Source organism: Pleuronectes platessa, chromosome 15 (genome assembly GCF_947347685.1).
Source record: "Pleuronectes platessa chromosome 15, fPlePla1.1, whole genome shotgun sequence".
NCBI lineage: Eukaryota > Metazoa > Chordata > Actinopteri > Pleuronectiformes > Pleuronectidae > Pleuronectes > Pleuronectes platessa.
The window spans coordinates 7,375,256-7,447,344 of record NC_070640.1 but is presented as its reverse complement, the minus strand read 5'-3'; the positions used below and the strand labels follow the sequence as shown (position 1 = coordinate 7,447,344).

At 42.6% G+C, this 72,089-nt stretch overlaps 1 protein-coding gene across 4 annotated transcripts; it reads right to left on the bottom strand.

Moving 5' to 3' along the window:
• Positions 1-12,467: 12,467 nt before the first annotated feature.
• On the bottom strand, positions 12,468-54,640 carry gabrg2 (gamma-aminobutyric acid type A receptor subunit gamma2). Of its 4 annotated transcripts, none has more exons than XM_053441468.1 (10): positions 54,525-54,640; positions 47,309-47,448; positions 42,257-42,324; positions 38,948-39,168; positions 37,432-37,514; positions 35,112-35,249; positions 19,383-19,535; positions 17,101-17,306; positions 15,303-15,326; positions 12,468-12,746 (listed from the first exon to the last, which is right to left on the bottom strand). In XM_053441468.1, exons 1-10 carry the CDS (start codon positions 54,638-54,640, stop codon positions 12,468-12,470), a joined length of 1,428 nt encoding a protein of 475 aa, XP_053297443.1. The 4 variants fall into 4 exon arrangements, with proteins under 4 accessions (XP_053297443.1, XP_053297444.1, XP_053297445.1 ...); XM_053441469.1 differs by lacking the exon at positions 54,525-54,640 and adding an exon at positions 20,798-20,811 and having other exon boundaries at positions 19,383-19,578; positions 47,309-47,423; XM_053441470.1 differs by lacking the exon at positions 54,525-54,640 and having other exon boundaries at positions 19,383-19,532; positions 47,309-47,423.
• Positions 54,641-72,089: the final 17,449 nt, after the last annotated feature.

The window sequence follows — 72,089 nt, the reverse complement described above, 5'->3', positions numbered from 1 at the left end:
TATGTCTAGCAGCTGCTTGACAGCCTTTAATCGTTCCTTCATACCTGACGTGATGGTATATCAAGGACAGGGCTGCTGGACTGGATAATAGGTAATTTATGAGGTTTTTTTAATGGGAGTGGGTAGTGTGGCCCCCCCCTTTAAAAAAAAAAAAAACTTTTACTTTTGTAAGGGCAAATCTATATCCTTGTGTCATGGAAACAGTAACATCATAATGTTAGAAAGCCAGTCATGTGGAGTAGAAGTGCACTCCAACCCGACCACTACTGGACCGAAAGGCGTCAGCTGAGTTTCGAGCATCTGATCAGGATAACTCCTTAAAGCCTTTTGTGGAGGTAGTCTGGCAACATCCATTTGTAAGAGAACCCCAGGAGCAGACCCACAACATGCTGGAGGGATTATTTATTTTATCAGGCCTCAATGCCTCAAGAATTTCCAGAAGGATTGAAGGAAGTGTCTGTGGATTCCATGTTTGCTTGCCCTGCTGCTGCTGTGATCCGTGCCCTGAATAGGAATAGATGGATGACTGTGAACAAAGCAGTAACACACATTAGACCTTTCAACCATTTAAAAAATGTAACAATTTTGAGTGAATGCCCTTAAAATCTACACATTTTTACACAGATCCTTTCATACAGTCAAAACACATTTATAAATCCGAAAATATAGAATATCATTTGGTTTTCGCAGAATGTTTGTGCCTGTGTCTTCTTTGTGTTTCCCCCTTTGGGAGTGACTCAGCTGTGTGCTTGGGTGAGTCCGTGGGACCTCGGGGAGTTGACCGCCAGCAGAGGAGATATCTAAGGCATCCAACCACGGGCCTTCGCTCTGCTGGGAGAGACAGGGCCACTTCTCTCAACCAGACAGGTCTGATGCTGGAGCGCCATTGCCTCGGGGGAGTCCAGGCAGCGACGGTCACGTGGGGCGAGGGCAGTCAAGGGCAGCGCGGTCCAACAGCCATTCAAGGCAACCACACGTAGTTTAGAATACAGACAGGGATGCACGATACGGTTCAAATATGATGATACACAAATACTCACAATTCATCTCGCTGAAATGGCTAGTTTGATATTATACATTTTATCAACTTGCATTTTTCAGGAAATAAAACATGTTTTTTGAGATACATTAATAATAATGTACAGTCTAGATGTATGACGTGCAGAGGAACGGATAACATTTCATTTGACCTCATTCGATGCTGTGTAAGCAACAGATTCTTCTGCCTCAGCTCCTGCTCTGCCCTGTCAGCGTTTTGCCCACTGGTTCATATTCTGGGCAACATGTTAACAAGCTGTTCCTGAGATAACTCAAGCACCAAAAATGTTGTTTCCCCACCATTTGAATGCATAATGATGTGGATCCGTGAACACAGACCACTTCAAATGCTTACGCCAGTGCCTTGAAACCTACCTGACAGTCCTCTGTGTGACCAACCGCTGAACCGAGCCCAGAAACTGACAGATCAGCTCATCCCCCCCCGGTGGATAGATGAGAAAAGGCAGCTGCCGAAGGTACTGCACAACTGCTTGTGTGCATGGGTGTGTTTGACATGTATGTAGCGGGTTATAAACATATCTGTCACGCCACTCCCGTCAGTGTGTGTTCCATTGTCGCAACACGTTAGTCTCTATCGTCACATACGTTTATTCTTCAATTGTGTTGCATTTGAAGGTCTCCATTGTATTGTGTCCGATGTTTTGTGCGCGTGCAGTATTAATCTGGCCTGATGTGTTTGCCACTAGAGCTTGGTGTGGCAGCCTGATGAATGTGAACCTGGAGGGGGAGCTGGTGTCTCCACAGTCGTTGTATCACTGCTGCATTTGAGAAAAGACAGAGATGCAATGTGATACTGACACAGAACTTAGTCAGGGAGAGAGTATGTGTCACCGAAATCTATTTCTAAGTTGCCATCGTTGGCTTCTTTGTGTTTGTGTATTACTGTGTGTATGAGTGTGTGAGTGTTTTTAGTGGTAGTACTGTAGTATAATCAGATCTCAAGTGCCTCACTGTCAAAGCACCTTCAACTCCTTCTCACAAGCCATATCCTATAGGTGATGCAGTCGTGTTGCTGGGGGGGGGGAGAGACGACTGTGTATAACAGTGTGTCGTTCCTGAGGACGCGCTCCATCCGTCCTGTCAAAGCTCATTGCCGCGGCTAATGTTGAAACCAATCTGTGAAAAAGGGCCCGGTAATGGTGTTGCCCCTTATCAGGCTTCTATTATGTCTGATGCTGTGCAAACAATGATGTGAGGAGCCTGGTGATTGCCTCACTCTTCTGTTCATCGCTCATAAATATCAATGAGTCAGGCAGACCGAAAGCTACTGTGGAGATGATCCGAAGAAAAAAAAAAGAAAATATTATTTGAACTGCAAAGTCGTTTCTAAACGAGGAACATCTCTATAAAGTTTTTCTAGGCTGCTTTGATCAACATCAGCCAGAATGCACTGTTATCTGGAGACTAACCCCCCAAGCAACAGATTGGTCTAATTTCACAGATTTAGTCACAGTGAAGAAGTGACGGGATTAGAGATTTAAAACATCTCCACACCTGCAGCTCTCTCTCTCTCTCTCTCTCGCTGCAGGGCTGTGCTTATAAGGAACAGAGTGGATGCACAGGGTCCACGAGGTTCTGAAGTGGGATTATTCACGACAGGGACTTTAAAAAATATATTTTTCACTATAATAATCCTTTTGAGCGTGACTTCTAACAGGACTGTTGTACGTTGTAGTCGTACCTCAGGATATCTCAAATGTCATCTTTAATGTATTTCTCATAACTACTTACTTCCGACATTGCAGGTTAACTTTTATTTTCTCACAGCAAAAAGTTTTTATTTAATTCCTCTTGGAACATAATCAAAATCCTTACAAATACCTTTCTCTAATTATTTCTGTCCCAAAGTGTTGACGAACTTTATACAGTCGGTGATGCCAAATTAAATCCTTACGCAAAGCTATCAAACTCACTTTTTAATGAATCTTCTGAGGTAAATAGTTTTGTTGGCTGTGATTTTTACTGTTCCTGGCAAAGTCAGCTGTTGCTAATTGATGTTGATTTGTGGATTTGGCCAAACTCAAAATATAAAGACTGTTGCCCATGTTTGCAGTATGAATGTTTAAAAATACAATAAAAATGTAAAAATAAAAGAGGTGAATGGGATTAAATCAACAGAAACTCATTTGGTGGTTTGTAGATGTGACTGACAGCTCAGGGACAGTACACCCTTTTTACCCCTGTATGTTAAGAATCTAAATCAACCTCCACTTGCCAGTATTGCTTTGATTTACACAGACACAGAATACCATGAAATCCTATTTCAAGTTGGTCAAAGCCGGGCAGCTGTTCATCAATAAAATATGTGAATGTTATAATCTGCAACAAAAAAGCTGTGTGTCTCCCTGCCACCCACTCCGGGGAAGAGAGAGAGAGAGCAACACCCGAGGCTTCCTTGACAGGGGAGATCTGAAGCGACCTCATTCTACACTGAATTTGAAAGATTTTCAGCCTGAGTAACAACTTAACAACTTCACCTCCACCTCGTGCTTAAGATACGATGAATCTTTAATGATCACCGAGGTGGGGAACTCAGAAATAGCAACAGGATACTGCAAAGAAAAGTAGCATTAAAGGACCCATCGTATGCCCATTTTACCACAGTTCGTATGGTTCCTTGGGGTCTTAATGAAATGTCTGTAAAAACATTTGGTCAAAATACCACAAGGATCCTTTAAAACAGCACCCTTTTTACCCTGTCTAAAACAGACCTCCTCAGATTGACCTGTTTTGAGTGCCCCGCCCCCCGCTTCTCACGTTAGCTCGCGAGCTAACGCTAGCCGGTGAGCCGTGCCGCTCCACCATCTCTCTCCGGGGAGACGGAGGAGCACGTTAGCTCACGAGCTAATGGGAGCCGGGCCGTCTCCCCGGAGCCAGTGAGATGATGGTGAAGTTGTTTTTTTCCAGAGTTTTTGGTACATGCCAGATACCCAAATTAACGTGTAGAAGCACTACAAAAGTGGAATTTTCATAATATGTCCCCTTTAAAACAGAATTGATAAAGAGATGGCCCATTCACATACAGCTCTGTGACATATGTAGTGTTATGGAAGATAATGTATTACAAAGGCGTTTGTGGATTTTGTACATTCCTCACGTTCAAACTTGTTTTCTGGGAGGAGGTGCGCAGTCTTATGTCTGCTGGCAAAAGATTGCTGCCAGTTAAGCCTCGGATAGATGATGGCAAGAAGGATGAAGGTGATAACTTTCGAGGTGTTGGTGCCGGGTAGATTACTATTCAGGCTGCAGTGAAGTCCTTGGTCTCTCCTCTGCAGCTGCCTGCAGGGGGCCCGACTCAGCTCGACCACACATCCACCGGTTTCCCACAGACTAGTCATTACAGAGTGATCGAAGATGCGGTCTCCTGCCTCTTGTTAGTAGTGGAGATACTTGTTGAAATTCATCGCACTCTTATAGTTATATCACTTACCGAAAGACTGAAAGAAAGACCATAAATATTAATGAAGTGTTTGGATATGGCTCATCCTCTGAGTTTGAAACAAAATGCCAGTGAACTTTTTGCTCCGCAGCAAGATTTTGCCTAGGTTCCCCTCACTGCGAGGGGACACCCAGCCCCTCCACAAAATCACAACTGTTTGCTGTCCTGGATCCCAAATGGTGGAACGAGCTCCCCGTAGACATCAGGTCAGCAGGAAGTCTACACATCTTCCACCGCAGGCTGAACACACATCTCCTCTGAGTACACCTTGGCTAAGACGATGGTCAAAGTCAAGTTGCACGTGTATTTTTTGAACTTACATGAAGCACTCTGTAGTTTGGCTTTTTTGAAGCTAATGTACTTATATGATTCCTTTCTAATAATGCCTGATTGACCATAGCATCATCACTGATTCTCCTGATTTGCCACATTGTCTTTATCCCAGCTTCCCTCCGCACAGCTTTATAAGATGTGTAGAATCCTTGTTGTAAGCAGATGTAACTTCTGCTGATCCTATCAGATTTGCTAATGACAGAAGGTTGCATTCGGCATCACAAAGTGCTAACGCTGTGCCGGCCCAGGTTTCCCCTCGTGGCTTTGGGTGACCAGCGCTCTGACCTTGGTTTTCAGCTGCTGGGTCTTTTTAGCGCCTTAAGTGTGAGTGTTCTCGCTTTAAAATTAGAAACTCGCCAAAGCCATTTCTGGAGCAGAGTGAACTTGTCTTCTCACATGTAGACTTTTGCTGATGCTTTTAACAACGTTTTAACAGATGGAGCAGCCCCAGATTGGCTATATTTCATATTTTTGGGTCTAAATTTACATGTTATTGTAGTGGTACAAAATAATTAGTAAAAGAAACTTGGTGTAATAAAGGATGAGATCACTATTTTTGAGTTATCACATGAAATATACACCAGTATGCAAGTAAAAAGAAACAGCATAGAAATTTAGATTGAATCTTTTCTAGTTAATCAATGTCTCTTCAACAGTAGATATATACAATAGACTGATATCTTCAGATATCAGTCTATTGTATGAAGGTAATCATATTAATAGTTTTTATTATTATTATTATTATTTTGCCATCAATCCCTAAATTAAACCCAGACTTCAAAGCACATGCCAAGCTGCAGGAAGGTAAGCTGAAAAGCACAGAGCACCTTTACCAGTGGACCCTGGGAATCCTAGGGTGCACAGCAGCAAGCATCAAGGGTCATTGAACTTAAGTTGCACATAAAACATGTGGTTTATGGAGCCTTCAGTTCCTGGTAAATGTACCATGTCTGCAAAAAGACATTGTGCAAGGTTGTCATACTGTGTTGGATCTGAGCCCTCACATTGAAAAGGGGAAGATAAGAGTTTTTTTTTAATGTGGGTCAGATCTGTGCTTAGCAAAAGGTGAAAGAGGGAAATAGGGTGCCTATATTAAAATCATTCTCTCTCTCAAATACAGTGTATTTGTCATGCACTTTGGAAAAAAACTCCAAATCACTTCAGTGGCATTTTATAGATTTTCTGTATGGGTTGTTTTTCTTTACTCTCAGTCACTGGAGACTCAATTAGCAGCTGAGAATAGAGGGTTTTATAAATCTGGAAACATAACAGGGATTCTCTTTGAACTAAGAATGACTAGATGGCATTTAAGGACATATTTTGGGGGAGTTATTGCTTGATTGACAGCTTTCTTATCGTATCACAGTAGTTTCCCACTGCTCGTAGCCCCCCTGATTACTTCCTACTCCTATTTACCAAATTCACTCCGTAAAATCCCTGCAAAGATCACGGGGGAGACGAACTTAAATATAAGGAAAGAAGCTGAGTAGTATCTTAAAAGTCCTGATTATCTGAGGTCTCTACATTAAAGTCTCTAATCTAATCTGTCGATCTAATCCAATCTTATTTCTCTTGTAGGATATTAAGTTATTTTTGGCCTTTTGAAGTTAGAGATGTTTAACATCATTATGAGATGTGGGACAGCGATACAAATTCCATTTACGTAATGAAACATTCCGAAATAAGTAGCTTCAGCAGTAAACAAATAAAATTGATGCTTTATTTCTCTTAACAGGATCAGATGGGGGAAAAAATAATATTAGGTTACATATGTGTGTGTGCCTGTGCCTGTGTGTGTGTGTGTGTGTGTGTGTGTGTGTGTCGTCAGTAGTCCTTGTGCATCAAGACCCTGTTTGTCGTCCCCCTGTGATGCTGCTGGATTGCAGTATCTTGACAGTAAGCCCTGGTAATTAATCCCTGTTTATTCAGTGTCTCGGCTAAACAGAAGTTATGCAACCCTCCCCCTGTTTCCCTGCTCACGCTGTTACCAGCCCCGTACAGATCACATCTGAGCTGTTAATGAGGGGAGCAGGAAACCAGGCGCTAACATGCACACGCAGTGAAACACAGGCCGACATGTTGGGGGAGAACAAGGGAGAATACCTGCGAGGACCTTTACAGTCACACCCCCTGTCCCTCAGTGCTAACACACAGGGCTCAGTCCAAATGAATGTGAAAGGTCAAATTACTTTATGGCTGACATTTTACGACGTGCATCATTGAGTCCACGCTTGAAAAATCTTTAAATGTCATGTGTAATGAAGTCACTGATGACACAGGGTGGTGTCTCAAGTATCATGGCTTTTTAAATATTGCTTTTGAAAGAGGTCATCGTCGGACCTGACGGTTTTAGTGTCTGTGAATGAATCAGTTTTGTTTGAACCAGTGATTGAAATGCTCCTGATCTCAGATGAGCTTTACACAGTATTCACTTTAGTCTCTTTGGAAACAGTGTATGAGATAGAATAACATTACGTTTCAAGTTCATCCACCAATTAGCAGGATCCCAGTGTTGCTGGGTTCAAACTCTGCAAGCTGTGAAAAGTGGAAATACTGTTTGCACAAATTATTAATTTATGTGGCGACTATATGTCGGTAGCACAGTTATTAACTCTCGGGAGAATTTTTTTAAAGGGCCGATTTAATTGAATTTTTATATAATTAGATTTTGTGCTACCAAGGTTTTCATGGTGGCCAGAATATGCTCTCTGTGATTTTACTGAAATAAAAAAACAACCGCAGTCTGTATATTAATGTTCTGGATATCTCATGGCACATGGTGATGAAAGCACGAGGGCGAAGTCCAAAAAAAAAGTGAGCCATGTGCAGGTTGCATTATTCATGCTGGAGTCCCTGCACCGGCAGCTCAGCCCTCTCTGAAGAGCCTGTACCGCAGCTGATGAAAGGGGCCTTGCCACGGCGGCACGCTGCTGTGGTACATTGCAGGCGGTTGTGTAATAATCAGAGGGATACAGTGGCTGTCCTCCGCAGCTGCCGCCCTGCCCAGTGGAGGGAGAGGTGCCAGCACGGGGGTCCGTCCGCCAACTGCTGCTCTGATTCAAGTGCGTTTTCCTGGAAGGAAGAGAAATCAGTGCACAGGACACGGGACAGGCTGTTCTATTCCTGTATAAAGCCCGTCCCATTCAATAGAAATTTAAATACAAATGTCCTTAGGTGTTTTCATAAAAGCAGTTCAGTAATGTATTCTGTTTAATTGTGATTCATAATAGACAGAGGCACATTATTTGAAATCATGGCTCGATATTTAGCGATAAAAGTACACATGACTTTTAATATTACACTGTTGGTTCACTGTACTTTTAGGTTTTTGGATGTTGTCTCAAAGTCGACGGCTCCTCACGATGACTGTGGTGTGATGAAGTGTAAATCCATCGGGCTGAACAGAGCCGGACGGTTAAATGTGTTATTCTGCTACAAGGGGTAAATGAGTATCATTTCCATCCAGCGTTGCTTAACAATTTGCAGACGTAGCCATTAAAATGTCTCAGCGCGTCAGTTGTAATTTGTAACTTATAATTAAAGTGACTCGACTTTAGATCGAACGACAATGAAAGGGGGTATTTATGTTTATCATAGTTTATGGTAATTACAGCTTGTAGCAGACGCTGCCCGAGGATGAGTTCAAACTTATTTTCAACCTTTTTTTAAGTGGCTGGGTCTGTAGCAGAAGTTTGCTCTCGCACATATAATCCTCATGACTTTTTAGTATATCACTCGCCGCTTGCCTTCTGGAACTCACTGCTTGTTATCGTAGCTCTAAAATATTTGAGAGTGCCATTCACCATCAGCGTCAACCTCTCCTTTGTAGAGAGGCTGGTATGAGCAGCTCCATCTGAGGCTTGAGCTTTGGAATAGCCTGTCACTTTTGTATAGTGTTTATAAAATAACTGATATTAGTTGACAGCAGTGAGACGGCCAAAAATTGTTTTCAATTAAATTTCAAATCTTTCCATTACTCCAAAGAGCTGGGAAATTAGTTTTTTGACCTAAGACAATCGGATCCAGGCTCCATGGAACCATCACACCGATTCCTTCTGCTCCCCTTAATTTCCTGCGCTGGTTAATATCCAGGCTTTTCCAGTAGTACACAATAAAACACATCATTCTGTAAAACATATATGCCACTGAAATCATCCTGCACAACCAATAATAATAATAATATGGTAAGAATTCACTTAAACGCACTGATAAATGCAACCATTTTATTGTAAAATTCCACAGCTATGTGCAATTCCCTTATGAAAAGGATGTTTTTCCAGTACATGTATAGGATATTATGCAGCCCCAAACAGAATTCATCAGTGCCCCTTTTATACAATACTCAAATGTACATAGATGGCAAACGACTAACATATTGTATGAAGGAGAATCATATGAAATGTATTTTGCTCTTGGATACCTTTTTACTAAGTTCTGTAATTCCAGCGCGTTTTTGTTTTTGTTCTTTTTTGTTCTGCATTTTGACAAAATACATAACAATATGCGGTTCACATATATGTGTCTCATTTGTGGGTCCCAAAATAAATATTGTCCAAAAATGATAATATCGATGCAGGAGAAGGGTAAGATGACGTGATGCTTGAGTCCAGATCCCTCAGAGACGTCCCTGTTCGACTGAAAGCTCGGTCCACATGCAAACTGCTGAACTGAAACATTCCCCTGTACCCTCACCCCTCTGCATTTACAGTAGAGTGCACAAAAAACTTGAAAATATAATTAACGTATCATAAAACAGGCTTCAACCTTCATGGAAAATAAATTAAAAATAAAATTTGTTTTCTGCATCACTATGAAAACACCAAAACATGCTCTGTCATCATTATGATAGGTTTGTAAATAGAGACAGGTACAGTTTGAATGGGACATTTTTCACCATTTGAAAAAAAAAGAGAGCATCTGCAAATCCGCGTCTGAGGGAACATCGGTGTGGCTGTGGAGCAATTTATGGAGGAAAACGCTCACTGGACTCACAGACGTTATATAAGAATCTGATATATTCTCTATTGCATGTGTCAGTTTGGCACTTTTACAAGATGTAATCACTCCGTTACACTTTTTTGAATCTACTGAACACTGACGACGCCTTGTCTACGTGGCTATCGACCGACTCACGGCCCTACAGGTGTGAGGGTGTGTGCACGCTGGCAGCTTCTGAACACAAACAGGACCACCGCCGAATACAGGAAGGGAGAGAACGGCAGGAAATCTGAGATAATCTGCTAAAATGCAATCAGTGTCATCGCTGATGCTTAATTAATGATGGCGAATATCAGAGGCCGATGACAGCCCATGTGGTGGGGGGGGTGGTGGAAATAATGACTCGTCACTTCTTCTTCTTCTGGTGGCGTGGGAACTTTTTTTTTGTGTTTTCTTTTCTTTAACCCCCCTGAAAAATATTGAGGTCTACTACTCGGAGGCTGCACTACAGGTAATGTTGCAACTCGCTAAACTCAACAGATAGAACAGTTTGACAGGCAGTGAGTGAGAGTAGTGCACATTGATCACAACATAGAAAACACAAGATAAATAAGCTCAAGCTCCACTGACACATAGAACGGAAATGTAATCTTTGATATAGATGACAGCATCCTGTGTTTCTTTTTCAGGGGCTATATGAACATAACATACATTTTCTTTTGAACAGAATAAATAAATACCATCAATGGATAATTAAATAAATAAATAAATACCCCCATTACCCCCTAAGTATTCTACATGGTCAGTCCAGCATAATACAATAAGTCTAATATACTGTATGATGATATACTGTAACTATGCTGAAATTACAAAATATATTTCCCTTTTACAAAATCCCAAGGGCCCGACAAATGTTTTTTCTTCTGTTTATAATCTATGTACAAAAAGAACAAATCTGATTTACACATCCCGTTCCTCGTGAAGTTTACAAATCATACTCCAGCACTGTCTCCACCTGTTGCATACTGGTGTCTTATCAAAAGTTATCTGCGAGGGGGGGGGGGTGCTAACTCATGTGCGTTGTATCGTATCATACACAACATTTACAATTCAGATGCCTCCGCTGTGTCCTCTGCTCTGTAACACAGCATTCCAAAGAAATGTCAAGGGAAAAGTAAAAAATAAAATAAAAAAGGAAAATACAGAACGTCAGCCCAACCAGTGACTGGATAGATTGTGATAATTCCAATCCTCAGTGTGTTTTCAAAGGGACAGGAAGTGGGAGGCTTGAGACTAATGCCTACAGGTCTGTTGAGCTCGGTACAATCAGATCCACGTTATACTTGAATGAAGATGTCAAGTGGAGTTATTAGCAGTTTATATTGTCTCTTTTTTTTTTTCATCTTAGAAGAACGAACACTGTTCTGATGCGGAGATTAAAAAAAAGTACCTTAAATCTATCTGTGGTCACATTTGTAGATGAGCCTGAACGTTTCTATATGATGCAACATCTCCACCTCTGGTTACATACCGCTGCTGACCTCCGGGGGCAAAACGGTTTTATAACCTCCCTTGCTTTAGAGCAGCTTCTTTTGTAAAGGTTTGCATAACCGAAATACAACAGCAGCGTGTGATTATGTAAATGCTCACTTTTAACAGCGATTGGAGGAGAGGATCAGAGGTCAGTTCTGTCTGTACTGTAACTGAGCAGCCACGGAGCAAAAATATTAAACCTGTAATATTAAACCTGTGTTCTGGACTGATCTTCCCACTTGTATGCAAAAATGATTCCTCAACTCAAAAGCATGAAGTGGGCACATATTATCTTTTTTTTTTAAATCATTTGATTTTCAAAAATTTTCTAGAAAAAAAGGTATAATTAAGTCCTGAATGATAATCAACAGTGCTCGTTTATTAGTTTCCATATCCAACAGTAGAAGACCATAAAACATGTAGATTTTTTGGCCTGAAATGTGCATGCAATAAATGTAAACCACTATGTAATTGTAAAATACAGTGTCTGTACAGTTAAGCATTTAAACAGCATCCGTGCTGCCTGACCACACAGGAAAAAATGCCATTTTTAATTGTGCTAATAGGTTAGCTAAATAAATTAAAGAATAAATTAGCATTACCAAAATGGATTTCAGTGTCACTGCCTAACATAGCTCTATTAAAGTGCTTCAGATTCAGTGTTTTAGAATGTAAACAAAATTTGAGATAAGACATACATAATATAATTAATATTTCTCTGATGGGTGTTTGATGTGGCCTGATTTACTATTTATTTTAATTGTTTATTGTGGAAGGAATGTCATTTTTTTTTTAAGTAATCAACTCATACCAATTGAGAAGAAATAAAAATGAAATTTAAATAAAATAAAGTCCAAAAATAAAAAATGACAACAAAAAAAAAACGTAGATTCTGAATTGCTCACACAATCAATATTTTCAAAACACATCTACACACCTCTCCATGCCAGTAAGATGTAATGCTACAACATTTGCAATGTCTGTTAAAGTCAAAAATAACTTTTTACTTTTGCAAAGAGATTAAAACCAGGGAATTAAAAGAAAAGCTCGAAATCAATTCATTGGGTGTTTCAGTGGGTCCCCTTCTCAAAAAATGTCCCTTGCTGGCGCTGAGCATATATAGAATATAATGAAGTGTATGATGAGGCCGGTCGCACACCGGGGCCTAGAGATAGAGATAGGAGACCCAGTAGACCAGGTTGAAGAGACCGAACGCGGTGGGGAAGAAGATGCGTGCATACGAGTCTATCTTGGCGACGTGGATATGCAACCTGCCGTGCCGCCAGGCTCCGGAGCGGCAGTCCTCGAAGCAGCAGAAGAAGCTGGTGCAGTCCTTCCCGTCCAAGCACTCGTAGCCGTACTCCTCGTCTCGCTCGTGCATGTGCGTGGCGTTGTTCATTTGGATGGCCGTGGCGGAGCGTGGACGGATGTCGACCGTGGGTGTCTGCTTTAACCAGGACAGAAACCACACAGTTAGCCACCGGAGCCTCAGAGCAGCACCACCAAGCTGACAGTAGCAGGGGGAACCTCATTTGAGCTGCCACTTCTCTGTCTCCCATTTAATTTGGACACCGGTCAGCAAAATGTGATTTGCACATTCAACTTGCCGATGTCGAGAAAATACAAATAGACCCATGACTACCACCTGTGGATGTAATTAGTGAGGCTTATAGTGACAAAGGGTCAGACCCTGTGAAACCAAGGCTGCACATTGCAGCATTTTAAGCTGATGGCTGAGGAAATCATAAATAATTTTAAAGACAGTAGTCCATATTATTATATTGAGCTGTTGTATAAATCTACTGCTGCGTCATTTGCCCCAAGGAGAGTTTTTATAATGTTCTTAACGTGCGACGAATGAAAGGAATTTTGTAATTTCGACTTGTACGGGTGTTGTAGGCATTTTTCCTTTTTTATGGAATGCATTTATAGGATATGTTGTAACTGGCTTATGATGCACCGTAAAGCTAAGCTTAGGGAGGAGCATGTGTTGGCAGATGTGCAGCACGCAGCTCTATCTTTCTCCGGCCCACTCTGCCTGTCACCGGATGGAAATAAACCTCCCTTTCAAACGGCGCTCACCACTGGAGGCCATGCGCCTTTCATTCGGTGACGATTTCCTAAAATAGGACGGTGACATCAGTGAGTCTGCGGCCCCGTCATTCTACGGGGAGACAATTAGTATTCAAATAGACAGTTTTCATCAGCTTTTATCTTCTGAATGCCATGTCACCTTAGCACAAATTGGAATTCTGGCTGTTTGGCAGATTAAACTGCCCCTCGCCCCCCCTCCCCCCCACCCACCCCTTTGTAGAAATGGAAGCTCCCTTGACCTTGCTGATAAACTAGAGTGTCGAGCTCATCATTTAAAAACAGACTCAGTGTAGAGAGTCGTGCGTACTCCGGAGGTCAACTTCTAAGAATTTCTCATCGCCTCTTTCCCTCGTCGTTTTACTTTGTTCTTTTCGTGTTTTGTCTTTGTCAGATAAGAAAAATAATCTGGATTAGTTTAACTAAGCACATATTCCTGTAGATACTTGCTAATATTAATAACTTCCTTTTTATAAATTGCAACAAACATCACATAACAGCAAATATATGTTCTTTCCCCCCCCAACTTAAATTTATCTATAGGCATGCTCTGCTGCAAAGACTGAGGCAGTTTTAGTTTGGACATAACAGTATCTGCAGTACGCATGCAATCCTCCAACAAGCTGCAAATACTGAACGACTTGACTGAGCCGTTCATTCACCTGCAACTTCTCACCGTGCCCAGCGCGAGTGCACAAACCTGCCGTCCCTTTGAAAACGATACATAACCACAGACAAAGCAGCGTACAGGGGTTGGTCTCAGCATCTCTGTCCTCATTGACGGACAGTATGTTGAGTGAATAAGGGGGATAAGCCGAACAGGTTATGACTCGGTTCTCAAAGGGGATTGGTTTGCACTGGAGGAGGCGCAGGGGGAGCCAAAGCAGGAGGAGCGTTAACAGCATCCTGCCGCATGGCCGGGGGTCAAGCTGGGGCTGTGCTGGGGCTGTGCTGGGTCGGGGATAGCAAAAAAAAATCAAAAACATAAAAAGAATATTCAAGAAAGAAACACAAAAACAACACAGTGGCACTGGCAACTTTAACCGGCTGAAAGTAGACAACCTCTCGGAGAAGAGAAAAGGTGGAAACACGAGGATCATATACTGGACGATCCCTTGGTTGTGTAGCTGGAAATTTGATGCTAGTGTTTCCAGGCTGAAAATCCAACTTATCAAAACTTACAAATATTCCTCCTATAGTGAAATATGAATGTGTTAAAATAAAAAGTAGATGTCTTGAATTGTGTGTTTTTAAGTTAAATGTAGGTCCTTTTGCCAGCCCCCCCCCCCCCCCCCCCCAACCTGGGATTCTTTTTCGGGTGTTTAAAGATTAGCGTGTGTTAATCCCCCCCGACTGGACCTCCAACTCTAATGAGACTTAGCACGGTGCAGGGGTTGTCTGTTTCAGTCTGTTAAGGCTCTGCTGACTCTGCAGGAAGCGTCAGGTCGAGAAGCCCAACAAAACACACAGGTAGAGATTTACTGGCGGGAGAAGGGGAAGAAGAGGAAGCCGTGGCAGCAGCTGCTAATTCACTGGTGGTTACAACAACAACAACAACAGAGAGTGAAACAGGACAGAGGGAGCCAGAGTGAGTCCACACCGGGACCTGGACTGTTACATTCCTCTGGACAGGGGATGTGTGGGATGCTTATTTGAATTGTTTTGAAAAGTGCATAAGTACGTCTGGCTGGCTGCCTCCGCACTGTGCACTGCAGATCCCCCCCCCCCCCCCCTTTGTAATGCTATCGCTGATACCTATTTAGTAACTGAGGAGGAGGACATTAAGAATGCAGGTAAGGGATAAAGAGGGAGTTGAGAGATTGAGAGGCATATCTGCTGCAGAACAGGCAGAGGAGCAGTGAGGTGCCGAAATGCAGCAGACACATGCAGTCAGACACAGGCAATATACCTTTGAGGAAAATAGCCGGAGGAGCTTTTGTCCAGACAGGAAACAAAGAATATGTGGAGTTGAGAGAGAGAGTTACAAAAAAAACAAAGAAGACACGTGAACAGAGAGAGAACATCAATAAAGGGGAAATCAACAGAAACACAAGCTAATGCATGGAACTTTACAATCACTGGAGAATTTAACTCAAAAGTGGAGAAAGAGGAAATATACTGTAGAGAAACGCATGTTACAAACAGACATGGAGGGGGGGGGATGCATGGGGGAATATATATTTATCTCACATGATTCTTACAAAATATCAGAATACAGAAAAACTGAAAGAGGGAAGTACACATGATCCATTATGCAGAATTGAAATACTGACATCATCACGATTTCACTTTACGACGGCAGCATATGTTTAGTCTGAGTTACACAGGCTGTGGTGATGCGTGATAAACAAAAATGAACTGAACTCAAAGGAGTCAGAGTGATCCTCAAAAACTGCTCTGAACTTTAAGGAGAAAAACTCACATCACATGAAACTGAATGGGCTCGGAAGTAGCTAAACAGACGTCTGAAGTTCTTCATATGTAGTTCCGCGATTTCTTCTTATTGACTTATTTTTTAAAAACATTAATGAGCATCAGAAGAACTTCAGTCAAAGACCTCTCCTGGCCTCTTCCTGCATCTCGGTGAGTCATGCAGAGAACCTAGAAAATCTCCTCTGAGAAGACGAGCTGGCTTTAAACCTTCCACTTCATTATTCATTCATCCGTCCACGGGACAGTTAGACCATGTGCACAACCTTAGCTTTCGAGGCTGAAACTAGAGAGCGCCCCACTTTACCCCCCCCCCCCCCGAAGTTCCAGTCCAATACTCCTGTTCGCCCAAGCGCAGTATACCCAGAGGTTTAAGATTTAATATCTTTCAGGTCTTGTGAATCCCGTCCAAAAACCTGCCTTGACTTCAAAGATGTGTTTCAATTACTTGCAACTTTTCTTTTTTTTTAAGTACCGCAAAAGTGCTCAGTTATCCAAAAAATAAACTCGTAAAAACAAACTTTTTCGCTTAGATGACATCAAGTGGTAAATGTGGACTCATTTTTCATTAGAAGTCCTCATGTCTAGACACTGACTGATTAGGGAATGCAGTTTAAAATGAAAATAATGAAAACCTTAGGCATAAATAAGATGTATCTTGGAATTATGTAAATTACAAAAATGGCAATCTTGAGATTGTTCATTACTTTTATGAAGAATTGTAAGTTTGCTGTTAAATCTTGAGGCATTCTGATGGATTCAAAAAGGTGCGATCCGTCGAAAAGTGACAAATAAACTTGTTTCCTCTTCTGTATGAAACTATAAATGTGTTTGTGGTAATCGTGTGTTTATGAGATGACACCATCTCTTGAATGAGACCAACGCCCCCCCTCCCCCCTGTCATGTGACATGGGTCTAAATTACAACTGGAACAGATGTGTGGGGATTAGAAAAAGGTTGGAGCCGCATGCCTTGCTCATTGAGTAATTTGACGAGGCGGCCCTCAGGAAGATGCTCCCTTTGGGATACTTAGCGATGTGTTGTTGTTTTCTAAAGGCTTATCCCAGTACTAGAATATATACAGTAGATGGGGAACGAGGAAAACTCGACCTCTCACCTAAATACAGGACACTGACCAGAGGAGAGATTGTACACACTCAAACAGTACATGAATCAAAGTATAGTGTTGTTTGGAGCTACATGGCTATCATGGGGAAAAAATTGACGTCAAGTACTTATACTCGTTTCCCTTCCGTTAGTTTGTGAACGTCACTCACCGGGTTTTTCTTCTTCCTGTCCTTTTTGGCGCTCGGCTTCCTGTTGCTGACGAAGTAGTGCAGCGTGCCGTACTCTATGAGCGCGGCGAAGACGAAGATGAAGCACACGGACACGAACAGGTCCATGGCGGTCACGTAGGACACTTTAGGAAGGGACTTCCTGGCAATGGTACTCAGCGTGGTCATGGTCAGCACCGTGGTGATGCCTGGGGAAGAGACCATGTCACAGCAAACAGGCAACAGGAGTAAAAGACGGAGAAAAACTGGAGCACGTTTACATTTTACTTTGTTGCATGGAGCTCAATATGTCAGGTTCACATTCTGCATTCAGAATACTTAAAGAAATGGGATAATTTAGTTAGTATACATTATAAAAATCGTTATTTCCTGAGAACAAAATGTTATGTAGATTTCCAAACCGTTGATATTAAAGAAAAAGGAACCAGAATGTTTGTTATCACATTAATTCAGGCATATTTTAGTCCTTAATGTCACTTAAATCTTTCATGAAGTTGAGCCTGATTTGCATGATGCTCACAGCTTCATTCAGACATTTAATCAGATTGTAGTAGTTTCTCAGCTTAAATCCCAGCGAGGATTCAAACCCGGAGTGAATGGCTTTTTCAGACTTGGGTTAATACGTTTCTCAAGAAAGAAGAAATCTCTATTTTCTGCCAATGGGGAAAAAAAACCACAGATCTAAATCAAAATGAATTATGAATTATTTTACACAAGACATATAAATTAGAAGTGTTTTCTACCAGCAGTGTTGTGAGGGGATATGAAGTCGGGTGACTGACACACATATATATATATATACTACATAATAAAAGAGGATTATTGTTGTGCTGTTTAATTGCGAGTGCTTAACAGTCAGGCGGCCGTGAGGGAGGAGTAAGCAGCTGTTTTATCGTCCCCTTGATCCTCATACTTTGCTGCTTTACTGTCCAGGAGCCATTGACCACCACACTGACATACTGCATGCCTCTACGCAGCAGCTGGTGGCCCGCTCCCCTTTGATACTCACCCTGTCTGCCTCTAATGATGATGCAGATGGAGGTGGAGTGATGGCACATGATGAGGAAAGGCCTTTATAAGTACACTGATACAAACCCCCGAACACAAACAAACAAGCGACTACCGGCGCCGCCTCCTTCCTTTAAATAGACCATGTTAGAGAAGCTGCCTTTTTTTTTTACACAAAGAATGATTTCTGTCTAAATTTAACACGGACTGAAAGACATCTGTCTGCCTCTGCGTCAGAATTACCGGCGCCCCATTGTGAGTCAATTGATATATTTCTGGAAAGCATTGAAATATTAAGAATTATGCCATCTGCGTTAATCTGCTTTCCTACCACCAGGCCGCCTGCACCTCCCTGCATCATCCTGCACAGAGGAAATTAAGATGTTTGACTCTCGGTACAATTTGAGCAGGGGTTTAACGCCGTTATTATTTCGCCTGCAAATCTTGAGCTGCACAAGAAAACACAACAAGCTATTTTTAGCGGAGATTAATGACAGACAATGGAACGATGATCGGGAGGAGGAAGGAGTGCGTCTGCCTGCGGGGGTTGCTTCGTATTCAATGCGCGAACGCTAATGATCACATCGCGTGTACTTGAGGTCAGGACTCGCAGCCTTAAGGATGCAAAGGGAAAGCTGACTAAGGAATATGTACGTAACTACATGGCGAGTGAACTTCTGAGGATGTCCACTGAAGCCAAGGGCAAGTTCAGAAGCTGACAGATTTCCTTGAAAAACTCACTTTTGCCCTTTTTCCTCTCCCGTGTCCCTCTTTTGCATTCGGCGAGGAGGCCACCTGTATTACTTTTGTGCTGAGGCTGCGTCTCTGCATCTTCCTCGCTCCAATGCATAATTAATGCCTCATTAAGGCATGCATGAAAACATATGTGCCGGGAAAGGCTCTTCTAATCAAGATGGACCATATTCCTCCGCAGCTGCCCTGTCTCCGAGGGGAAAAGGAGGAGAAAGGAAGGGAACAGGGAGAACGGCAGGAAAGAGGACAGAGGGCTTTTCTAATAGGTGGTCCTGTGTAACTACAGCACCCAGTTCTTGATATTTTTCGCAGCATAATTAAAGCCTGGATGTCTAATGAACCTCCCAGGCAAAACTAAACCATGTGAGGGTTTGGGTTAGGTTGACTGATTCTATTAATAGACCGAAGTAAGATATGGCAAGATATTACACATGAAGCTTTTAAATAAAGAGAATAATTTAAATCTCATAGAGAATATAATTCTTGGTTCATCCATTTGGTACCTAATGACGTCCGGGCAGGGACTGCATCCTTGTTGATCCAGAATGAGACCCAGGAGAGGACAACGATCAGGGTGCATGGGATGTAGGTCTGGATGGTGAAGTATCCCATCCTCCTGCTCAGGTCAAAGAAGACGGTCAGCACCACGTAGTCTCCTGGAGAGAGACAGAATGAGAGAGGAGACCGAGTGAGGACAGGCTGGAAATATAGTCAAACATCAGGGGATACAGAGTTTCTATGAAGGGGCAAGGTTCATAGCATTAATGATACAAAATGATAACTGCATAATTCTACAAAAATCTTCACAGTGAGGCGGCTTGGAAATCAAAAAATGAAATTCAGGCAGCCGGGGCCGGACTCGCTCGGATTCACCCCCCCCCCCCCCCCCCCCCGTCTACTGCCAGTGCTTAGCCGCAACATGAACACCAGCATCCAGCTGATGATGAGCCCTTCCCCGGGCCGGCTGTCTGACCCCAGCAGATGTTAGGTCTGCAGAGGCTGAGGTTAGCTGAGCCCAGATAGACACTGACCCTGACAGTATAGATCATGTGGGCTGCCTGTTTAAAATGCAAGCGAAGCATGTATACACACACAAACACACACGCCTCAACCCTCTCGCACTGCACACACACACACACTTCGAATGCACTTCGAACCCCCTTGTTATAAGGGTGAATATATAAAAGAAACAATCTTATATCCACATACACTTGCCAATATAGCTGCTGTCCTCTTCACCTGTCTGCCTGATATTGTGGGTTTAAATGGCAGATCATTAACGACGTCCCCTCTCTCAGTTGTTGGCTAATTGATTAACGTCAGACTGTCAACAGAGTCGGATCCTCGCCTGGCCTCTCGCTGGGCCTTGTGACCTGCGGGGGCACAAACCTACTCTCTCTCAGCCGTGTATCTGCAGTGCGTGAGTGAATGCGTGTGTGTGTGTGTGTGTGTGTGTGTGTGTGTGTGTGTGTGTGTGTGTGTGTGTGTGTGTGTGTGTGTGTGTGTGTGTGTTGAAGCACTCCAGGCCCACCGAATTGTCTCTCTGCAGCTGGGGAACGAACAGCTGGCTAATAATTTTCCTCATGAGAAAAGGGCGCACAACACGCAGTTTATTGAAAAACAGCCAACATCTGTGTGTTTGTGTGGTGATGAGAGACGGATAGAGGAGGGAGCTCAGACTGTCAGGGTGCATAACGTCTGTGAGAACGCGTGTTGTGTGCACGTGGCGCGTGTGCGTCGAGTCCTCGCGGCGCCCCGACCTCTTTGGGATTTACTACAGCGCGCAGCCATTGACGGCATTAGTAAATAGACCAAGTGCAATAACCCCGGCTGCACAGCTATAAGCGCTCGTATCACCATGTGCGTTTTCTGCTGATGCAGGCAGGTGCTGGGGATATTACAGTGTTTGTAGGAGTACATGAAGGCTGCTCTCTCAGGGGTCCCTCAGCCCACTATTTTGTTTTTTATTAACATTTCATTAGCAGGGGCCCGAAGCCGAGACCCCAGACAGCTGATAAACTGCTGCTTAATACACTTATTCCAGCTTGGTCAGCAACACAAAGCCTCCTCACACTTACTCAGGCTCTTAATGATAATGGGCTCTCCACCTCAGGAGGGAGGACGGCTGGAGTAAGACCCCCCCCCCCCCCCCCCCCCCCCCCCGTCTTACGCCCCTCTCCTCCGTCTCGTTGCCAGGAAGACACTTTGAGGAGGTGTTATCGACCGATGCCCTCCCTTCTGGCAGGCTGATGTATCAGTATCAGACCACCTGCCATTACCGCTCCATCGTAATGCATGTGTTTCTTAATGACTTCCTGATTTCCACTCAAAACAAAATGGTTTCCAGTTCCCTCTCTGGCTTTGAGTGCCTGGCTGGGATTTCACAACATTACCGTACGGGGGAGCAAACAGTTGAGTGTTCCAGACAGACGGTCCCAACACAATTACTGGACCAGGTGATCACCTTACATTACACTACTATGCCCGATGCTTGTTTATACTTGACTGTCAGCTGGGGTGGATTTTATATTCTTATGTGGTTCTACCATCGTTCAGATTATTCTGTCGGCACCTTTTTTTTTCTTCATCTGTGTGTGGAATGGGTGGGGGTTTTATTAGTGAGCATACCTACCACTAGGGGTCACCAGTGTCAGATATGTTTGAATCCTATACATAGGGGTTTTCAATTTAAATTAATATCAGATAGGAAGCTGTAGGAAGCTGGTTTTTCCCCTGAAGTCGTGGCATCCTTTATTTGAGTCAGGTGGACTGTTGGGTTCTCGCCACGTTCTTGTACATTTTAATGTGCTGTATAAGCGAGGTTCATGATTTTTACACCAGCATATGAGTTGTTTCCCAGTTTATGACTCATAAGAATGCAGCAGCCATATCAAACCATGCAGGCCTTTCGAGCCATCATTCCTCTTTAACAGGAGCCCTCGGACTAACCTTAGCTTGAGCTCCCCATCTGTTAGCACACCAGCAGATGAGGGTGTGGTCACGAGCCGCTTCACACTCAAGCCTCACAGCGTCTGTATAGATAGCTCCCTTTTTTATAAGGCTGTTACTATGGAGGTCAACGTTTCCTTCTGGGGATCGACACTGAATGTAAAGAAGGTGTCGTCTGGGATCTCAGCCCACATCTCCAGTGATCCCACAGGCAGCTGCGTTCCAGTAATGGGCTGATTTCTCCAGCAACAAGAACACAGAGTACAGAACTCTTTGCATCTTTCTTATTAAAACCCCATGAAGTTCTAATTTATCCACTCTTCTTCTATTTCATTGCTGCAATTACATTGGTATCAATGTAGTCTGTCCCCTTCTGTCTGTAATTCATGAACGACAAATGTTGACAGCAGCTGCGTGTGGGGGGAAAAAATCAACTATGCACAAAACAGCTCAAAACTATTGTTTGTATTAAGATGTGATTTGAAGTATTTTTTATTAGGATCACACATATCACCGGCAAAAAGGGATTTATCGCGAGCTGATGTAATCTCGGGAAAGCAATAAAAACTTGGCGGGGACGATCATTCATCAGAGAACTGTGTTGCATTGTTGTTAAAAGCCACAAGGACAACAGACTCAACAGAATCACACACACACACTAACACACACACACACACAAACAGCAGGAGTAGAAGAAAGAAAAAAAAATCATCATTCTTCAAATATGAGCCCACTACCAGGGTGGAAATAAAAAAAATATGGATGTTTTATTATCATAGCATATCAAACACCGCAATTGTTATAAGATCCCGTAATTGCTCAGTATTGAACCTATGGGGAGGGGCCTGGTCCCTGCATGGTGCTACATTATCTGCAGAACAGCCACGGGGGGGAGTTTCTTGGGAAGGAAACATGGGAATTCAGGAGTGCTGACCAGAAAAAAAAGAAAAAAAGGAGAAAGATGTCACATGAGAATATCATTCTGTCGGCAGCCAGGCTGTAAATTGGTGTGGATATAGATGGGCAGGAGAGACCTAAGGCACATGCTGGCCATCCAATGAAGGGAGACAGGCCAGACACATTGCAGAGCTGCTGACAGGCTGTCTCACTGAGCTCCTCTGCTGTCAAGGGTCATAAATATCAGAGGTGACAGCGCATGTTATGTGTGCATGCCTGTTTGTGTGGGTTTGCGTGTGTGTGTGTGTGTGAGAAAGACAGGAGCTTCTCTAATGACCCGGGTTATGCCACGGCTGCTTTCTGGGGTCAACAATACTTAGAGACGATGTTAACTCACCACTTCCTGTGACATGACTCGGGGCTATGTGTGAGCGATTAACCAGTTACCAGCTTTGCATTCTCCCCTCCGCGGTCGACTGCAGCCTGTCCTGCCCGGCGGTGGGAGGCGAGATGATGTCACCGCGGGAATAATACAAAAATAAATTAATAAAAAGCCACGGCATTGTCACGGTGAGTAACTGCGGCAGGGCACAGCGGCGTGATTAAACAGCACACAGGAGGCGACGGCGTTTGATTGGCTCGTTGTTAACATTGTGTTCACTGTGACAGGGACAGATGATTAGCCTTCTCCCAGACGCAGTAATGGCTCTCACATCATTGAGGGCGGGATTTGTGACAGGTGGTAAGAATCTGCCCAAAACGGTTTCTCCTCACCATTATCGAAGAGTTTAGTGGAAAGTGGATAAAAGGTAAAGTTGAGGGATATTTTTAAATCTTTTACGTTCATGCGATCTAGACTGGATTAACCTACTGAGGAGCAGTGGGCCCCTTTTGAGCATCACAGGATTACACATCTTGCACAGAGCCACTGAAATCAACCAGTATTTCTACTATGGATTACTACACCACCCTGTCTGCTGTGTGAATGTGTGATATGTGATTGTAGTTGTATTAACACTACATTTGAGACGGACCCACTATAAGGCGAGGCCTACAGATTGGATACAAAGCAGTTGCAACCCTATGGCTCAGTTTAAATTGAGTGTGTGAAATTTTGTGCTGCATCATGCTCAAACAAATTAGTAATCAAATGTGCAATACGTAGCTTCGGCCACAAGGTGTCTCTCAGTTGAAACCATAACAAAAGGCCTTGTTTAATAATATTGTGAAGCAGCAAGGGATCATGGGAGTTGTCATCATCACCACCACTGCTGATCAAAATGAAACTGATACGAATCCATGTTACCCAGCAAATGGCATAATCGTGATCCGAGCGACCAGTTCAAACAGTGGGATGAAATAACAGCCAAGTGGTTCACGGGCTAACTAGCAGAGTGTTTTATCGTCATTATACTTCATTAGTCCCAGAAGTTACAGCCGAGACAAGTAAAATGGATACGACACATTTAAAATGTGATGACAAAATGAAACGTCCCTTAACCTTGAATAAAAATTGTGTACAACATATTTGGGATAATTTGAATACTCAAAAGATGATGTAACAAAGGTTGTAATTTAGAATTGTATTATACATATATATTATACATATTATAACTTAAATCAAATCACCAAACAGTTTCCTAATTTATTCAGCTGGTATTTGCCTTAATTTCATTTAAAAAAAATGTCCAACACTTTCTGTGCTTTTTATTTTTTTTTGCCACAAACACAAAATCCAGTTTATTCCAGTCTATGTTCCACTTGTTTTATATCTCTGCTGATATATAAAAAGCTTAAAACTCCGTGAGTGTGTTCATTTCCACGCCATCATTTAATTAAAAACAAGGCCAACACATTCTCTCATATCTGCGTGTCTCTCTATTTTATCTGGCTCCGGCTTACCTTGTCTAAAAATGGCTTCATTATTTCTTATTCACACAATGAGCAGGGAAGCGTTTCACACTCGTTACGTAAGCGCCACGTCCTTCAATTTAACTTTCACTCTCCTTTCTTCCCGTGGTTAAAATATCACTTCTTATTTTGTCATGTTCTACTCATTGTGGCCAGGTGACAGGTCTTATCCACAATTAACAGTCATGACATCGATGGCTGTGAAAATGATCTTGTGCAAAAACAGCACAGCAGTAACAGTTTATCTTCCCAGATGCTCCCATTTATGATTGACCATATGACGCTATATAAACATGGCAAATGTGTTTTTATATTGCAGAACATTTGAACGGGGGCGTACCGATTACACTCACTTACAATAACAACAAAAATCTAAAATCCAGACATTTAATGCTGGTTTTTATGGATACAAGTTCTGCACAGAATACAACAAGTGAAATCAGAAAAACATTCTCTGTCTCATCAAACCCTAATATGTGTTTTAATGAGCCATAAGTCAGGAAGAACTGTCACTACCACAGGACGACTTTTCACTCATAATGACACAATGAATAATAGCATTAATGCAATTTAAATCTAAATTGGAAGGATAAGCTGTGTGAGCCAAGACAATCAGTGTCCATGTCTTTGCCAAAGGCTTTGTCCTCGTCCAAATTAGAATTGTGGATTCCAGGTTTTAAGCTTTAAAATCTAATTAATCATTATCAACATACTGACTGAGTTGCCCAAAACTACAATACTGATTTATGCCTGTGCAAACTCTGATTAAACCGTGTTTTCTTTTAAGCACCTTAAGATGTATTGTCAGTTCAGTTGGCTGAATAAGAGAATGTTCACCTCTTTCTTGACTTCAAACAGGATCCCAGCTACTCAGCATGCACAACCATTGCAGCTCCCCTCATAGAGATTCATGGGCAGTGTCACTGAAGGTAAGTGTTTGCATTCAGGCAGGTTAAACCTCTTAGTAAACAGAGCGGCCAGCTTAGATGACTTGAAATTTAATTTCACCAATAGCCTATATGCCTTTTAATCCCCAGATACATTATGGTATCTGTGACATGTATTAGCATACTAAGCACAGATAGTATAAATGCTGTGCACTTCCCATGTCTTCACGGGCCACATATGATTTATACATGTGCATTTAGTGGAGTTTTAATACCGATAAGACGGGAAAAAAACATTTATCTCTGTTAATGCTTCCTCCTTGTATTCAGGTGGTGTGCTGTGGAACACCATTAAGATTTATTATTACAATTCTGAGACGTATCCTCTTATGCCGCGTATTAAACAACCACACACGTAATGTTCCACATCCGCTCTCTCCTCATTTCTAATGGCTAATTACTCTGAAACCCAGGGTTGCAGAATATTATGTGGGGCCAATAAGCTGAATGAGACTTGTGTTATCTAAAAACCGGAGCACGAAACTTTATAATCATTTATTTGGCCACCGGGCCTCGGCCTTGGAACAACTGCTCCATGGAGTGGCATCGACTTTGAACTGCTTTCGGCCTTTAACACCAGTCTGTTGGAACAGGGCAACAGGAAGAGACTGTTCAATATGTCTGGATACAAAACATTTCTACTTAACTTAACTTTAGTGATAGCTGTAAGATTTCTAAAATCCCTCATCATTTGCATCTCTCTGAGGGGATCCGATCAAAAATACAGAATGTTCTATCGGTGTATCTATTATTTTGCAATAAAAAATTTTCAATTTGTTTAATTTCAACCGTGGTAGTTGTCTCATATTGGAATATGAGCAATAGGATGTTGTATCTGTGACAGTAACATGGGCAGTGGAGGAGTGATATTGTTCTGGGCATCCAATAAGACCGTCCAACTCAAAATTCAGAATGTGTCCGACTGTCTCCCTCATCCACCTCCAGGCTTACTAAAGGCTTGAGGGTCTTCTGAATTAATGAACCACATCAGCATTGAGAATCCATTTTGTTTTCTGGAGCGTGTGTAGTCCGCGTAGTCAGAAATTGTGCACTTCATGAGGACGTCTGTATCTGAGGGTCCGCGCTGACCCTCGCAGACGATGGCATTTACCCTCGGACAGACAGGCAGACGTGGACAGTATGAAACGACCTTAAGTCTCTCGTCCCGTCCTTAAAATCTCCGAACGGCGACATCAACCCACGTCTGACCTTCACGTGTTACATACCAGAATTTTTCAGAATGACACCCGCAGCAGCAGAAGTCAAGAGGGACACAAACCATCCCCCCAAAAAAACAAAACAGCGTCTCTGACAGCTCTGACCTGTTTCGGTATTGGCTGCAAATACTTCTCTTTTTCCTCTCCTCCTTTTTCCCCCCCTTTTTATTTATGTAGCTCTCTCCCTGTTGACCTCAATCTTTGCCTCTCACCCGAAAAAACAGGAACTAACACTCGTCTCACTTATTTACATCCACTTACTTCCCCCCGTCTCTTGCAAATTAGATGATTTTAATTTTGTACTGAGTGTATTCCAGTGTCCTAGTTTATCGCTCTGAAGCTCATGTGGCAATTGCAGTTGGGCTGTGGGAAATGTTGGGTGCCATAAAAGACGCAAGGACACCTACAGTCACATATTGAGGTAGAGGAGAGGTTGTGCTGTAAGTAAGCTGCAGGAGTGGAGCTCCACTGCATATGATTCTACTGCTTGACCTTCACTCATCGGTGCATGTCCACCATCTTTAAAAAACATTGAGAAGACAGAAGACGTAACATATCACAAAAGAACATCTGCACTCCTCTGCTTTGCCCCTGGTGCTGTTCTATATGCTGGTGTTGGTCAATCGGGAGGAAAACAAGAAACCTAACTTTCCCTGGACAATCTCTGCTCCTATGGCCGATCGACCACTCCCTGTTTTCAGGTGTTAATTAGTGGATCATTAGGCCGTCAACTAAGAGACGGAGAAAGAGAGAGATGGAGGGAGAACGTGAGTGGGGGGGAGATTGGTGGGTTTGTGTTTGTAAAAACTAGGACATGGAAGCACCAATAAAAAAAACGCGAGAGGGAGCAGTGGAGAAGGTGGGGCTGCAGTAGTGGCGGTGGTTGGGGGGTGGGGGGTGCATTGAGCAGGCACTTGTTAATGGGAATATTGTCAGTGTATCGGGTGGGTTATTATGGGAGGGGGGGGGGGGGACGGGGAGGAGTGTAAATTGGTATTTAACTTCTCAAAAGGAGGATTCTGGCTGAGTCAGAGCATTTGTTCTCCCACTCCTGCCCATCACAGCTATCACCCAGAAGCAAGAGGGACAACGTAGAGAGAGAGAGAGAGAGAGAGAGAGAGAGAGAGAGAGAGAGAGAGAGAGAGAGAGAGAGAGAGAGAGAGAGAGAGAGAGAGAGAGAGAGAGAGAGAGGGATGAAGGGAAGGGAAGATTAGAGGGAGAGAAGCAGCTATTATATCAGCAGAGAGCCGCCGTGGCTAATGGATTGTTTCAGCGCTTCTTAACCTTTTTCCTTCAACAAGATAGAGTGATTGTCATCTGATAAAAAGCTGCGACGTCCTATGACTGTGATTAAATTACTCTTTTATTATACAGCATGAAGTCATGAGCAACCTCACCTGCACTGAATATTTCTTTTGTTTGCAAATTAGCACAAAACAACTACTTCTTTTAGCTTTTATTTGTCTTTTAAATACAGATTTTTATAGAAAAACAAACTAAGGCTGTGTGGATTTATTGGGTAGAACAAAGCATCGCTGAAATACTTTATATCAGCACGATCATTAACTCATATTTGAACATTTACCATCTGCATTTTGCGTCTGTTTCACATTTTTTGCATTTTAATTCTGCAATTATATGAAATGTTACTCATTAAAGCAATGGAAAATAGAATCATTTCAGACAGCATGGCTGAGCTTCCGCAGGTGTTTTATTCGATCAGGGACGAAATGTCTCAGTAACAATAATAAAACTATTGGCATTTGGATTTATTGGTTTTTGTCTAGCTCCATATTTTCGTGATTAAATCAGGCAGCTGGTTACAAGCGCTCCCGTCTCACTGGCATCATCTTTTCACGGAATTTTATAGCTTTTCCTCTTTAATTTGCTTTGACTCTCTGCCACTACAACTGTGTGTGGCACAAACATGACCACCTCACCACTGGGAGCTTTCTCAGAGCTCCTGACGCTGAGATAATATTGCCCCTTGCAGTCTACGGTCCTAACTTTAAGTTTATTTCCTTATAAAAACAGATTATTAATATAGATTCATCAAAACAAGCTGGAGACTCAAAACTCAAATGTAATATGAGGCTCCAGTAACAATGATTTTCTTCTGCAGAGACCCTTCGATAGGATATATGGAGCTAAAAGGGATATCAGAAAGAAAGGAGGAGGAAAGAAGAAACCACTCTTGGCTACTGAGTGACTGTGGCATTAAAACCTTGTGTATATTCTTAGGATTCCATCTTCACGGCTCATTCCGATATGACTCTTCTCCTCGCAGGAAAACAGCATCTATCTGAATTTGTGTGTTTCATAGTGTGTTGTTAGTGTAGCTGAGGATAAACTTGTGGTGTAGGTCTCTATTCGCTGCACACAGAGCCTAAATATAGCGCAGTGATGCACTCACTGCCATGCTATGAGGTGAATCCTTTGGAATATCAGAGATTAACTGTGCTCACGCGATTGGATCAAAACAGTCATGTGACGCGTGGTGTAATGTGTACTATTTAAAACAATATGCAGCCTGCCCTGACTAAACCGATTACATGTTTCATGGTTTACATGCGATTTAATTCATGATGAAAAGAATATATATATTTTTACATTCATGAAGCAATGAAGACTCAACAGGCTGCACAGGCAATGGTTTGTTGTACTGTCATTGGTTAATGTCTCAGAACCGCTGCACCCCTCATATATAAATATAGCTCTGTGTGTTTGTGTGTTTTCTGTGCGTGGGTATTCATGTGTTTGTTGTGCTGACTGCTTCCTCTTGCCGGGCGACTTGCTTTTCAACCACAGTGCCTCCAGATTCGCCCCATCAAAGAATCATCTGCGAACTGTGGAGCTGGGTAATCTGGAGAGGGCCACTGATGTGTCCCAGGGCTTTCTCCACTCAAACTGGATCACACAGGCGGGCGCACACAGACAACAGGGCTGCACGCCATGGCTTTTGGAGGGTCACTCTAAGAATAGCCTTCAATACATAAAAAAGAGACTCGTATCCAGTGGAGAGCGCCACGCTGAAATGTGCATGCAGGCAAATGGACACGTAGGAGCATGCATTAATTCATGGACACTGGCGCACACCAAAGCACTCTACTGTCAAACACAGAGATTTATGTTCCACTGGCTGACTCCCTCAGCATACAGGGGTGCTCGGCTAAAGGGACAGCAGATTAACCACCCCATGTCCTGCTCCAACCACCCGTGATTCACTGCACTGACAAAGGGAGACACCACTGACCGACAGAGCAATGTTTTAAATCTCATTTATTCTGCTAATGCGCTGGGAAGATGGCTAACGGCTGCATGGAGATCAATGTGATTGTATTTGATGGTGAATGCACTACAGAAGACCAATCACCCGATTTCTGATAAGACAAATCACTCAAATCATTCGCCCTCGTTCTCCAGACTTACTCTTCCTTTGCCTACTTTGAATGCAACTAGGTGGCTACTGATGCGTTGTGTTCTACTTCTGTCAAACACTGAGCATATGTTAAAGAACATTTTAAAATCTCCATGCATAGTTTATACATTCAGTTACTGTATGTACATTTCAGACACTGCAAATTCTCACAAAAGCTTGAAAACCAACCCATTACTGGTTTTCTGATATTGTTACTGAGACGTGAGTCCCACAAATGTGTCCTCAGATAAAGCAAATCCACGTCCTTTGCTCAAAGCCTCAAACTCCCCTTTGTAAACAAGAACCATATGTCTAGCATGGATTCTGTTCGGTCATTTTCCTTTGCGGTCACAAAAAAATGCCATGACTAACTTCATTTTCAATTTCATTCTCTCTTTCATCATTTGTCTCTGTGCCTGTCTGCACAATGATGTTCTGACCATCTCTAAACTCCAGCCAGGCAGACCAGTGAGAACTTGGTACCCAGCATCAAGTTTAAACCATTCCAAGAGTTTAACTCTGTGGTTGTCTTACATTCAAATACTCTGCAACGCTTCCACCGAGTCTGTGCACTGGTGTCCTTGCAGTGGCTCTTGCTTGTCATAAGCAACAGCGTGTCTGTGTGTGTGCATACAAATGTGTGTGTGCGTGTCTGTGTTTGTAAATGCAGGTATAGGCTTCCAGGCAGCGCAGGCAGCTCTGATGTGAAGTGACATGTTGAGGGACTAAGCCTTTGGACACTGGCTGAGGGAGGAAGGAAAAAACTGATAAAAACAGACACAGCCTTTATGAAAGATAAAAAAAAGGCTCAAACTCGACTGCATCAGAGCAGCAGATGGGATGTGGACCTCCCCTTCCCCCAGTGGCCTTTTATTTAAATATCACTCAATCGTTCTTTAATCATGCATCCATTTTTTTTTATCATCCTACCTCAACAACAAAAAAATCGGGAGTACGAGCACAGAAGCGTGGACGCTGCAGAGGAACGCTGTGACAACTTGAACCCGGGCGTGACTGGCTTGTCGGGGAGGATGAGAGAGGATCTCTTCCTCTGGCTTTGTGCTCTCTGTCCGTCCGGCTCAGGCCGATTCACCTGCCTGCTTGTCTGCTGGGCTTACCATTACGTGTCCTCTGCCTTACCTCACCTGACCCATTTCAAACACAGCTTCACTGAGATCTCACATTGTGCTTGAGCATCTGCTCTCGACCACTGAAAACTAAATATATTGTCAGAATCTGAAGTTTCCGAGTGAAAAAAACGACAAATTCCCTGAAGATTGTCTGTAATGATCTGTTCATAGAGCTTTTAACCCCCCCGCATATAGGGGGGAAAAACAACCACATCACAACGGCACTATAATCTTTACACTGTCACTCAAAGAATTGACTTCAATATCTCACTGCTTTTGCACAAATCCATTTGTGTCTATGGGCCCAATTAAACCTGATTTAATGCTGAATGAAGCTCAGAAGCCTCAGGATGCCTGGGACGAGCCCGTTGGTGTGTTACAGTGTTCGAACCTAACACGGTGATGCAGCATCATTCTGAAACACGGACCTGGAATAACTTCCCTGGTTATTAGACATTCTGACACGTCTTTACATCTTGGTTATCGCTAAAAGTTCATTTTAAATCGCACTTTCAAACCTTTCAGCTTCACATTTGTTCCCTTGTCGCATTTCTTAACCGGGTAAAGGGTTGAATTTCCCTGGTGTTTGATACGTGCTCTACAAATAAAGTTTTCTTTGCTTTGCCTTGAATGAGAATAACTGGAACTTAATTATAACCTTCCAGGCAGGACAAACACACAGAGCTCTTCAGCTGGCAGAGTGTCCCTGAGTAGAAAACTTGACCCAGAGGATGTGTGATTGGAGGACGAGCCCCCTGCTCACTACACCACCACCCACAGCCACCCGCTGCAGAATTACAGTCAGGAAAATGCGGCAGTCAACACGACAGTGGTGTTACGCATAACTCTAAGTCAATGTCAGAAAAATCTGTAGCAACACTAAATAAAGTTATTGTTTCAATAAAAAAAAAAACATATTATGTTGCACCTTTATGAAAAATATGTTTAAAATGACAAAACCACCTTATATAGCAGATTTAATAGAATATAAATGTGTTTAAATTCTTGGTAACAACATATTTCTTTAAAGATGAAAGTACGTTTGACTCAAATTATAAAGGGAATAGGAAATACTGATACTAGACCATGAAATCATGAATTACATTATAAACCAACTCAAAAGTATCAGTCAAACTATTCGATTCCTTAAAATTGTCTTACATTTACCTCAGAATTAAATCCCTTGATATCAATAACATGATATACTAAAATAAAACACATAAACATCCAACTGACTAGTATAAGTGTTTACTATATCATTATATCGTTAAAATGCACAAAACAAGCTGCTGATGATGCAGCATATTAAGAAGTCGCTGATTGCTTTTGGAGACAGATGTTGTGTTCATGAATCTTGAAACAGAAACACAAACTGACTGCAGAATGAGACGAGGGGTCTCACCGCCACAGTCAAGGTTCTCCGCTCTGACAACAGAGCAGATGGCTGCTCGTGGAAACCAACCAGAGGCGAGTCGGAGGACGCCGCTCACCCTCCACTACACGGGGCTCGTCCTCCCACACGCGTCGCCCTTTCATGTTGTCACTCGAGAAATGTTTTGATTCAAACAAACAGCATTTAAAGGTAGCCTTCTATTTATATTTAAATCACCTTGCAGGGCTTGGGTCTAAGCATTTGGTCTTGCGATGCCAATGTACATACAAAAGCATTCTTTGCGTATGAGTGCGTGAGCGTCATGTGGCGGTGACACGACTGGGTGAACTCAGTTAATCCCTCGACTACTTTGTGTACAAGTGTGGTTCTCAGTATTTATGATAGAGCTCGGTTGAGCATTTTATTCAGACCGAATTTAGATCTCTACATTTGATAGGTAAAATAATACATAGGAATAAACAGCGTTGCACTGGCCGGTAAATATATATTTATTTCATGCAACTAAATAGCAACTGCACTGTGATTAAAACATGTAATATAATATTTACTGTAACAGCAGATGTTTTTTTGTCACAGTTTAGTTTTTTTTTTCACCTTTTCAGAGCACTGGCTTACATAACAGCTATTACAGCCCGAGTAAACACTTCAAAAACCACATTACCTCCAAACACACTGCTCATCATGGGGGAGCACTGTTCATTAGTTCCACTGCTAAACACTGAGCTTTCATATACTGACGCACAATACACAACTGTGTTTTTAAAATCCTTATCTTCAATATCATTTATCTACAAAAACATGTCATACGTGCGTCATACTGTATCTTTTAGTAAAACACAATTAGGTCTCACAATACTCTTATTGTGAAAGAGACGCCGTCCACAGCTGTAAAGGACTAGACAAACTGATCTACAAATGATTGCAAGAATAATGACCCCGCTGACTCATGTCCGATACAATAACGTCCCTTTAGCCTCCCAGCCAGCAGTGTATTTTAAGCAGATGGAGATCGGCCAGAACAACATCCCTCTGCCTGCGATAAATACTCCACGGTTTATTCAATATCTCATAAAATAGGGAATTGAGTTGAAGGTAAAAACAAGAAAAGACTGAAACCTTATTGCGTTTATTGTCAGTAATGTTTCAAGTTCAAGTTGAGTTAAAAAAAGAAAAAGCTCAAATGTCTCCTTAGAATTTAAACAGTATGAGTTATTTGACCTGAAAGTATATAACAGGCCCTTTATTTGAAATTTCAGTCAGCTCCTCTGGATGCTGCGGCTGATCTAATGAGAACGAATCCTCCTCCGGCCAAAGTTTGTCTCTGCGGCTCTACTTTCCTTGATTTCACACCCGAGACAAGCAGAACGAAAACATGCGTTTCCTTCCTGTAACATTGCAAACACAACTCCCTGACATCTCATGCATATAAACATGAGCAAACATGCGTGCACATGCAAACACACTTTGGGCCATTCGCTGAAACACCAACACTTTGCAGGGGAAGCAGTTGTTTCTACTCGAGCCTACGTTTATATTCCTGAAGCGTTTGTGTAGAAACACTGTATGACTGACAACACCTGTTCCTTCTCTGTGATATTTAATAAGCAAAGCATTTGATTAATCCATCCTCTCTTTTCAGATCACAACATGTAGGACAGTCGACTCAGGTAAAATACATGGGAGAGGATTACAGGTGAGAAAGTCAATATTTCACTCACTTTTACTAAAGAACATTATTACTATTATAACTCACTATTAAAATTGGATGAAATGTAACTGGTCCATATCTCATCCCAGGTCCCTGACTCAGAACGAGTTGAATCTCTTTTATGAAAGCAGAATAATGAAACCCTCTAAATTGTCACACACATTCAAAACTTCCTTTCAAATGCTCTCGAGTTGAACCATCAGGTTGAGGGAAAAAAATACTTTTATGCTTGCCTGGGGAAAAACACACAAAAATAGCCCTTCATGCAAGAATGGGTCAAAATACGTTAAAGAGCATTCACCCTCTTAGAAATATTCAGAGTTTATTTTTTCAATAAATCCATGACTGCTGTAAATGTCCCATCTCACTTTGTCAGCGGGGGCGGTTTCCTATTGAACATGGATCCCATAGGGGAAGTGAGAGAGACCGGCCAGTCAGTCGCCCTTATGGATTTTACTTTTTGGCAACGAGGGTGAAAAATGGGTAAAAACAGAGAAGGTCACATCTGTTTCTCCAAGAGTTTATGTTCTAACCTCCAGATATGAACCAGAAGCAGCTCCAGTCTTGTTATTTGATCATAACCATGCATAGCTAAGTTTTAGGATTATAATTATATGTCTTTGAGACTTGTTTGTAAGCAACGTAATAGACTGGTTTCTTACCTGAGACGGTCCGGACGATCTCAGAGGTGTTCCTCAGGCCCACGAAGGAGAACTGGTACAGCCTCCAGGAGCGAATGTCCCCAACCTCCACTGAGCTCCGTTTCCACTTGTACACAATCTCCTCCCTGGGGTATCCGTCTGAGCACGAGAGAACAGAGTCAGTGTGACATGGAGCTCAGCAGAAACTCCGAGGAGGGAGGCTCGGTGCAGAAGAACAGCACTGTGCTTTTCAAAGGCTAATTTTCACCCCTTTTAGGAAATGTGTCCAGACTTGATAGACTGGTCAATATAAAATAAGTCTCATTTTGCCCATACTTACAAAGTGAGCTACCATACAAATAAACAGTTTGAAGTGAGAAGCATGACGCACTGAAGATAAATATAAACACGACATGCTAGATCTTTAAAATGTAAGTATAAAAAAAACTGCAATAAACCAGAACATCCAATATTCAATGAATAAAACACTTGACTACGGCCCACATGTGAAAGACTATGCCTTGTAAGCAGCTTGTTGATAAACTAAGTAAATTTATTATCCTGGAAAATGAGAAGAACAAAATTTGGGTGAAATGAAAATATTTTGTGAGAAAGATTTTTCAACTCCTAAAAAACTTGAGTAAAGGTATTGTGTTCATATTTTTGTTGAGTATTTAACAGACTACTCCAACTGTGCGAAGGAAAAAATATCTTTCAGGAAAACTTCACCGACTAAACACTCACGATTACAACTTTGATCCACGGCTGATGATGAGGTCGATTTCTGTAATTTTATTACATCAAGAGCTGAGAATCTAATAAGTAATCTCACATGTCTGATACTGATTCACTTAGATGAGTAGATGCATTACTATAATCTAATGATATTTGTTGTTATTGAATTTCTATCTTGTAGCTAAATTCAAAACTATTTTAGCAGGTACTTGAAGGCTCCTGACTCTTCTGCTGTGAATGGACCTCACTAACTGTTCCCAAAAGCAGAGATTTAAGTTGGACTTTAACGATCTTCGGCCAAATCTCTTCAGATTTCACTCCAGTGTCGTCTTCTCTCTCGTGGTGAGCCATTGAATAATGCACATGAACTTTCCTCGGATGCAAACTTAAAAAAACGGCTTTACGACTAAAGTGCTCTCAGACATCCAATAATGCCGGATCTCACAGGAGCTGGGGATGGAAGGATCGGCCCATTTGCCACATTACTGCCGGCCAGGCGGGCAGTCGGCTCCCTCACCGGCAATGCATGAGGGGCAAATGATTCTTTTAGTGTCTTTTTGGGAAGCCAGAGTGCTCCTGGAGCTCGGTGTCCGGAAGTCACTCTGGAGCTACTTGTGCAAGTCGAAAGCATTAATTAAGATATTTAAATGAGCAGCTGGAATTCATCTAGGCGTCTATAAGTCGTTCAGCTGAAGCCTCCTGAAGAGGCCGCTCCGTGGCACGTGTTGAGAGAACACGGCCACGTGATGAAAAGCGGCACACTGCCCCGCCTGCGTTTTCTGATATCCAGCTCATGTGTGTACATCAAGTGAGTTTCAGAGTTCGGAAAAACATCCGTGGCTTTCATCAAATTTACATGAAGGCCTCTGTTCCATTTTTAGGCTGTTCGCCCTCCCCCCCACCAGCCCCCGGTTTCTCTTTCTTGTTGCTCTGGAGCTATTTAGGAAGCGTTCTCTGGAGAGCGTCCCATGGTGCGTCTCTCTGTAGATCCGTGGCAGCCTCATTAGCATAACTTGCCCCCCCCCCCCCCCCCCCGGCTGGGCGTCTCACTGTGGTACTGACAAACATGGACAGGTCACCTTTTAGAACAGCAGCGACTTCGTGCAGGGAAATCAATCACCTCTCTGGCTTTGATCGAGTGGGTAATGAACCATCTATTATTAAATACCTTTACTGAATGCCAGTACGTACTGTACCTTTAATGGATGGATGGTTTAACACAGTTCATTATTCGCGTCTTTATGAATGAATGCATATTGTTAATGTTTTTATATAATTTTTTTAATAAAGCCCTTTATAGACTGAGAGCGCATTCTAGCAGGCATGGACTGTGAGATTTTCTGTGATGTCTTAAATACACATATGATGCATGTGATTGTTTTTTAGAAGAAAAAATAAATACGGCGATTACTGCAGCTCTAATTCCTTGGTTTGGGCCTGTTGTGTAATTTGTCCTCAAATTGTGTCTTTGTTAGGCTCATATGTTGCATTTTCAAGGCCTCATTGTGTGTGTTTATCTGTGTGTGTGTGTGTATGTCCTTGAGATGGAACAGAGGAACAGGGGGAGGGGTAAGACAGTGGGGCATCAGCCCATGGCCAGACTTACAGCTTGAAAACTCCAGGGGACATGAGTGCTCATCCATCGGGAAGTTGTTCAGTTTAAGTTGGCACTCGGCGTCGATGGTCAACCTGCAGAGACACAGTGTTAGGATCCGCTCACTTACCTTCTATAGACAATTCAAAAAACAACAATGAACCTAAAGTCTGTGTTGAAATAGTCAGAATTAAACCTCCGACCTTATCAGTAGAAACACCAGGCGTCATTAATTAAAATTTCCCTCAACTAAATTCATGTTTTCCACGGCAACACATCTGTCTCTCCTCTTCACACTTGAGAGAGTTCGCAGGCAAAGTCATTAAACTTCCCCTTAATGAGAGAATGACCTTGAATGACTTTACCCACCCATGTGCTCGCTATTGTCATGTATCATTGTCCTCGGCATCGCAGCGGTCATCCTAATTAACCAGTGGTTAGATTCAGGGTTCCTTAACAAATTAATGAAGTGGAGGGGTGGTGTTCTGCTTTGGAGAACATCCATCACGGCTTGATTGAGTCCAGAAGAGTCCACTTTCTCTCTTATTACCACCCGTGATGTATTGTGGTGTCAGTGTGAACGTCCGCTGTATTTATGATGGCATGCAAAGTATGATAATAAGCACAATTAATATTTCCCTTTAATCTCCACTGCTGTTTTACACATGAAACAAATTTTTCTAGTCACTTCAATCTCACTAGTTCACTAGTAGGTCCAGCACTTCAGAGCAGCGTTGACTGTAATCCTCAAGTCTCAAGATCTTCAGGAAATAATGGGTCATCAGACAATATTGCAGATATTTACAATTGGTATGATATTTAATAAATTCTAAAAAAAAAGCATCAGAGGAGTTCAGACGGTCAAACCACTCAATTTATGAAAGCCAAATTTAAAATGATTTTTTCTCGAGCCTCCATGCAAGAGCACCTAAAATAATAAGCCCAGGGCGACGTAGTTCCAGTGTTCCCTTCCCACATAACAACTTCCAGCCTCATTCGGCAAGACAGATTTCCTGCATGCTAATTAATGTCAACTTTAAAATGCTGAAATTTAAGATTGCCCAGGGCCTGTTCAGGATAATCAGCATCATGAATCATTAATGCAGAGGGGCCCTAATTGGTCGGGAACTTCAGATTGCTCTCTATAGTGCACGCTCCGCTTGTTGCTCGTGGTAAACTCCATGAAGACCCAGATGGACCTCAATGAAAACTCATTTATAAAAATAGAAAACTCAGTAGAGGCCAAACTATCTCAAATAAGTCAGCTTTTCAAGATCTACAAAACGTTCCCTGAAGAAATGTTGATAAATCTTGCAGTGTTAAGGAAAATGATCAATTCCTCGAAGCAAACGAATATAATAGATAGCAACAATTGAACTGTGAATATGATAAAAAAGCAGTGATAACCATTAAATTGGATTAGCCCGCCGCCCAATCACACAGTCAATCAAGCTTCGGGTCACATATGAATGAGAAATACCTAAATCAGCTCTTCAGAATCCCATCTCAGTAATCCGCCAAGCTTTACCTGAGGGTGTAGAGTATTCGACCATCGTTCCAGATCCGGAGCATGCGATTGGGTGTGGTGATCCAGTGGGCGTCGGCCTTCTTCGAGTTGCGGAAAAAAGTATCGGGGATCCAGATCTTCCCGACCATGTTGCTGTTGAGACGCAGCACCTTCATCGTGCTGTTGAATTTCAGCCTCCTGTCGTACCAGGTCTGGGCGAAGAAGATGTCGATGGTGTATTCCTGACGACAGACAAAACACAGTTCCACCCGCAACCGTTATGTTTGACTTCAGTTTAAAATGCTGAACACCGGATAAAAGTCTCCGTTTGTCAGGAAAAGCCTCGCAGCGTACAAAACAGCATTGCATGGGAGCCGCTGCTGTCACCGGCGCGGCTTTTAACTGCAAGACGCGATGCCATCAAATCAAAAGCCTGCGCTCCAAAAACACTCTGCTGCTGTTTCTCCACCCGTGGGCAGTTAATGCAGGAACACATTTTAAGATACATTTCCTAGCCTCGGCAAAAAAAGTCCATTTGTCACTACTAAAGAGTTTCCTGTTGAAAGAAGACCACCCTGCTTGAAGATGAAATGTTCAACAGTGCAATTAAGAACTCCCATTGTTTGGCTGGCGTTTTATCTGACTTCATAACCTGCTGCTTTGTCGTGAGCCTAACAAAACCTTCTGTCTCCGGTTCGGCCCCGGCGAGGTTAGCCGGGTTAGAACGGAACATGAGCCCTATGGTTCAAAGTGAAGAACAGCAGGAGAGAGACAGAGAGAGAGAAAGAGAAAAAACAATTAGGGATTTGTGAGCAAGAGGGCAGAGAGGCATTAACTTCCTGACAAGGCTTAGTCCAACAATAAAGTCAAAATCCATGCCACAGAGTCCTAAACGAGATTTAAAAACAACAAATTTCACTCGACAACACTCCAACCTACCCCCCCTTATTTATTTATTTTCCCCCCAAGAAAGGACAGATATACAGTTTGGATCCAATGTTGAGAGAGGGAGTGAATGCCTTAGGATCCTCAGCCGGGCCCTGCTGAGAGATATAGACATCTTTTCTTTTTTTCTTTAACCTATATATACTCTGGGATCTTTCACAGAATCACACTTATTCCAATTCGAGCGGTTGCAAACATCTGAGAACGGCTAAGAGGCGCTCATCTCCAGTGGCTGCATTCATTTAGGATTCCTTTTCTTCTTCACACCTTGATCTTCCTCTCGCTCTTTCTCTTATTCTCTCTTTCCCCTCGTTCACACTAGCACGAGAAGAAGATTATTTCAAAGATCCTTAACTGGCGATTAAAAATTCCAATAGTGTTAGTGCCTAGATGCCCCCCCCCCCCCCCCCCCCACACAAACACACCGTCGGCCTTTTCTCATCTCTTCACACAATCTACCGACCTCACCACGTTTGTCACACGGTGGCCTGAACGCGCTGGCCCCACCTCGTTGATTATGAATGAATATGAATGCAAAGCAATCAGTCAACCTTTCATGTCAGCAGAATGCCCTCTTGACACACACACACAGACACACAAACACGGACACACACAGGCCCACCCATGCATGCACACTCCCTCACGTGCGCACAATATGCACACTTTCTACCTGATCCCATCAATTTCAACTTCACTGTGAATGCAGTTATTGAGAGTGGACGCCGCAGCTAAGACTAAGTGAAATGGAACGCCACCGCCATGTAGAGCAGACCGCTCTGCAGCATCACAACAGAAACGGGTTCTCAGCGGGGACGTGCAGAGGAAAACATTGACACATAAAACGATGCTGATGTGAGTTTTGCGAGACACTCAATTTATGATTCTTTCCTCGTCTCGGATAAACATTTCCCCCTCTCCGCTGTCACACAGCCAGTCCTGGCCTATTTCAGTCATGACAGCAGCACCACGGCTAAATGTTCCTTTACTGCTGATACTGTGTTATTTACAACTTCACCAGGGCTAATAAAGAGAGAATCATGGGCTCAGGTCTTCCTATCGCAATCCGCCAGCTGAAATTCTGCATTTCTAAATCGAAACTAAAAATTTTGTATTTTCATTTTCACAAATACACTGATAATAAGCAGTTCTGTATATTTTTTATAGAGCATGGTCGATTTATTAGTTAGCTGATAAAAATGAGCCTTTCACAGACATATCAGTATCGTGTCTATGTTTGGTAATATTCCCTAATGGCAGCTGGGATTGGCTCCAGCACCTTGTGACCTTTAGTAAGATAAGTGGTATGGATAATGGATGGATAATAAACGGGTATAATAAAGTTTATGGTAAAACTGTAAAATACCAAGCCTCAACTTGATAACAACATCTGAGGGGTCGTTGCCAATTTTCTTTTCCACATATATATGTATGTGTGTGTGTGTGTGTGTGTGTGTGTGTGTGTGTGTGTGTGTGTATTGGCTGATATATCTATATTGGAAAATATATACTTTTTTATTACTGGTGGCAGCATTGGTCCCCCCAAAAAATCCATTTCCGGCTCCAATGTTTTGAACAACAAATATTTATCAAATGTTACACATATTTGCCTTGTACACACAACAACTTTATAAAGTATTAAAGTGGTTAAAACATATTTTCTTCCGTTCTCTCAAATGTTTATAGAAAATGAACAACACTGCAAAAACGTAGAGCTACCAGTCCACATTGAATCTGTCACTAACCACAACAACAGACCGAAATCAATCAAAACACCTGAAGACGTTTTTTTTATCAAACCAGATCCAAGGAAAATCACAAATTGTTGAATCTCTGTGAAGGAACTGCAAAGACCTTGAACAGGTGACACCTCAGATTGCAGCGGATGCAAGTCTTGGCAAGTAAAAAGTGAGAACATCAGCAGATCTGCCAGCGCACACAGTCATTTGTTAATATGCTACTCTGAGCCCAGGCCTGTGTGTTGAGCAACACAACTGGTTAGCTGTTAATGAGTGCTCTAATTCAGAATTAGAGGTGTTTAATGGAATCCGACGTGTGGAATGGACCATATTCATCCACTGCGGTGCAAAGGCCAATGCAGTGGTTAAGCAGCTGATTGACACCTGTGCTTTTGTGTTGCTACACTACAAGGGCAGTGGGGCAGCGCGGTGACAGAAATCCTGTCCTCTGCTGAAGTGTCCTAGAGCAAGACACGGAATCGCTGCCAGAAAAGAGAAGGACTCTCTGGATCTCGATACTCTCCCCTCGCTGAGGATAGAGGCAGGCCAAGGACATACTTCCCCACTATGCATTAGTATTAGTTCCACATCCAGTATCAGTATTAATAACAACAATGACACACAAATATCAAACTTCACTGCTACTTACCATATTGATGGCATTAACCGGGCCGATGCTGTTGACGAACATGTCTGTGTGGATCACTGTCGGTTTGACTGCAAAGAAGCACAGGACAATTTGGGGATGAGGAGTCATCTATCACACAAGAGCAACTTTTTGTCATTATCATCATAATTATCATCATCATCATCATCATCATCATCATTGAACAACAAGAGGAAAATAAATATCTGTGTCAATATGAAGTTGTTTGCAAACATCCCTGCTCAGTTTTCGGTGGAGAAACACCTGGTTCCTGCACACTGTCGAGTGAGGTTTCCACTGCAGGGACTATCCCCAGGAGAGCAGCACTTTAAGAAAGTGCAGGAACCTTTAGGGAGGGGCTTGCAGCAATGAAGATTCCTGATTGGTCAAGTTTTAATTGAGCCAATCATTCTATAGCAATAATTTGTGGAGTCAGTTTCCTAAATTTTGGCATTTTGTCCGTTTTTATTTGCTTTGTTCCTTGTTCTCATCTTCTTTCCGATCAATAGCAGCACGAGTTGAATCTCCTCCATGTTAACTGTTGTTTTAATGTCACTCCATCAATACCCCCACCTGGTGGACCAGAGGAGAGCAGTTTGTTGTTGCCCCTGGTCTTTAGATCGTGGTGGAAACGCAGGTGAGAAATGTTCTCCAGGAACCATTCAGCTCCTTGATAAACGTTCCTCGGACCAGAGGCTAAAGACGATTTTGGTCGAAACGCGGCTAAAGATAAGCATTTGACAAAAACATACCTCTAAAGGAAGACTTCTGTTCAATCCATTCAACTATACACAGCAAGTTTCATGAATAAAAGGGACCCCAATTCAACATCTACAGAGCTGTATTACATTACAGGGGTTCTGCTAGGATATGTTCAATTGTGCTGACAAAATAGAAACCTGGCTACATCCGACTTCCTCTTCAAACAGGCTGCCAGTGAACCGCACACTTAGTCGGTATTTATGGCCAAACTCCTGACCCATTTACCAGGATCCCTTTGTGCCCGGTGCAACATCCCATCCAACCCTTTTCTTTTTTTTCCTCCTGTCCTTCCACGCTGGAGGCTTGTGAATCATTTACTCTCTTTACTCACAGACCTGCTGCTGTTTGCTTTGCTCTAACAAAGAGATGCACTTGTTGGTTATAAGCATAAATATGCTGATGCAAGATGACAATTCTTGGCCGAATGAGATCAACAGGACAAATGTATCACACGACAAAGGAGCAGCAACTACAGTGGGAAAATGTCACTTTGCAATTATTGGTTTTTAAAATGTTCTTTCAAGTAAACAAATGCTAATAAATGGACGTCTTTACGTGCATCGAATAAATAATCTTTCTGCTCGTCCAACGCCATGAATTACACTGCTTGGCGTCAGCGGCCTTTCCTGCTTTAGTGAGATGGACGGCCAGACGTCCATCAAAGTATGGCTGAAGGAACTGGGCAGCTTGATTCAAATGGACCTCCGTGCGCTGTCTGGACCCGCTTCTACACTTTGCCTGCTTGTCTAATGTGTATGTTTATGGTTGAGTGGACGTAATGTCTGAGGGAGGACTCGCGTGGCCTCCGGGACTGACGTGAAAGCTATAGTGAGTGTGAGAGACACACAGGGGCAGAGTGTGCGGATTTGCATCCATTTTTCATGTCACTCCCAGGCATACATGAGTGTGCATTGCACCCCCACTCCCCCCCACACACACGCACATGTAACTGAACAAACACACAGAAGTTGGTGTTGCTTTTGGCCGGATATATTAGCGAGTGGCTAAGAATAAAAGTGCATGTTATTGGCATCACCTTGGCGTCATTGGTATTTATGTAACTGAAAAAGCAACGCCTAAAATATACAAGCTTGGACTGTGTTAGTAGAACAATCTCATATTAAGTCGCAGGCACGGCATGAACAGGATTTAAAAGCAAAAATAATTATTGTATGAAGCCAACTGCAACGAGTGTTCTTTTCATAAACGCCCAAACAAGTGCCAGGGAAACATCTCTCCAAGAAGCAAGTGAACATCAAGTGGCTGTGCTGAAATAGTTTGAGGCGTCATAATAAATGCCAGTACACCCACCACAGGCTTCCTGGTAGAAGGATCCTCAAATTAGCAAAAAGAATCCAAATGATCGAGAGCAGCAGAATGCATTTCAATCGTGTAAACCCGGGATTTGCGTGATGTTTTTTCTTTTTTTCCCGATAACGATGCTGAATCAAAACTTTTAAATCTGTTCCTGGGCCAGAACCGACACTTTTTCTCAGCTTTAAGCCATTCAGCTCGAGGCATTTTGTTCTGGTGTCGACTTTGGTTTGAGGCAGCTACCAGCCAGAGCCATGTAGGGAATGTGTTGCCACGAGGGTGAAGTTTAATGTTCACTAGGCATATGCAGTGATGTTTAAGTTGCCTGAAAGCAAGGAAACTATTTCAGTACATCGGACTGAAATGAGGCATCAAAACCTGCGCCGGGATTCAGTCCTGTAGATATAGTCCTGTACCGAACCCTGTTAACCCAGCTTATAACATCCATTAATCTATCAGCACAATAGCGTTATGCCCTCAGTGTAACTCTACTAAACACAAACACCTATTTTCTGTATGTATTTAGAATAAGGCCTTTTCAAATTCTTACTCTCTCACTGTCTCTCTCCCATTTGCCTCAGTTTACATCTACAGACTGCAGGGTCATTGCAGCTTAATGAGCATCACAGTGGACTTCAAAGGGAAACTGTGGCACAATCAGCGGTGAATCTAAATCCTCGGCTATTTACTGCTCCGCGGAGTGAAAGGGAAACTTTGCCTTGCCTCATTTTGGTGGGTTTGTTGGTTGGTTGGTTGATTGGTTGGTTGGTGGCTCAGATGCGGCTAATTATAATCCTTCTGTAGCTGAGCAACTTGGCAGCGGCCAGAGGACCAACGCTGAGAGAGAGCGAGATCACAGCGCGTTTGAAGAAGACGGCTGAGACGCAGCGGCTCTCTGGGTTGAAGCTGCACCTCAAAGCAGATATGAGCTGCTCCTCGATTTATAGCACAAGCCCACTTCTAAAGTCTTAAGAGTAAAGATGATGCATCTCATGAAACCTGTCACATGGACTGGACCGCAGTGCCGCACATATCATGCAGTATATGGAAATGCCATGAAGGCAGTTGAGCGCAATGGGGATTTACTATATACGGCCCTGTTACTCCGCTCCTTTATCTTGCGCCATCATTTCCTTCAGTTCGTTGGTCGTACTTTAAAGCTGCATCGGGGGGTGGGGGGGGGATAGCATAAACCTCTCAGAGTCCGATGTGAAATTGATGATGCAGCACATGTACTCCGTCCTTATGTCACTGGTGGGGTAAGTGTGGCGGCGAAGACCACGGTGAATTTCATATCAGGAGAAAATGGGGGAAAAAAATACCAAAACAAAACTTAAAAAAGAAACCTAACTTGAAAGAAATGATTGCGCATCGGTGTCTCATGAATATCTTATTAAAGATTAGAGCCTGACCGTGTTTTTATTTGACAGAATACGCCATGCGGAATATTTTGGCTGTTGAAAAAGTGCCTGCTTTGATCAATAGAACAGAATTTTCGTATTTAGGCTCAATATATAAGGATTGGATATTTTTCATTTATTGGCTGATATACCTAATATTAGTTTCAGCATTAGTACCCAAGAGTTCTCTGCTGCTTCTATGGTGAGAGCTGAACATGTTTCCCCATGTCCACCACAAGAAACACAATTTAATTTAGGCCAAAGAGACAAATGTAAAGAGTAACTGTAAGTCTTTGACATAAGCTGATAAAACGGAGGGCCTCTTCTCAAACTATCTTTAGCACCGATGCGGCACTCGTCGGATTCCCCCAATCCAGCATGAGCACCACAGTAGATGGAGAGGCCCTTCACTGCTGTCATATAGAGAGCGGTACATCTTTATCATTCTATAAGAGTGTGTGTGACACATTATGATTTAAACCAGTTTCCCCCGGAATACTGACCCATGAATCACGTATTCAAAGATGCTGAACATCTCCCCATTCTGCACTTGCAGCTGGACGTGACAGGCTTTAGAATGTATGTGCTCTTGTGCAGACAGGAGAGCCCTGCCCAGCTGTCTGTCACAGCGAGGGGGAGTAAGCTACTTGTCGACTTCTCACATAGAAGAGAGAAAGCTCGCGGGACTTTGACAGACTGATATCCCCACTGTAACACATGCATGTAAATATACACAGGTACACACTCTTTATAACAATCCATGGCATGTCACAACACACACATAGAGGAGACACTGGCGAACACTGACACACTTTATAATGCCCAGCCTGTCACTAGAATGAACTGTGTGCAGTAAATCCTCTGTGTTCAGACTTCAGCCTGAATGCAGCGAGTGGATGGGAACAGGCAAATCCTACTATACGATTGTTTTTACTTCTGCTCATAAGAAGTCAACAAATTTGAGATCTGCACGACAGATAATCAAATACATCTCAGATACCATTACTAATTACTAGCTATCAATAAAGGTGAAGCAACTCGTGAGTATAAAGTCAAGTCCAAATCTTACACTTAATGTTTTGGGTCCAACTCATGCATGTTTTGCCAAATTCAATGCCAGTGTTGAACATTTACCGAGCTAATAAATGCTCCTCAAAATGTCTATTTACTACTTTAACATACAGTTAATAATCTAAGAGTAGGTGTTTCTTGTCAAGTGAAGCCATGAATCACTTTTTTCTAAAAATGTATTTTAAAGTCAGACGCATGGCTTTATTCAGACTTAAGTCCAAGTCATGTGACTGAGTTAAAGAGGCATTAAAAAAATAGAGAGGTATATTCTGGGATTCATTAACGAGTGGGTCAGTGCTTCACGACGTCCTCTCACAAGTGAAAAGATGACAGCCCCTTCTGGAAGTCAGCTGACCCAAACCCTAACCCACAGATCCTTATTTTCCTTAAACCTAATGGGTGAAGGGCATGTGTGTGAGCGTGTGTCAGTTCATAAGCACAGTTTTGTGTTTCACTGCAGTGTGGATCCTGTGACTGAACAGATCATCTGAGAAGAATCAGTACCCACCTCCGATGTCGGGTCGGAGTTTGTTGTCGTATCCATCTAGCAGGCTATTTAGGATGTGTGTGACGTCACTCTCAAACACTTTGGGAGTCAGCACCCACGTCTTGTTAGTCGCCTCATCGTCGTCCTCATTCTGGATGGAGCTGCAGGGAGCGGGGGGGGAGCGAGAGAGGGGAAGAAATGCAATCAATAATTTATTTCAAATGGAGAGCAAGCACTTGCTCTGCTTCCTTCACGGAGGCATGTTCAGAGATGTGAGACACAGCGAGTGACAAGTCTTTTGAAGATCTCAACCAAAGGTCTGGAGATAAAACGTGGGACATTTTTCTGAGCGTTTCATCGCCCACACCGAGATGAATCTTCCCCTTCCTCTTTGTCTCGGTTGTTTCACACACAGTCGGGACGAATTCAGCGCAACACACGTGATGGAGAACATACATTTTCAATGCAATCGTTTCACACAATGAGGATCTCATTAATCAAATACACTGTTTTGGTCAGCCCAGCAAATCCTTGCTGCCCTGAGTGAAAATCCTGTTTCTTTTTTATGCAGCATAGTCTAAACAGTTTCTTTCACCTTGAGATTTCTAAATTCTTGCACCATTGCCACCTTGAGCAAATATTGTCATTTGCAAAAAGAGTCTTTTCAGGCAGCTTTATTCCTTCATAGAGAAATACATGAACATGACAAGACCAGTCCCTTCATGTATTTATATCGCACATAAGACAAACAGTGTGTTATCAGATGTTTGATGAGATGAAAGGGACGAACCTATTTGCTTTTGATCTATGCATTCCCAGCATGCATAGGACGACATCTGATTTGTACTGTTCATAATTCAATGGTTCTCAGTATCGATGGCTGCCGAGATGCAAAACTTACATAAGCACAAATCAATCATATAACCTGAAAATAGCATAAGGCTCCAACGCACATCAACATGTAAGAGGATATTAAATAGACATATAGACAGCTTCTGGTTGATGGACGTGATGTTATCTCTGAAGGGAAAAAGCCATTAGATGGTTTAATGAGATAATTCAATATATTGACTTTTCTTTGCCCGTTTTCATTAGTGTAATCATAAGTGCATCACCACAACATTTGAAAGCCACAGTAATCTGTGACTCATCTGTTTAGCCTTTAACACTTGTTTTGGCCATTGAGATGTGGTGTTAATGTTTAGGGTTAGTGCCGTGCACTCAACATACACTGTAACAAACATTTCATATTATTAAACATCTGTGTATGTTGTTTGTTGTGCCTAATATTTTTCTCATGTTGCGTTCTTCCATACAACACAGGTGCAGGCAGGAAATGGCAGGACTTGTTTGAGGGCAACACAAACAAAAAGAGAAAACGTGAACAGGAAATGGAGAGAGTGCAAACAGGAGAGAGAGCGTGATGGCCGAGACAAAGCGAGGAGCTCCTACCTAGAATCACAAAGATGGAAGGAAAGTTTCCATTTCAACCTAATATCAGCAAAGACATGGCCCAGATTTGCACAGGTGAGAAAATGTGAAATGGCCTCAGAAAAGGAAATGTTGGCTTTATCACACAGCACCAGTTAAGGTTATGTCATCATGCGATCCAGCCATAGTTAAAACAGGCTTAGTTCACATGAATGTGAAGTAAATTAGACGTAAAGTTCCACTCACACCTGAAAAGATTCATTTAAAAAAGCTCCTCCTCTGTCAAGATTGAAACAAGTTCAATCAAAGTCTCTGTGAATGTGAAATGTTCTGCCTTTTATTATCTTCCATCCAAATGTGACAAGACTTCAAAGAAGTAAAATAAGAAGCGAGGCAACTCCAGGCTATTTTAACTTCTCAGAAACTGGAATGTGACGAACTGGTCCGTCCAGTGAGAGATAAAAAAAAAAAAGAAGAAGTTAAAAATGAATGTCACTCCTTTCAGACACCTACTTCCACACCTACTACTACAACCGTATACTTTCTTAGTGACTAAGGTAAATATTGCTCTACTAATAAGATTTATAATATTTCAATTACTGCAGAGTATAGTTTAACATTGAAAACAAAATGTTATCTAATCTTCCACCCACACACCTGCCTCGACCCCAAAGTAAGAACTGCAGTTACACCTCTCCTCCATTTTCAATCCAGTGACTCACAAAAAAATTATGAATAAATTCGTAGACGTCAGGGTTTAAAAACTTGGAGGAAGAAATATTTGTTCGATAATAAAAGAGATTATTATAAAAAATATTTGTTTAGGGCCCCCAAGATAGTGTGCAAGCTGAAGAGTAGATGTCAATCTTCCTCCCTTTACGTCCCCATGTCAGACATCTTAGAATGAAAAGGTAATGATGCCTCCAGAGCCCCTGAACACAAACACCACTATGGTGGAGCAATAAATATTTTTCTACTTTCTCAAGCACAAGAATGATCTTTGTAAATGATTTCTTTCACATTCGAGCCCTGGATAGAAGATGGAGGAATATGGTCTCCAGTGGCAACATGCTTCCTTGACATCTGCACTGAGAGGGTTGAGTGTTGCCTCTGTTATTAGTGGAATATCCCTAATATGTGCATATGCATTAAAGAGAGGCCTAGTCTTCTAATAACATACACACTGCGTCTCAGACAAGGGCAAACATGTATTTGCAGATAATAATAGAAACACTGCAGAGACAAAAGAGAGACGAGGTGGATTGTGTCAAATCCTCAATCTGTCCCAGCTCTGGATCACTCAAACCAGCAACCACTGGATCCGACCAGGGAGAGTGGCAACAGCACAAAAGAGCAACCTTGAGACAGAGCGAGCTTTCATCAGGGCTTTATAGCAACGAGAGGAAAAGCAACGTCTGAATGAAATAATAAAGAATGGTGAAAATGGAAATGGTGAGAGGAAGACAGTTTCCATGGTAAAGGACAAGGACAGAAGCCCTGATAGCTTTCTCGTGTTCATAGGCTGGGTGCGAGGAAAACTGTTTTGACCAGCGCGCTTTCCCAGACTTCATTAAGTGCCATCCCTCTCCATCACAGCACCAGAGCCAAAAACATGAAATGTTAATTTATTTTTACTCAGGTTGAAACCCTTTTTAGATATCTGTTATTCAAAATAGAGAAAGCTTGTCTCTGACACAGACAGGGAGACGGACGGACCACAGAGGAGCCAGCTGTACAGGGGGATGTGAGAACCTGAACATTCTTTTTTTAGGTTACTGCAGTTTTATCATCTGTATTCATCCTGCAGAGTTGCTCTGTATATATGGAAATGCTCCAAAGACGAGCAGATCAAAGGCAGAGCCATGTGTTCTCCACTGCAGGCAGATCTGAGGTTGCCTGCTAATTTGGTACCTGAAGGCCCACAGAGAGGCACGCACCAGTGTGTGCGCATGGGCACAAGAGGCTGTGTGTTTGTGTTGGTTTTGCATGCATATGTATGACCGTGTCCGTGTGTCTAATGATGGAGAGTCGTGGAGTGTTGTGCTTACAGCTCCCAGTGTTGAGCCCTATCTGATAGTTTCCATGCATTCTACCCTGTGCATCCACGAGAACCACTTTAACCTGCTCTGTATGCAATAGTCAACAACTGTCTCAACCATCGAGCAAATCTCACCTGAAATCTCATCTCAAGTTTCATGTAATGTAGCAGAGAACAATCCCCGTCCTCTGCAGCTTTACATTTTAGAATAGAGGACATGATGGTGAATATCCCTTGTACGGTCTTCTGCACAATCTAAATTACCAGCTACCAGTAGATGTAAGCAGCGGACGCTAGGGACATAACTTCAGTTGTGCACCTAAGCGTCATCAAGCGTTTTGGCCTTTTCTGATCAACCACACAGGCCGATCTTGAGGGTACGCTGAAGCTAAGGTAAATCTGACGGCTGTTGGCCTGTATGGCAGCACTATATCATATTCATAATCAGGTCTAAGGGGGGAAAGGATGCAATATCATGTACAGCCACGTGCCAACCATTAGCATCCACATCTGGTTCCCTTGAGCTATTATCTTTGCATGTTATATATTGTAGCTAATAAAGGAATCCTGCTATTAATACACAACACGAAATTGGTGCTGCGCTCGTGGCAACAACACAACAAACAAGCCTTCCTCATCATTTTATAGCCGCAGAGCTCATTTCACAAGCTCTGCCTTTAACAAGTGATTAGGTTTCACTAATAAACAAACTGTCATTAAAAAGAAACATTAACTTCTACTAGGGGTGTAATAAGTCAAGTTGTCAGTTTTGCAAACAATATACAAAGAGAACCAGTACAGGCTCCACTCAGTCCAGTCTGATTCAGATCACAAATATTAGTTTACAGTGCCATGCAAGCTTGAATTGTTTCTGTGAACTACAGTGACACAGATTAGGCCAAAGTCACAATGGGGCCAATATCTTCAAAGGTCCAATCAGTTATTTATTAGAATGTTAAAAATGCGACAATACTGACTTAAACAGTATTTTTTTTGTAAATGTACTAAATGTAAATATAACGGCAACCTAAATATGAATATGATATCGAACCTAACTTCTTGGATTAAACTGGATGTTTAATAAGAAAGTGATAGAATGGTCAAATCCTGCTTGTAAACTTTTCTAGCTGGACATGAACGTAGATACTGCAGTGAAATATGATGAGTCAACATACTATGGTGAATGTAAGTATTAAGTTATCTCATCCAAGAAGAGGAATAACTAGATCATCACACAACGGCTGGTTTTAAAAGGATCCTCGATTCACCTGCTGTGTACTCTAAAGATCCTGAAAGAAACTCACCAACCCCTTTGGAGTAAAAGAAGCTTAAAATATTTATCCACAGTCTTTTATGGACAGTGATATGAGGAGGGCAGATATTGGTCCTCATGAAAAGACTCTTTTAGCTCTGTAATAAAAAGTCATGTTATGTCCCAGTAACCACAACTCTACTTCAGGTTTCTTGTGATCCTGGTCTCTAAATTGTAAAGCCAAGGCCCCGATATGAGCTTTGACATCTTTACACTATCAACTCTAGCTTATTACATTTGAGACGATAATGAGGGGATAGTCATTATGGGATACATGACAAGTTGATGGTTTACATGTCCCAATTATCCTCAAAAGAAGACCACAGGCAGATAGTATGTGATGGTATTTTAGAGTAGCTCAGCTCCCTTCTAGACAGTGGCCATTTCATAACGAATCAGGCAAACTGGGATTACTGGGATGCAACAAGTGGCAGGTGGGAGTCAGGGTTGAATTCATGAAGTTGGATTGTAATTGATCCTCCACTGAACATTTGTCTCACATCATCGCCAAGCTCAAAATTATAAACTTATATTTACTCTTATCAGCTGTGACTATTGTTATTGACAATCTTAGATACATTTTACATATTTTCATAAGAAATAAGAAGTAAAATGTATTCAAGTGCAGTTATAAAGCTAAACTAATGCCCAGTGTGTTCCAAAATGTGGTTATGTAATGAACTTCCCCTGCCATCTGAAATAATAGAGGTGAGTTTGCACAACTGAATCACCGGAGCATGACAAAAGCTTCCTCACTCTGACATCACTTCCTCCTGCCATGACCCTGAATGTGCCGGGAACACGTGCACCGAAAATGTCCTCTACACCAGGTTGGTTAGCACAGAGGTGTGTTTGTGTGCCAAACCTGGTGATTTTTTGTGACATATGTGAAACGACAATCGGCTGCACACATAACGTACGGTGATGCAAGTGGGCATCGCCACACATAGTAACTGTCAATGAGTCACAAAGTAGCATAGATTACTGAAAGCGTGCCCGAGGCCTTGAGAGATGGCTTATGTAAGAGGTCTCATACATGAATCACAAACCACTTCCAATGCATCTTACAATGCAGCTGTCTTTCAATCAGCGTTCATAGAGCCAAGACTTTTAACAAAAAGAAGGAACATCTCGCTGTCACCCGGGGGATGATGATGATGACAAGTTCTGAGCCACGTAAATCACCTTCATGCAGGCGGGCTCTCACTCAGCCCTGTTGTTGTTGTTGTTGTTGTTTAAGAAGCAGCCACATGTCACTGGCATTGATCTGCCTCCGTTGATTAAGCTTCAGTCACTCATGCACAACTTGTGACATCCATAACCTGCCCATTCATCTCAATGCTGGGTGTAATCCAATTGGGCCAAGGTGCAGTGTTTACTCGAGCATGCGGCGAACGCTACACGGGCGCATACAATTAGAAATGCACAGGCCCTGAAATGGGGGGCTGGGCAGGGAGGGGGGGGGCCCAGTGGCTGCCATCACCAAGACGGTGATTGAGCGCCGGCTGATTTATCTGCCTCCATTTTTCACTCTCCGGCAGCACAGGGGGACGGCGAAGCGAGGAGCCTAACCATCCGCTTCCCCCCCTGACTGCTGTTATCTGAGTACACGGGAATAATGTCCTGACAGGGGCGGCCGAGCAGCCTCCATCAACAACCCCCTTCAAAATCTGCGTCTTAAAGCTGAAGTGGAGCTCCCTTCCCCTTCCATCTGTGAAAACAAGACTCTGCCATATGTGTTATCCTTGTCCTGATTGTGCCTTTACACTTGTATTCTCTGTGTGATTGTCTGCCATTTTGAAAAAAGCCTTTTTTTCTTCTTTATTATTCCAAACGCGTGGGGAATCAAACGTGTGTCCTCATTCACAGGCTACTTCTCTTGGCCACTGTGGACGCCATCTATGCGACCGGTGCGTTTTAATAATGAGGCTTTGGCTCTTAGAATAGACCTGATCCTTGAAGAGAGCTTAGCAGAGGCTGTGTGTAGCCTTAGCTTCAGCCACTGAGCTATTTCCATCACCGGACAGATTGTCACAGACACACTGGACAAACCTTATAGAAATAAACACCTGCAAATCAGCGTGAAATCCCCTGATGGCCACGGAGGAATGTTTGTGGCCGTGCAGCTGTTTGTCGCTTCGGTTTTTGTGTTATGGAAAAAAAATATGATGATGCACCCGATGCTTGTGTCGCTGTGGCGGCGCATAAAACACAATATCACACCTCCATGTTAGATTCACACCTGTAATCTAGGCCCCTATTTTCACCACATTGCGTTTCTGACATCGGCAAATCTCAGCTGCGGTCGTGCGAATAGCGAGGTTGTGTTACCGTTACATGGATGAGGCGCAGGGGGACACAAAGCACATATAAGACAAACAATCAGCAGCCCGAACACGGAGCGAACACACGATGGAGGAATTTTATGGAGGAAATATCACGCGTCAGTCTCTTACCTTGCGGGGAGATTAACGGCAATAAACACCCAGAGAAGCAGCTTCAGGGGCAGGGAAGGCTTCGCCATTGCTGCCGAGCATTTGGAGGCTAAACTGGGTGAAGCCATCATCACCATCTTCGTTTCCTCTCTCTCGCTCGCTCTCTCGCCCTCTCTCGCGCTCTCTCTCTCTCTCTCTCCCTCTCTCTCTGAGTGTCTCTCTCTCTTGCGTGTTGTGCAGATGTCCGTCTATTCACCGTGTTTCCTCTCAACGATACATTACGCGCGTATGCAGCGGCGGGTCTGCAGATGTAGACCCGAGGCGGACGCGCGGATGAAATCAGCCAAAACACAAGCGATGCAGGTCCAAGGCTTGAATTGGGATCGCTCGGCTTTTTTTTCTTTTTTTTTTTACCGTGCCGGGTTCTGTATCAAGAGCCGAGCAGGGCCCTGAAAAACCTGCTACAGACGACGGAGCCCCCCTCCTCGTAATGAGCCGGCTCTAATATCAGGCAGCGGAGAAAAGCAGCGGAGCCTCGGTCTGAATGCAGATTAACTCCGGGGTCAGAGTGGAGCTGGTGCACGTTGCCGCAGCACCGATCAACACATGCGTGGTCTCACCAGGCGGAAGCTCCACACAACTGGAGGAAAACGCTGTAGTGTGCTGCTTTATTCAAAGTGTTTCCATTTGTTTTTTATTTATAAACACCAGGACAGGGGTATTCTTTAAATATTATCATTTAAAAAAATATAAAAAATTTTATTTAAAGGGATCTTCAATCGTCCACTCGTGTGAGAGTAGTTACCATTAAATAACATAATTACATTTACAATGTGATACACAAGGTATAACAGATTTTGATGAGAGATTGAAAGTTATATCACGGTTAAATCATGTTTCCGGCCCACTGGTTCTCCTACATTCACTTATTAACAAGTACAACCATCAGATTATGATATGTAAATAACCTGTATTGAAATCATTTTTGCAACCACATAAGGATCTTTTCCAACATTAGCACTGGCCTTGTCGGACCAAAGCTCAGCCATAACTTTATTTCTGAGGCCCTGGCTAATGTAAGAGTTATGATCTGAATTGTGGTTATAGGTTAGGTTAAGGTTAAAGGGATAGCTCACCAAAAAAACTACAATTCACTCATTATCTACTCACCACTATGTCGATGGAGGGTTGGGTGAAGTGTTTGAGTCCACAAAACACTTTAGGAGTTTCAAGGGTAAACAGCGTTGCAGTCAAATCTAATACAGTTGAAGTACATGGGGACTCCTTCTTAACACGTAAATAAACAACAGAAAAAATCACAACATGCCTTAATACTGCTCCTGTGGTGTCATCCAAGTGTCCCTAAGCAACGACATTTAAATTCGACTCGAAATGGCATAATTTACAAAAGAAGTTTAGCCTAAATGTCCGTTACTGGAAGTAGCAATGGTACCGCGCACCTGCATGCCCTTGGGCTCGAACACTTCACAAACCACTCCATCAGCATAGTGGTGAGTAGATAATGAGTGAATGTTCATTCTTTTGGTGAACTATCTCTTAATGGTTAGGGAAACAGATTTGGGCTGTCCACAGTGAATATATGTCAATGCTAAGTCTCTATAAGGATAGCTGCACAAACCTGTGTATGTGATATCTCTGTGAGGACTAGTCTGACCCTAGATAATACAGACTGAAGTCATTTTGGGAAAGTGATACCTTTTTGGCGGTACCTCACTTTCTGACCAAGTTCCAATGAGCTGCTTTAGGTTTAAGAATTGCTTTTACTGTATATTTAAAATTGGGCATAGGTTTGGGTTAGGGTTGGTTCTAGGGAATGCATTATAGAAGTTGAAGTACAAGGTAGTGTGTGTGTGTGTGTGTGTGTGTGTGTGTGTGTGTGTGTGTGTGTGTGTGCCTTGATGCCCCATAGATGATTTTGGAAACCTGGAAATGAGCAGCAGGCATCGCTTCCTTTACGTCACGCTCTCAGCACCCTGGACAGCTCCTCTACTTTCCTCTGCCTCACGGAGCACAGTCCAGCACCCTGGACAGCTGCCGTCAGTGTGACGCTTGAACCAGAGGAGCTCTTTCTCTGTCTCAGTGGATTCAACAGTAAATAAATCATTCTTTATAAACATTCCCAAAATTTGATGCATTGATTTGTTGACTGAGGAATTCAACCCATTCCAAATGATATGTTTATATTAAGGTAACTTAACGATTCCTGCATAATTCATGTAGTTTATGAGGCATTTTATTAAAAAAACAATCCAGCGAGAGTATCCTTGTCCTTTGCATTTCCTTTATAATCCATTTCCCCATCCTTATGTAAGTATATGCTAATACCTATGCATGGCGGGTGTAACTTCTTTCCAAGGACTCGTTGAGGGGAAATTTAGAGAAAATATGTGTTCATAATCTAAAATACATAATGGCGGCCCGTCCCACGCTGTCTCATAAATTACTTTGATGCCGCTGTTACATTTCACAATATCTCTCCCCCTCCCTCTCCCTTTCGCTCTCTATGAAGACACAGACATTATTACTGGGATGGCAAGCCTCAAACTTATTTTATTAGAACAAAGTCATGCAGATATATTCATTAATAAATCAAACACAGCAGTTAGAGTAAAATCAGTGCTCGTCTGATCTCTTGTGGACTCTGCGTGTGACTTTTGACCCAAGAACACTTTCACATCAGCCAAGTTTGATTCTCTCGAGTCTGTATATGCAAAAGTTTGATTTTAACTAAGTAGTAATTCTCTCCCAATATTATTTAATTTTCAAAGGGAAGTTTAGTTGGTACAATATTAACACAGTGGTTTACAATATTACTTAAACAAGGTAAGATAACAAAACAAAACACAGCAAAACGCATCACAACACAACACAAGATAACATAACACAACATTCAGCATGAACGAGCTGTGCTGCGTTTCCTTCTGACACTTTGGGTATATCGGTCTGTTGCTGAAAGATGGTGTCCCACTGATTCTCCCTCGTTGATGATAGTTTAGCTTATGATCATTCTTTTTTCATCTACCGCCTCCACTTGGTCTCAGGTATCCCGGGGCCGAGCGGGCCTTTCTCTTCTGTGTGTCGAGTCTCACCCTGTCAGCAGTTGACATGCTGCTGCCCCAAAAGACCCCTTCAAAGAAGATGGCTGATGCCATCACAGAGTCATGAAAGGTGTACGGGGACATCTCTAAAAAAAGACTTTAGTCTCCCCAGCAAACAAAGTCAGCTCTTGCCCTTTTCCAGTCCGGCTTATTGTTCAGGGGAAACACCCAGATCCTTTGGATAGAACTTTATCAGGTGACTGGAAGGTGAGTTGAAAGAGAATACTGCAGTGAAGAGCTCCTGAGTCATATTAAGTATTTTTCTTCCTCTATGGATATTTTGTACATTTTATTCATACCTTCAAAAAAAGTGAATCGATCTTACCTGAAACCCTTCTGGCATTAGAGCTGAATGAAAGCGAGCACCAGTGAGAGTGGCAGGTGCAGTTGAAAAAAGCAGGTGCTTGCAGAGTTGCTGTCTTGTCATGGTGCATTAGCCCAAATTCCCCTCTGAACATTTATACCACAGGTATACAGGCAGGGAACACGCTGCAGTATCAGTTTTACACTCCCTCAAGGCTACAACCACGCTGAACTGTGACAGAATCTTTTTTTGTCATATATCTGTGGCCCTATAAACTTATCCCCTCGAGCAACAACCATCTTGAGTCTGGTCTCAGTGTTTGAACATTAATGATTCAAATCTGACTGTGGAAATCAGAGTCGATTGGTCCCACATAAGTGTGACAAGCGTGGAAGATGAGGTGTGTTTGGTTTCAAAACACCATCATGTGTTTAGTGGTGGCAAGCGAGGCTCCGTGTAGGTTAATCATCTTAAGGAAATTAACAGCTGCTTCATTAAGGGAGCAACTGATGAAGCAGATTAAACCAACAACCTCCTGAATAAAGTGTGGTTGTTTTACTCTCTGCAGTGATTTCCCTCGCCGCACGGTACCTGACAGTAATTTAGATCATGGATTGATGTTCCATTAATTACATTTTTAATAAATATATGGCTATTGCAAAAATATTGTTGGGATGTGTAGTTCACAGGACCCGAACTTCAGAAAACAGACCTGAAAGGTAATTCAGAAAAGAATAAAGACAGGATTTGTTTTGTAGCTTGATTGACAAGAGAACACAGAAATCCAAATTTCAGACTCAGGCATCCAAACAGGCAAAACTCAGGTAAAAACAATTAAACAGCCTGGGAAATAACAGGGCTGAACAGAACCAAGCTAAATATAACAATAAACAAAATATACAATTTGTTCAGTAAAGCAACACATATTATTTAAAGACGTCACAGTATTATAGTCAAACCCAGCTGGTGAGAAACATGAGGCCGTGGCAGAAAATCCCAACAGTGGATAAAAAAGGACAGGAAGTAAAGTAAGGAAAAGACACACAAGCCAAATAATTTCAAAGTAAAACAGGAAATAACTAATACAGTGTCAAACAATTGAAATGCAAATAGTGTGTGTTTCACAAAGTGACTTTAAAGGAACGGATCCTAACAAACACAGGCTTTGCTCATATACGTCTTAAACTGGTCATAAGGCGAGCACACAGCCCCCTCCCCCCACACACACACACACTAACATGCAACCACAACCCATACCACTCTGTCCCCAGGGCCCGGTATATTTCTCTCTGCCCTGCAGCCCTGTCACCACAACTGTCAGTCTGGCCACGCAGGTCAAGACCCGAACTTAAGCACATCTGAGAAACTGGTTAGCAGGGGGAGGTATTGATCCAGCCGAAGGACTAGGTAATTTAGACAAATGCTAATACGCCTAATGGCCCACAGTTAATTAACCAAGGAGGACGCAGTTGTTTTCTTACTGAGAGACGTTCACAGTTGTTTGTTTATTAGGTACCTGAGTTAAAAGGGTGAAGGAAGGAGTTTTATGCTGTTGTTTGCCATCAAAACATATGACAAGGTGTTTACTTTTAATCTGTGTAGCCTTTACTCACCATTTATTCTTGTGATGCGACACAGCATTTAATTCTCACCCTCTTTCTCTCTCTCTTACACACACAGACACACACACACACACAAAAACATGCACACACTAACAGAGAGAGAGAGAGATAATAAGATGTCAGGTTAGATCCACTTGGTTCAATAGTCACAGCAGAAATTGGAGCCAAACTGGCTCACTCCCCATGTCATGGACGCACCTGGACTCCCGTGCACTGACCCGACTGCAGAAACCTCTTCTACTGTGTGTTCAGAACATGCAGGTTGTAGTTACCACTACTGTCATGAAGGCCCAATTCTTACAGGCTCCTGGGTTTACACATGAAATGGTTGTTGTACAGATGTGCTACACAGACATGATTATAATATTTATGGTGGGACAAACCAAGTACCTAGCTGTATGTCGAAATGTATAAGAAGCATCCAGTATGTTACAATGCAGCACAATACAAATCCGGGCAGACGGTTAGGACACATTTATTAATTCAACAGACTTGGTGCATCGTGGACAATGACTCGTTTCAGATTGGTGACATGTCAGAGTATCTTTTCTTCATCTTCCATGGCAGCCATTCTCCCTGCAGACAGAGCATGTGGCTTGTTTGAGTCGGGCTGTGGTGATATGTTGTGTCATCTTTAGATAAGAACTGGGGGAGGTATAGTCCCCTATAATGGCATCGCTGAACACACAGATGCCCAGCTCCACTATCTCTCCAGATTTGCAGCCCACACATATGCTGTCACAGCCTCACTCGGTTAGCATCAAGCTGTGGGAGCAGAGCGATCCACTGTAAGCACGATTGAATATTAGAAACGGTCTGGCGTTCAGAACACATGTGATGTAACATCAGAGGCAAAACTCCAAAAGAAAAACATACACGAGAGAAATAAAAACTTGTGAGTATTGAGATGGAGCTGTGAGTTTGCTGCAGCAATGAAAACAAAGACAATTAAAGTGCAATGAATCTTTAAAAGACGGAGCCTGAACATAAGACCCGATGGTTTGTTTAAATAATTCTAGGAAATATTCAGACACCTCCTCTCAATGCGCTTTTAGACATGAACAGGAGAAAGCACTCCCTCTGCGGTCTAGCATTATTAAAAGTTTTAGACCTCATCTGAAATGCCACCAGGCTGGATTCCTCCTCCAGCTTTTTCTTTTTTAGATTTAAGTGTCTTCTTATTTAGCAGATTTTTCTTTAGTGTCTCCTTATTACAAGCCGTTAAGAAATTGTGCCTTTATCTGACACCGCGTCCTGCTGTGTCACTTGGTTCGCGCTGCTGATTTAATGAGGCCCCTATTAAAAGTAACATCTCCGCGTCTTTTACCTTCACGCTGATAATGGTTCCTGTCATATTTTATACATCATGTTAAACAAACACGGTCTAACGAGGAACTTAGTGGACATTGTCACCTTTGTGCGGCCTCGGATACAAACTGCTTTCTATCATTACTGAGAAAAAAACTGTGGTCCAGCGATCTTTGTGACCATATCTGTGATGCTGTCGTCTAGGAAAGACTTTCTTCCTTACAGACCCCCAACAATATGACATTGTCTTGAGACTATTACATTACAGCTTGCGAGCAGCTGAATAACACCATGTTCTCACCACAGAGGATAATACCAGTGAAGTAGGTTTGATATGAAATGCCAGCAGCCCCCTCACTGGGAAGATGCAGCTGCAGAGGGTGGTAACTGTTTGAGATTTATGGGCATTCAGATCTCTCATCCTGAAGTGGGCACAAACCCCGGAATCAATCACCTCTCAGGCACGATGGCGCGCCTCCGTGGGCTTCTCCCCTCACGCTGTTTGCATTTAACCCAGCAAGCTGTGCGGATTGTGTTTGGGTCACACCTACTGGTCTTTAAGGGAACGTGAGTAAGATGTGATGAACGATGACGGAACGATCGGGCCCGAGAGTTATGTAAGGCAGGATGTGCCCCTGACTCAACATATGACCCACGTAGACCCTGAACATGAAGGAGTGAAGAATATATTGTTCACGTATGTACTGCTACCTCCAACAAGAAGGTTATGTTTTCAGTTTGTCTGTCATTGAGCAAAACTACTGTTTCATGCATGTGTGGGTCACGACAGTATGGAGTGGTTCTGGATAAAGGGGAGACAGGGTGTCAGCTCTCTAAACACCCATCAAGTTCTTTATAATAGTGGTGATTTTTGACAACACAGAATCTGCTTGTGATAGAATAAACATTTCATATAAATACAGAAGTCAAATTGTTATTATTTAAAGGTTTAATTAATTACATTTTTTAATAATTTAAGTGTTTGGAAAGTGACACAAATAATAAATGCTAAAATGCTGAAGGTAAATCTAAAACCAAGGATTTTTTAAATGTAATGTCAAAGTATTGCACACACACTATGGATACGTGAGTCAACACAGCAATCAATTATTGTGGAACCACAGTTGAGCACATTAAATAAAATCAAAGAACCTGACCTCGACCTCCTATTGGTCACCGAAACTCAACCGACTGAAGAAATGAAAATATTCCCGTTTCTATTTTTTATCTTTTGAACTCAGCCGACTGAGTTGAAAGAAAGTTCAGAGAGGCAACTTGTCTGGCTCTATCTAAATTGTCCTGATCCAATAAACCATCCATTGTACACGGATTGAACAGACCATCAGGATTATTTAGAAATTTTGGCGGTATAAGCCTGTAACAGTCGAGTTTAGTCATCTGCTTTCCACAAGGCTTGCGTATGCTCCTGAACTGTGGCTCGTGAGTTCTCTGCCAGCATCTAACCTCTCCGCTGTGATTAGGGGGGGGGGGGGGGGGGGGGGAATGTAGCCGGCTGATTTCATAGCCTCTTTATGTGGTATTTGGTCTGCTTGACGTTAAGCAGGTATAATCTCCACTCCCAAAGGTAGATCACAGGGAGTTTGTGCTTTCAGCTCTGGTATTATTTCGGAGGCTCTTATGTTCTCTTCGGGGTCACGGCTTTGTCGAAAACAAACCACAATTGAGCCCGAAGTCGCTGATGCAGATACTGCAGATTACATATGAGGGGACGTGCGCCAAAAACGGATGAGTGGTGCAAGTTGTTGGCATAAACGCTGCCAAGGAAATTAAAATAGAGGGATACTGGAATATGTGAGCTGTTTTTTAAAGTGTATCCGCGTTGAACCCTGAGGAATTTGGTCTTCTTTATTTTAAAGCTTCTTTGTGAGAAAAAACTAAACAATGTGTGCAATACAAAAGGCCTCCACACAAAAACACACGGAGCAGATGCCAAGAAAGTATTTATCTGCTTTGGGATGAGCCAGTATGACACATTCCTCTATCAAAAGTGTCATTACACAAAAGAAGCCCCCCCCAAATGCCCCGGAAATCCCAATTCACTGTCAGTATGTAAAGAAAAGCTGCATTAGTGAAAAGCAAATGCATTTCCTGTACTGGCATTCGTCACCCCCCGGAAGCTTACCCTAAAAAAGTTTTTCTCCAACAACACTCCACAGTTAGTGTTCATGGTATTTTCAGCTTCAAGGTGGCCTCTGTGTTTCCACGTCTCCTTCTTATAGACGAAGATGTGCCAGAACCCCACTTTCTCATCTGAAGGACACTAATGCTCTGCCACCTCCTATTCATCACAGGCTTGAGTTTTCAGAAAAAAAAGAAAAGCTTCAAAACTTTGTCTGAGGACCTGTATTATCTCACCGTTCCCTTTCTTCTTGAGAGACGGGTCCAAAGATGCATGTTTACTTTGATCATGGATAATGGAAAAATGGCCTAATGCAGTCTGATGCGTGTGTTGGAAGGAGGAGAGGCCGCTCACACCCATCACTAAATGGACTGTCCCTAAAGAGCACTTTTGTGGACCATTATGTCGAGCTCTAAACTCTGGCCTCTGTGTTTTATCCCAGGCACCACAGCAGAGGAGGAGCCATCTAGTCCATTTACCCTGGCTGCACTAGCATACAGCGAGCATCCCTTCAAATGCACAGCGTGGCACCTAAGTCGTTATGGAAGCAGCAGGAGAAATGATTCTGAAGGCAATACTTTTTGATGTCTCATTTTGATAATATTTTAAAGAATTTCCTAATGGTGGCCAAAGGCTGTGACTCATACGGCTACAGCAGGGAGAGCAGAAAACCACTCTGTCTTTCGTTATTCTTTAGCAATATGGTGTCTTCACGGAGTTTGCCGATATGAGTAGACTATTACAGTGTGTATGGATAATGTGGACAATATGACGACCTTCATATCCAGAAAAGAGCTCAACCAGTAGAGTTTTAATCTCTCTTAGCTACAAAATAGCTGCATAGCATTTACTACTAATGCTACGAGTTGCCGAGGATGGGCCAAGGAGAAATTGTTCTCGCCTGGTAAAACAATTCATCACTTTGACTTTATGATGACACTCGAAAGGACAAGAGATAAAAAAAATACTCCAATTCAGGACAACAGCTTTATTTTTATGCATGTGAGGTGTGCATCAACTAATCAATGCAGCGCATCCTGAAACACCTCAGTGGTTTTACAGTTGTATAAATTCATTGCGTAGGAGAAGGCTTTATTGGAAGCTCATCATTCATTTGTGTGCCTTCATCAGGATGTTATGCTTTGCTTTATTTCCTGCTGTATATATATATATAGAGTTGTGATGACAAATGTCCATATTAAACGCAGCGGAAGTTTACTTGACTTTTAAACTCATGTAAAAGTCCTTCCTGTGAGACAAAAGAACAGTGAAAGTCTCCAGGTTGTCCTACTTTGGCAAGTAACTGACGTCTCAGCTCGTTGCAGCTTTATTTATATTGCCGACCTCCCCAAACAAATTATTTTTAAGAGACAAGTTGATCCATATTTTGTCCATTGAGTGGATAATGCTGTTCGGCTGAGGTGGGTATCCCAAAAAGACCGAACTCTGCCACAGACAACCTTACGTAAGTTCTGTCGGGAGTGAGCTGATACCTGAGAGCCTGAAACCTCATTCAAAAGGAGCAGTGGACAAAGGGAAATTGTCTGGAGGACTTTGATATTGAAACTAATAAATAAACAGAAGGACCTTGCGAGAAATCTCTCTGGTCTTTCATAAATACAGACATAACAACTCTTCATTTTTGCATGTGGGATTACTGCCAAGTCTGATACCCGGGAGCAATTTCTGTCTTTCTGAGACAATAATGGCGAAGGTGAGGATTTGTTTGAGCAAGTTGTTTTGAATAAAACCTTGTAGCCTCACTTGCTGCAGACGGATACTATTGTCAGTTTCTGTCAAACAGTTTGAGATAATAAATAACTTTTTTGAGCTGTGGATTATGAAAAGCTCTTCCCAGACATAAAGTACAGAGCTGGAAATTAGTATAATAGGTCTCGTTTAACATCTTCAACCTAAGGCCGTGGTTCTAATTCCCATTGTGACCGCCATGCACGTTGATGGCTCATAATGCTTGTTGATAATTTACTTGGCCTTGTTGTGCTCATGGGTGCTCCCCTGACTAAGAGGATAAACAAACCAGGGTCGACATATCCATAAAGTTGAACCCCATGGAAACAAATTCAGAGTTAGCAATGTCGTTTTTTAGTTTCCTAAACAATTAACATAAGAAAGTAAAAGTTTTGTTAAAAGCTGTGTTGAAAAATACACTTACTGTCTATTAAATTCTTCCCTATCCGTATGAACTCTCCATGATAAAAATAAAGAATGGAAAAACAAAATGTTCTTGGCTGTCATTACTGGTTTTCTCTTCAGGCTTTTACTGTCTTCCTCCATCCAAAAGTAGCTCCAGTATTTCTGCAGCCGATAGCGTCTCAGCAGCCTCGTGCATTTGTGTCCGCTGACTTGAGATCTGTCTGTATACCTGGTTGGTGATGAATGCCTCCTTTACCTCACTGACTTTTATCGGTCTCCGCTGAGAAGCAGGGAGTTTGTGGAAACCGATCCCGTTCTGCTCCTCCGCTCGGCAGCTTTTAACGGTCCTCACGGGAGCCCCGGTACCCGGCCGGCTCGCTGTGTGAGCTCAGACTTCAAATATACCGTATAACCTTGAGATGTATGTTTCCGAAAGTTCACATCCCTGGACTCTGCACACAGAAACACCACCAGCAGAATCTGCAGGAACGTGCACAGCAGGGCTGATGTTTGAAGACTGTACACTTTGATATATGTGTCAGTGGCGTGTTCCATAGTGTCTTCGGCTGAAGGCAGAGAATCTGATGGTGTCGGACTCAGCTATGGGAGTGCACTGGGGTTCAGTGTAACAGTGTAGTTTTGCAGGCTTTAGTCAATGAGCTGCTGCATTTACACAACTTTAAACTGTGTCATGAATTCAGATTTATTTTACTGTCACACGTACTTTTAAAGTTTATTTGGTTTATTGTCCAAATCAGCACGAGTATGCAGCACCTCAGCCTAATAAGTGAAACAGTGTCGTGAACAATTCTGCTAAAACACTTTCCTTGATTCATACTGACTACTTTTTCTTCGAAGGCAAGTTTTATTCAGAAATAAGAAAAAAGATCTGAAATAAAAGCATCCACAAAATGAACTGTTCTGCTTCTAACTCATTCTACGCAGTAAATGATACAAAATGTGTTCAGTCTCCATATTAATAACGCTACCACGTCATAAAACAACCGCTACCAGGCACAGTATTCAAATGTGGAAGAAAATTCAACGCTGTAATAATCTTGGACAGCCCAATTAATATTTATGAACGTGAGCCGGTGAACCCCAAAGCTAAAATCCAGACAACCACCACTATGTAATATATGTTCCCTTTACTGCGGCGGGTCTGCTGTCAGAGAACCGGGGACTGACTCTGAAACAGCTTTTAGGTCTTTTACACCAAATGGGTTTCATTTCATAAAAAAGTGCTCAGAGCCAAAAGATGAGCCTATATATCCCCTGAAAACCGCCGCGGGCACCGTCACACTGTACACAAAGTTGGCTCTACCATGGTAAATGGAACGGCTCCAGGAGGTGTCACTTGATGTCAACAAAGATTAGTCTTTACTCTCTTGTGTGCGACTTCCCGAGTTTCTCATCGTGCAGAGATTGTGCACTCTTAACGTTTTCATTCTGTTCAGGCTGCAAGCGATGCATTCAAGGTTACACTGTATATTTTCATTTGTGCTGTTACAGCCGACATTAAACAGTGTGCTTCCAGAACAGCCAGAGTAAAGAGAAACTCTAATTGTTACCGTGAAGGGGAGAGACTGATTCACAAGTCATGTCCAAATCGTTAAAACTAATTCTTTGTAGTCTTAAAAGATGATTTCAGCCCAAAAAATCGCAAGATATTAAAACCATTTCCTGGCCAATAAAAAGTCTGTGTGGGCGAACCTTTGGATGAATAGCACTCGTTATTGAGATTACAATTTCTGGCTGAAGTAGCCAAAGAACTGGACTGAAGTCAAAAACACGCAGAGACGTTACACGAGTCCACTCCTGGTGATGTCCTACACCGAGTGGATGAGATTCAGTGTCCATTTATATTTCAAAGATTTTCAATTATGCAGCGTCGTGTAAAGGTCAATTTGGGCTTCACACGTTGAGGCTTTGAGTAATTCATTTGCTGTGGCACAGTCATTTTTCTTACTTGCAGCAGAACGAATGAGGACTAATGTGGCCGGCCCGCAGTGTGTTGTAAATTCTGATTTGTGAGTTAGTGTGTGTGTGCGCCGTGTCACTTTCTAAATGATGTGTTAGCGCGTGTTAACAAACTTTTTATCGATTTGCAATTATAGTGCACAGAAGATTCACTTCAATGTAAAGAGGGCTTTGCTAGTCTTGATGTTTTGCCATTCACCCAGTGCATCTATGTGCAGCACTTTATCGAACATAACTTATGTGCAATTTGGGGTTCAGTGTCTGGCACGTGGGATGGACGAACAGGGGATCAAACTATCAACCTTTGGGTTAGTGGACGACCCGCTCTTCCTCCTGAGCCACAGCTGCCCTGGTATTCAAAACAATAGCAGTAGACCGACACCTTTAAAGGAGATCGTGCGCTATTGAATAATCCTGAGTGATCTACTTTCACTATTGGCATAATATTTTGCTCTCGAAATTCAGTGTTTGTCTTTTTGTTCTTCAAGGAAACATTTTATTCCAATGAAGGCCATGATTTCTGCTTCGTATTTCCTGATACGTGTTGCAGCTGGTTGGCCAAAAAGAAACCTTGAGCCCCCTGAGCCACGTCTGACTGAAGTCTAGCTCGATGGGTTTTAGTTAACGCCGACACAGAAGGTCCTTGAACAAGTTCATAAACTTCAATTTTTTTCATTTTGGATTCAGAAACATCTCTTGGCTTTTTATTCTCATTCTTCCTCCAGAAACGAACAGAATGAAGACTTTTGAGAACTTCACTCAACCTCGACGGTCACTGGTGGTGCGACGTGACAGAATAATACCGTCGAACTGGGCAGCCTCCGTGAAAACTGCACTGCTGAAAAGCCACAGGCACAATCTGAAAAATCCTGCCTTTGTAAAGAGATGGAATCGCTTCATCCTCGGCTCTGTGACCATTGTTGTCCTCCTTGTTGTTGTTTTTCGGCTTCATTATGCCTCATTTCATCATCCCATTCTTCGTGACACCCACCTCATGGTGTTCATTGCACCAGCAAAGATTATAACCATCATCATCAAAATCCTAATCCATCCCAGGCCTCTCTCACTTTGATGAGTCTCAGCCAAACGGGGCAGGCTGAGTGATCACGCAGGGTATTGGAAGTAGGATACAGTTTTTTCTGATGTGAGAACAATTACCTGGATCCATGATTTGATTTAGAGCATAAAGGAGGCTGCATCCTGTGAGGTCTAATGGATTCAGCTAAGTAACTTCCTAATGCCTTTTCTGGAGAGCGTTCAAAACCTGCATTGGATTTTCCACCCCCCCCCACCCCCCACCTTTTCATTGTCTCTGAGATTCCCTCCATCCCTCCTCACCCTGCGTCTCTCGCTCTGTTTCTTTACCCCCCCGCTTCACCCCTACTTCCCTTGCCGCCCCCGTCTCTGCCGTCCGTCCCCACGGCGCCAGGTGGGTTGAATATGAAGCTCGCTTGGACGGCTGCAAGACAGCGTGGAAGTGTCACCAGAGAGGAAGAGAGAAAGGGTAGAGGAGATAGCGGATGGATTCGCTACGCACTGCCACTGGTATATCTGATGCTCTGTCAATCACAAGGTGTGGATCCGCACTTGATATTCAGTGCGCTGTGTTCAGGGTGGTTTTTTTTCCCACTTTGACTTTGCTTCAGTTTGTGAACACGCTGAGACTGAAGGGAATAGCTGGACAGCCAAGGCTTACTCTAACCCTGAGAGGACTGCAGCCCAGGAGAGTTCTGCTTGTAGAGGTTCGAGGGGTGAAACCACGTAATGGGAACCAACTGGAACCAGAGAGAGCAGGAACTAGCTGCCGTGCTGTGATGGTGTGTGATTAAACATGGGGAGATCTATGAAGGAACAACAGTTTTCCAGCTTTTGTTTAAGTGACATTTGAATAAAGTGAATTGAAATGGCCTTGTTCAGGTCCCACTTCACCTGTCATGACATCACCACAGCTGGGCCAAAGTCAGATAAACTCTTTCACAGTATTGATAATATCACCTCCGGTAGAAGTTAATTTGTAGTTTAAATAAATAAAAATGACACATACATACATTAGTTTGGACTTTTGGTTTCCCAGAATATTCATGCAACACTGTCTACTTTGTTATTCTTGATTGAATTGCAGTCAGGGGGAAACCTTTCCCCGCAGAACAGAACTCCAACTTATGGAGTTTGGCTTTGACATGATTTGGACCAGAAAGCTGGAGGCTTGTGCAGCAGAAAGATGAGGAAGACAGATTGACAATGGTCAGTTTTGGAATACAACAATGATCTATTTAGAGCTAAAGAATGAATAAATAAATAAAAACCATCATGCACAGTGACCATCTCACAATGAATAATCGCTGGCATATCACAGCCAATGGTTTTAACCCATTATATAGACAAAACATGGTGTCATAGCTGCAGGTTGACATCATCATCATCCAGTTTTCTGTTTACAGTTCAGGTAACAATAACAAAGCTGCTTCAGTTATTTGAATATCACAGAAAACTGCTAAATAATCCAGACCTTCACGGAAATGTATTTATTTATCTTCCTGAATTCTGCTTAATCAAGTTACAAATTAAACTTGCAACACAAAGACAGTTGGAGAAATCATGGCGTCAATAAAGGCACATTTCCAAGAGCACAACTAGAGAGAAAATCCAGCCCAGATCCCATTAGACTCTTCTTTTTTTACATCCTGTCGACTCTAGGTCCATGGTCTCATTAGCCTGCCGGGGTAGTTGTTTATAAACTTGGACCACCAGGGTTGTGAAACTTAGAAACAAATGAAACAAAAGACCACGATGTGGAGTCGAAAATAAATTCAATAAAACCCTTTTACTATGTAGACACACAAATGATTAGAGAAAATAATCTTTGGTGGTTTTGTTGTGCGATAATTGACAACAACAAACTCCAACAATCACATTGTTTGTGAAAGAGAGGGTTCATCTCAATAATCCGACTTTCTCTCCATCCATCTCTCTCTCTCTCTCTCTCTCAATCTCCAACTCTGCCTTCGAAACAGACAAAATGTCAGAGCCTCCCAACTGAGCGGAGACATTTCATGGTTGTGAACAGCTCTTTCCCACAGCCAAGTGAGTCGGACCCGAGCGCACACCTAGGGGAGAAGGACAGAGTCATATATGCTGTGAATATCTAAAGAGAGAAAGAACAGACGGAGAGAGACACAGTCAGCATCCAAAGCCGCTGCTAAGAATCCTGAGGAATGTTGTGGTCGGGCAAATGCTCTTCCAGATGTAGAGAATTGAGTTGCATAGATTTATATATGTTATATGTTAGTTGTCTTGTTTTTGCAACAGAGTTAGAAACCAAGCAAATATTGCAACACCTCCCCCTGCTGGTTCTACTGCAGTGAGATGTGCAGATGAATTATGGAGGCGTCTCTCTCTCTCTCTCTCTCTCTCTCTCTCTCTCTCTCTCTCTCTCTCTCTCTCTCTCTCTCTCTCTCTCTCTCTCTCTCTCTCTGTATCATTAGTCCCTTCAGCTCTTACTCTAGTATGCTTTCTCTTTTTCTCTCACCTTAAAATCTCTTCCTATCTATCTATCTATCTATCTATCTATCTATCTATCTATCTATCTATCAACAATAATTAGATGTTAGGTGTATAGTCATGGCGCCAGATGACACAATGTAAAACAATAACGGCTGGATGAAGGGGAAAAATGAATCGCCTGGGGGTGGAACAAATGTCAACAATAACAATTTACATCAGCATCAGTATTAGCGATGTGTGTGTGTGTGGGGGGGGGGGGGTGCATTTGTGTGTGTGTGTGTGTGCATGTGTGTGTATGTGTGTTTATATGTTTTGTCGAGTAGATTTTGAATGACTAGGCGGTGTTTATAGTAACCAAACAGATAATTATGACTGATATTAGGTGTATTCTTCCTGAAGATGTGTGTGTGTGCGTGTGTGTGTGTGTGTGTGTGTGTGTGTGTGTGTGTGTGTGAGATATATTATTCCAAATACAGTACAGTATATGTTCAAACCACACAGTTTAGTGTTGGCTCAGCCCCGTTACTCCACTTTTCAAAAATACCACAGTAAGAGAACACAATCACTTAAAGTCCTACAGCCTCTTCTGTGTTTGAGAAGGAGAATTTATGAGAGAGAGCCTCGGGCATACCCTCATGTAATATGAAATAATTGCCCCCGAACAACAGTGCTACATCTGTGTTTGAGAAAAGGAAGACATGTTTCCCCAATCTTCTCCTAAATGGCCCGCTGCAACCTGAAATCTCTGAATCTCAAACATTGGAGCATTGTGACAGTGTTGCTCAGAAAAAAAGAGGCTTAAAAAAAGAATGAATCAGACTTGGTGAATGTCATGTCCTGATGCTGGACACAGATAGAAGTCGGGGTGGTGTTTACTAAGACCGGTATCTTGTGCCGTGCGGTGACTGTGAAATAGCCTCTTTCATTTGTTATCATAGTCATTGGCAGCAGACCCACCAGTGGACTTTACTTCCACATCTGTATGTCTGTGTCCCACTGAACTGATTCACTGCCATCACAGCAGCTCATGTTATCCCCACATAGGACACTGAGGTGGCAAACATGTATAATTACCATCCACATGAGTGCCCACATTATTTATATCTGGAACAAGTACGTTTCTTGTCCTGACAGCTCACTGCTGAGATGGAGAGAAATGAAGTGTGTGTGCAGCTCGCAAGATGATAACTGACCTGATCTGTTTTGCTGTAAAATGGTGCAATGTTCAATCCGTCAGTTCTCTCGCTCTGACTAGATTTATTGGAATTCAGAAATCCATTTATTCACACAAACCACTCCGGTTGACAGCTAAAAACGTCTTCCCCCCCGCACCTACAACCACACAGTATCTCTGCTATACACGTCTACACTTAGCTAATATAATCTTACTCACACTCAAGTCCTATTTAAATACATGTCAAGAATAATCAACTAGAATGACTCAGTTGAACGAAT

What these genes read in the sequence shown, in the direction of transcription:
- gabrg2 (XM_053441468.1), bottom strand. Translation starts at nt 54,640, where the DNA reads ATGGTGATGATGGCTTCACCCAGTTTAGCCTCCAAATGCTCGGCAGCA. An exon ending in CGGTTAATGCCATCAATATG is followed by an intron (nt 39,169 to 42,256) that starts GTAAGTAGCAGT and finishes GTCTGTCGTCAG; the next exon opens with GAATACACCATCGACATCTT. An exon ending in TCCGGCTATTTTCCTCAAAG is followed by an intron (nt 12,747 to 15,302) that starts GTATATTGCCTG and finishes TGGTTAAAGCAG; the next exon opens with ACACCCACGGTCGACATCCG.